The sequence below is a fragment of the Leptosomus discolor genome, chromosome 10 (assembly GCF_034619465.1).
Source record: "Leptosomus discolor isolate bLepDis1 chromosome 10, bLepDis1.hap2, whole genome shotgun sequence".
NCBI classification, from domain to species: Eukaryota; Metazoa; Chordata; class Aves; order Leptosomiformes; family Leptosomidae; genus Leptosomus; species Leptosomus discolor.
In genome coordinates this window covers 15,172,833-15,227,447 of record NC_141400.1, presented here as the reverse complement: position 1 = coordinate 15,227,447, position 54,615 = coordinate 15,172,833, and the positions used below count along the sequence as shown (strand labels likewise).

The following is a 54,615-nucleotide window of genomic DNA, read 5'->3' as shown; positions in this document are numbered from 1 at the left end:
GCCCTCCTCTCTATTCTGTTTTTTTTTCCCTTTTCCTCGGCATTTTTCCCTCTCAGAGGGTGAGGGGGTGTCAGCTTCTGGGTGCTGAACATGCTCTGCTTTGCCAATGATGTTTTCCCCAAGCGGGAACCGCTGCGTGGCTCAGCTCCCCAGTGCCTGGGGACAACCCAAGGGGAGCAGGAGCTCTGGGTGGGACCTTCCTCCTCCAGGCTGAGGGCTCTCCCACCAGCTCCTAGGGGAGGGGATCAGTCCCAGCCCTCTCCCAGGGGCCTCAGGATCCTCTTCGGATATCTCTCCTTGACCGATGTCTCTGTTCCCGGCCACTCCAAGATTTGTTCCCGCAGGGCTTTGGAGAGCTAAGCTGCTCTCCTGCTGCCGTGCTCCAGTCTGGCCGCCTGATGGAGACCTTCATCCCCTGCAGCTCCTCTCCATCACCGGGCTGCCTCTCCAGAAATGCCTCCTGCTCTCCTCACACCTGCTCCAGCTCTACCTATAGGTATTTAGTTTCTTCATCCCAGCACGGGACTGGCCCGGGATGGATGCTTGAGGTCTGATGCCAAATCCCAAACACACTGGACAGGGCAGCTGCCCCATGAGGCTCAGGGAGGACCAGTGTGTCCCCAGGGGGCTGGAGCAGGTCCCCCTCCACCCAGGGGACAGGGCTTGCATGGGCCTCAGGGAGCTTACAGCATTGCCTCGCACACAGAACCAGCGGGGCTGCGAATTACATATTGCAGAGATCCCAAAATTACTGGGACAGTTTCACACGCAAGCTGGGGTCTGGGGGATGCTCAGTTGCTGTCCTCTGGGAAGCTGAATTTGGGGTTATTTTTAGATGAAGATTATAAATACCATGGTAAGGAGAGCTGATTTACATTTAGGGTTCTGTTTGCAAACGTGCCCTGTCCCTGCGGGCCCCAGCGCTCGCTCCTGCAGACACATAAAACTGCTTCTGGCTGGGATGGGGTGTCCCCAGGGCCACCCTCTCCCTGACATCAGGGTGTCCCCAGAGCCACCCTCTCCCCGACACCAGGGTCTGTGGGCAGGGACCCTCCTGTAGACACGGCCATGGATACTTGGGGATGCCCAGCAGGTGCCATGCAGCTCCCTGAGGCCATTGTGCGTTGGCTCTGGATGAGGAGAAACCTCTGCAAAAACCACGTCCTTGGACCCCTGGCAGGAGAAAGGACACGACTGCCTGGTGTGACATACAGCCCCTGGTTCAGAGCACCCTATCCCTGGCATGAGGTGCCCAGGGTGCCCTGCCACCTTCCCACCATGGCAGTTTGCTGAGATGTCCATCCTCTTTCCTGTTCCTGGGCTTCTGGGCTTCTTCCCTTCCCTCCCTTTGGTGAAAGATGCCTGTGGGGCTGGAGAGGCTCCAAGGTACCGCCGATCCTGCCTGACCCATCCCATCCCCATCCTACCCCCGCCCTCATCTGCATCCCATCCCAACACCATCCCACTCGCATTCTCATCCCCATCCTCATTCTCATCCTATCCCAACTTCATCCATCCTCACCCTGATGCCCTCCAGCTGGCAGGGTGGAGGCAACCAGTCCAACCCAACAGCGGAGAGGCAGACACTACCCCTCCATCCCACCCCGCTCTCGCCTCCTCCCAGCCCAGAGTCCCCATGGCCCCAGGCGCATCCCCCTGCCCCTCCGCAGGGCCACATCCTGCACCCAGCTCCTGCCCAGGGTCTGGAGCAGCCTTGGGCTTGCACGGCTCTTTGAAGGGTGGTGGGAAAGGAGGGGAGCGCTCAGCCTGTCTGTGCAAACACACCTCCTGGGTGCAGCACCAGGGCCGGGCAGGGAGCTCCACCATCCGAGCACCTCACCAGCTGCATTAAGCTCTTGGCAGCCAGAGTGCACAGGCACTCCTAAGGGGCTTGAACTGTGCGAAAACACGTGATTTTGATACATTGCTGCATTCTTCCCCACAGAGACCATTAATGAGCACCGACGGGATGCCCCTTCCCAGCCCGATGTTCAGATACTGCAGGACTGGAAACAGTGGCAAAGGACAACTGCTGTGCACGAGTTGGAGGTTCTGCACCCTCCAAGCACCCAGAGATGCTCCTGCCTACTTCTCCTCTTTGCTTTTGGGAACTACAACTTTCCTTCAACTGTTCCTTTTTGCAAAAATTCAGAATGCAACTTTTTTTTCATTAAAAAAGAAGAGCGCAGATCCAATGCTATGGCTAGGCTGACTGCAGGAACTCGGCATCAGCCCAGCAGATCAGAAACTGGAAATGAAGCAAGACCAGGAGAACCTTTTCATGGGGATATTAGTAAAAGTGAAGGGAGAAAAATCAAACATGTTTTCATGGAAATTTCCATTTTTGAAGAAAAAAAAAATAAAAGAAGGACTAAACTTGGATGCATTTATATAAATATGGAAATGAAAGCCGTTTCCCGAGCCTTGTCACCGCCCCATGGCCAGCCCCTCTCTCCCACTCTCTCCAGCACCAGCTCCCCATTTGCTGTGACTTGTGCCCAAGCCCCCCGTAGCCATCACCCCCTGCTCTCCTCTGGCTCCAGCTCAGCCTGCAGCAGCCTCCTCTTCTTCAGCAGAGTCTTGCTTTATATCCAGCAACTGGTTGGCTTTGCCAAATGGCAGCCGGTGCTGCCGACGGGCACACCGGTGGTGCGTGTCCCAGGGGACCAGGCTGGCCGGTTGAGGTAGTTCGAGGCTGTGCAGCATCGTCCCGGCGCTCGCCTCGGCCGGGGTGATGCAGCAGGGACTGGTCCCCACGGAGTGATGTGCTAAGGGAGCAGGAGATGGAGGAGCTGGGTCCCCCTCTGAAACCTGTCCTTGATGCCACTGCAGGGGATGGGCCCGTAGGGATGCGGGGGGCGGGCGGGATGGCACAGTGATGGGCGTGCACGGAGCAGCTGGGACCGGTGCACACACCGCCACGCTCTGGCTTTGCAGACTCCTTCCCATCTCTACAACAAGGGGCCGCCTCTATTCTGCCTTGCTGTCAGCTTTATTTTTTTTTCTTTGTTTCTATAGAAAATCCCAATTCCCCCAAATAATCCAGCTAAGAGTAAGAAAAAAAAAAAAAATACAAACGTGTCATTGCATTCTCTTCCCGTCCCCTTCCCTCTCTCACACACAGGGCTTGAAAGAACACTGAAAGGTATTCAGCGTGCACGCTGCCAATTGTCACATCTTTCAATGACAGATTTTAAATGAATGTTATTTTGCAAGGGAGAGAGAGAGGGGAAAGAAGAAAAAAAAAAAAAAGAAAGCCCACACTGCTCATCCAAGAGCTGACAAGTCCTAACGGGCCTCATTTTCCAGAGACAAAAATAACTATTTTCAAAATTCACAGCAGGGCCTTCGCCTACACACGCTGCACCAAGAGAAACCTGTGGGGAGAAATGTAAAACACATTGTGTAAATGGAAATGCACCATGCATCCAAAACGCTTTTCAAGCTATTTACCCTCTTTCATCCTTGCCAGCTCTCCTCTGAGCACACGTACGTGCGCCCGCACCCTGCCGCAGGCGCGGGGGCACGGCGCTTTGCTGGCTGCCCCGGCTCTTGAGCCGCCTGGCCCCTGGCGATCGCATGGGCTGGCTCCCCACGGCAGGAGAATGACGGGGAGGTGTTTCCCCCCCTACGCGTGCGCTGCTGGGAGAGTGGTGCCTATCTGTGGCGAGGGGACGCGGTGCGGCGCTGGCAGGCGGGAGTCGTCCCCATCGTCCCCCTCCCCTGGCTTCGAAGTCCTGCAGCTACAGAGCAGAACATCAGCCTCTGCAGAGACCTTCCTGAGATCTTCCTTCTGCCCCAGGTTCAGCAGCGGGGATGTGGGGATGGGGACAGCCCCGGCACTGGGAAGGGGCAGCCAGGGGTGGTTGGCTGGTTGGATGCGTGGGGAAGAACATGGGTGCCTATAGCCATGCACATGGCGGGTCCAGCCAGGCAGAACTGTGGATGAAAGGATCTGCTGAGCGGCTGACCCATGGGAAGTCCACCAGAGCTTGGGGCAAGCTTGCCTCCCACATGTGGGGCCGTGGAGAACCGTCTGTCCTCTGAGTGCATCCAACCACATCTCCGTGGGCCATAGCTCCTCGTTGGGGCTGCTCCCAGCCCCCCCCAGTCAGTGGAGAGGAGAAGCCATGGCCCCATATGAGGTCCCTGTAGCAGCAAGGCTGAGTTCAGCCATGGCAGTCTCAAATCTGACATCCAGGAATCTGTCCTCCCACAAATGAGTATAACAGGGAAACATTGTGGTCTTGGGTTTGGGGGAGGCCCTCGAGTTCCCAGAGCAAAAGCAAAGGTGGCAGCTGCCTGGCAGCAGACAGTAAGTCAGGAGCACGTATATACAACAGGGAAATGACAAGGGACAACCTGCAGGCAGAGCCACGAAGACTGGACAGCCCCTCTGCATCGCCACCCCAGCGTCCCATGCTTCCTCCTGCTGTTGCAGCAGCCAACACTTGAAGCTTGTGATTGCCTGCAGAGTCCTTGGGAAAAAGGTCTCTCTCTTTGGAAGGGGCTGTGCACAGGCCAGCCCAGCTCAGCAGACTTGAACACCACCACCGAGCAGCACGGCTGAGCCAGCATTGCCCTTCCTCGCCCATTGGGACAACCTCCCTGAGGCCACCGGTCCAGCCAGGTGTTTTGGGGTGAACCCTGGAGCAAGGGAAAGCAAGAGGGTGCTGGCCACCTCCCCATCTGACCCTCTCCCTCACTCCCACCCCGTGGCACTGCCGTCCAGAGCTCCACCCTGGCCAGGCTGGGTCAATGCTGGGGGAGTCTCCCGTCAGATGCGGTTGGACATGAGCCTGGTGTTCAGCTTGCGGAAGAAGGAGCGCAGCTTGCAGATCTTGCACTTCTTCTTCTTGTTCCTACTCTTCAGGGGCTCCCCAATGCCTTCCCACTCCTCCACATCATCCTCGCTGGCCCAAGGTCCCCAGGCACCACCATTGAAGTCCGGGTGAGCCCGGGGGTTCTCGGCAGGGTACCGCACCGGGATGGCTGTCTGGTTGTAGTGCACCAACCTCATCAGAAGGGTCCTGACCACATCTGGGCGCTGCTCCGAGAGGTCGTAGCGCTCGTAGGGGTCAGCAGTGATGTTGAAGAGCCACACGGACTTTCTCAGGCCATCGGTGAGACGCTCCAGGTTCCACCAGCTCCCTGGGAAGTTGGTCAGGGTCTGCGGGGGGATCCAGTCGCTGTACCCTGGGTCGCCAGTGAGGAGCTTCCACTCCCCGACCCGGATGGAGGCTTGCACGGCTGTGTTCCAGATGCCAAAGCCATCCTCCAAGGAGCCGTACTTGGCGTGGTTGTACAGGGGGTCGATGTTGTGCAGGATTTCAGTTCGCGGTGACTCCTTGCCCTCACTGATGGCAGGCCAGACGTTGTAGCCATCTAAGCCTGGGACGTTGCTCAGGTTGCCCCTGGCCAGGCTGACCAGAGTCGGGTACCAGTCTGTGATGTGAACTAGCGCCCAGCTGGTCCGGCGCTTGCGCTTGATCAGGGGACTGTGGACAAAACCGATGCCACGGACTCCCCCTTCCCAGTACGTCCCTTTGCGGCCCCGTAGTGGCCAGTTGCTTCCCCCGGAGAAGGTCTGCCCACCGTTGTCGGTGGAAAACACGATCACGCTGTTGTCGTAATAACCGTACTTCTTGAGGGCCCAGGTGATGTTTTTCACTGCCTCGTCCATGCACGTCACCATGGCGGCGTACTTGCGGCGAGCGACATTGCCCATGGAGCGGTAGCGGTAGATGTACTCCTTGGGCGACTGCAGAGGCGTGTGGACAGCTTGGAAGGCCACGTAGATGAAGATGGGCTCCTTGGGGCTGTGGGATGCCAGGATCTTGCTGACACGCTGGGCATAGAGGAAGGTGGAGTACTTCCCACTCTGGTCCCAAGCCACGTCCTCTCCTTCATGCAGGTCATAGCCGCAGACGCCCGGCCCGTCGCAGTTGTCGTAGGTGTAGTAGTCCACGTTGCCCGTAAGGGAGCCCAGGAAGGTGTCAAAGCCCCGACGAGTGGGCAGGCACTCCTTCTTGTAGAAGCCAAGGTGCCACTTGCCCACCATGTGTGTGGAATAGCCGGCTTCCTGCAGCTTCTGTGGCAGGGTGACCTGGTCAAGGGGCAGGCAGTTGGGCTGCCGAGGGCGGATGATGGAGTGCTGCAGCCCTGTGTGGATCTGGTACCTGCCAGAGAAGAGCCAGGAGGGATCAATGGTGATGGGGAGTGGATGGCACTTTATGTACCAGAGACCCCAAATGCACGCAGTTCTCTGTGTCACCCAGCCCAATCCCATGGAGCAAGCTCTATGCTAGAGACAGGGAGCTCCTCATCCATCCAAAAGTGCCAAAAGCAGATGCAAAAAATAAAAAAAGAGAGGGGGCTCAGCAGACATCTCAAAAGCACACTGGACTGCTCTCCCAGGATGTCACCAGCAGTCATCCCCACTGCTGCCAACCCCGGGGAGGTGGCTGGGCTCTGCCAGGGCTGGGCAGGACAAGCAAGAGTTGTGTGGCAATCCCTGTGGGTTTGCAGTACCCCACCTGGGTGCCCATGCAGCCCTGTCCTCCCCTACTTTGCACACCCCGGAGATGCCTGGGACCCCTCTAGAGCCATCAGGAGAGAAGAGAGGCCTTTGCCTGGACTCCCATCGTCTCCACCATCCCCAGGCAGTAGATGACCACATCCATAGGCACATCCCCGGGGCTCGCTCCTCAGGTGAAATCTGCCTCCTATGATGAGTGCTGACCTAGCCCTGCTCCAGGGAAAGCCCCTTCTGTCCCAGGAGGCAGAATGGCCCAGGATCAGGGGAGATCTGGATGTGCCTCCTTGGAAGAGGGGGATGGACCAGCACTTAGCCTGCCCTGGCCAGTGCAGCACTGAATGCGCAAGTAGGAAAAGCATGGTCCAAGGGACTCGTAGATGAAGGAGAGAACGATCACTCAACTCCACAGCCCAGCAGCAAATCCCCAAGGGCCATTGTGACAGCAGCATGAGACTGCCCTGGGGACACAGCTCTTCATCAGCCACTCTCCCAAAGTGACATCCATTACCCAATGGCATCCGCATTTTTGGCCTTACTATGTGCCACTATTTATCTCATGCAAAAATCAACCATTTACCCATGGAGCCTTCTAGAGAAAGCCAGCAAGATGCGTTTCTCTGGAGGATCTCCATCATCTGCCAATACACTGGGACTGTCTAGCAGCGAGCTGGGGTTAAGCCCCACAGAGCAAAGGGACAGAAGGAAGGACACCAGTGGGGTGTGAGCAGGCACTGGCTTACCTCCCGGTTATCAGCTGGCTCCGGGATGGGGTGCAGATGGGCTGGATGTAGTAGTTCTCCAGCTTAACGCCCTCCGCTGCCAGCCTGTCCAGCGTTGGCGTCTGGATATCTGAGCCGTGATACCCGACGTCGTGGTAGCCCTGGTCATCGGTCAGAATGAAGATGATGTGGGGTGGCCTGGTGAAGGCGGGACGCAGCGATTTCTCCATGGGGTCTGTGGGCACATCGGCCACCAAACTGGGCTTCATCCAGTCCCAGGATAAATAGCCAAAGCTGAGCAGGCTGACGAGCGAGAAGCCCGTGAGGGCATAGACAGCCATCCCGGAGCACACGGCGCTGCCTGCGAAGGGAGCTACTGTCCCAGCATCGCCCCAGAGCCACAGAAATAGGAGGTCTCCCCTTCCTCTGGGAGAGTCCCCAGACCTAGGGGATGGTCCCCGAAACCCCTGCAGCCGGTTTTGCGGGAGCAGCTCCCATGAAGGCACGCTCACGCGCACACAAAGAGCTTAATCCGCCGGGGCTGGGTTGCCTTCAGTCAAAAGAAAATAACCCTCACGCCGCTCCAATCAAACACATCTGCACGGCAGGACGGGCTCCTTGCAGTGATTAACGGCAGCCCCAGAGCTGCTCACCAAGCGTCCCGAGCGCTAGAAACACTCCCTGGCTTCTTGGTGTTTTCTCACCGGTGTTGTTTCTTTATGAAGAACCCCATAAAAACCTCGCCAGAGAAAGTAGCTGGCTTCTCCTCCGCTCCAGCCCTGCGCCTGCCTGGCTATTCGGATAGCTCACTGGGGATATGATGATCCTTTTCTTTAAACTCCTGCAGAAGAGGGTGCTAAAGTTCAAGCCCAGGGGTGCCGAGCTCTCCTCCTCGCTCTCCGGGGAAGAGACGCCCTCTCCTTTTCCCACCCTCCGCTCCAAAGCAGAGAGTCCCAACATCTGCCCGGGACGTGGGCTAAGCCGCCAGGTTTATGGGGAAGCTGGAGGCTCGGCCCCTCCCAGCTCAGCAGCTCCAGGAAAAAGCTGGGAAGCCCCAGAGCATGCAGGGTCCTAAGCGTGGCATTCTCCAAGCAACCGATGCTTCCCTCCCTGCTTGCCCAGAGACGTGTGACACATGGGCCAGGGCCCTCGTGGGACGCTGAGCTGAAGCCCCCACAGCATCCAGCCAGGGAGGGATTGCCGGGGCCAGCTGCCCATGCTTCCAAAATCACCATCCAAAGAAATCCAGGGCAAGTGGAAGCTAGAAAAACTTGTTGGACACCTCCAGTGTTGAATAAAACCACCCAGGGCATGCAGAGCACTACAGAGTGGAGTGGGTGTTGCTGCGCCCATTTTCCAGGTGGGGAAACTGAGGCAGAGAGGGGCCATTCGTACTGGCCACAGCCAGCCAGTGGCAAGGTTTGGTGTGAACTAGAGACCTCTGTCAATGCAGGGGTACTGGTCTGAGACTGGGGTACTGGGACAAGGGGCCAGGTCAGTGCCCCAATGCTTCAGAGGAGCTTTTGGGAGAGATAAGCAATGCTCCTGTGTAACTCCTTTCACAGGGCCAGCATTATCAGGCATCAGGAGGCCATCATGCCTGGCACGTATCTCACCCCCTCGACTTTCCCCTGGGCAGGACTTGGCTCAGGAGGGGGGATTTTGGTAGCACAAACCCACCCACGTTCACCCACTCCTGGCAGAGCCAGGAGCTGAGCCCTGTGGCTGTTTGGGCACCGTGCCATCCCTTGCAGTGTACCGATGGGGACCCGAGGGGTCCCCTGACACAGCCCCCCCAGCCCACACACCCTGCCTGCTTTTAGGACCGCAGGGCTGCAGGGGCGGGGGCTCACTGGGGGCTTTGGGAGGGCTCTGCCCGCACTTAGGCAAGGGCTGGCTCAGAGGAGCAGCTGAGCCAGATGGCTCCTGGCCCCCTGCCCTGGGCTCCCCCCTGATCCCCAGCCCCAGGTTTCCCTCTGCCAGGTCCCCTCCATGTCCCCTCTCCTGGATCCCCTCCCTGGGCTCCCCACACACTCTCTGCCCCGGGTGCTGCCTTTCCCCTGACACCTCCAGCTCCCCCACACCTCACATTTCCCCACTGCCCCAAGTCAGCCTGCCCCATGGGCACAGTGCAGGACTGGGCAGGAGGGAGCACAAGGTTCCCCGCTCACAGGGACAGGGGTGACTCCCAGGAAAGGCAAAAAAAGGGTGGACTTCTCCTTCCTAGCTTTAAACACAAGCAGAGGGGACAGGGATGGGTACAGGGACAGGGAGAGAGCCCGTTTCAGCCAGGGTTCGGGGGGTTTGCAGGAGTGCAAGAAGAGGTGCAGGGGGACAGGAGCAGGAGGCAGGGATGGATAGATGTTTTCTGCACTTCTCCCTGCTGGCAGCAGGGCTGGGTCGAGGCCTTCAGCAAGGTTTGCTTAATCCCTGGGGGGTTCATCACTCATTTCTTCCGCCAGCTCCTCTTCTCCCTTCCCCTTGCTCCTTCCCACCGCTCGCCTGCCTCCTGCACATCTCCCTCTTCCCCCCTGACATCTTTAGTTTTGAACAATTCCCTCCTCTCGGAAAAATCTGGACCTGACAGAAGGGGAATAGAGGTGGGGGGATGGTTTGGGACCCCCAACTCCTGGGTCATGTGTGCTCCTCCACTGTTCCCAATGGACCCCTGCAGGCCAGGGAGAGCTCTCTGTGTCCCCCTTGAGCTACCTGGGGCTGTGGGACTCCCTGAGCACCCTGACCTGTGGTCCCATACACACGGCTCCATGCACACCCTGGACTGGAGACAGAGTTATCGCCAAGGATTATAATCACAGCTCCTTCCAAAGAATAAATAATAGTCGGTTTGGGGAATATTACAGATTAGAGAGGAAATTGGAGATGTCGGGGCTGAGGTGCAGCAGACAAAGTGTGTTGAAGGCAGCACAGACCGCTGATAAACGGTGTCTTGTTTGGGACTGGAGGATTGAGCAGGGAGGGAGGTGCAGGAGGGGGGCAGCAGAAGAGATGCGCTGGCCGCAGGAGCCAGGTTGGAGCCCACCTCCGAGGAGCAAGAGCAGAGCTGAGCGCTTCCCGGGTGCGTGGATTTGCTGCTGCAGCAGCTTCTGCAGCCACGTGGTGGGTCACATCCTGCTCATGCCTTCAGCAGAGGAGGCACAGGCTGGGGGAGTCGCCCTGAATTTAATTTGCTGTCGATGGCCAGAGCTCAGAGGGTTGAAAGGAGGGAAGGAGCCAACAGCTGAGATGTGGGCACATGCTGCCACAGAGAGGGGATCTCCTGTGCCCGACCAGCACATCCAGCTCAGGGAAATCAGTGGCAGATCCCAGCTGGCCCCAGGTCTGGGGAGGAAACAGCGGGGTTAACTCAGCTCAGGGAGCTTTTCCAAGAGCTGAAGGGTGAATAAATGGTGAATTTTTTGGCAGTGACCCTGCTCTGAAGGTTCGGGGACAGCTGGCTGGGTCCCAGCAGCACACGAACACCTCCCAGGGAAGGGGGATGCACGGCCTGGGTTCTCCTCCAGGAAATGACAAAAAGATGAAAGGGGTACAGGGAAACCGCTCTAGGAGAAATGGGGTGCAATGGGACCCTCAAACCAGCCCTAGTGAAAGCATCTGATGGGGAGGCAGGAGGCAGGAGCGGCTGGGAGGGAGGAGAAGGAGGAAGAAATGACAACTCTGGATTTTCAGGGTGAGGACGATTTAAGCCAGCTGCACGGCTGCTCTGAAGGTGATTAATGCATCACAAGGTTTAGGGATGGAAAAAGTACTCAGGGCCTGCAGCCACCCCCCCCAACAGCTCTTAATTCAAGGCAGTCACTTGTCCAGCCTCGCTCAAAGACATCTCAAGAGCCAGGAGCTTCCTTGGAGAGCTCCAGCATGTTGCACAACGGGGAGGTTTCCCCTGGCAGCCAGCCTGGCCATGGATGCTGAGCCAGCCAGCGGACCCTGCCTGCTTCGGTCCTGCATCGCCCAGGTGAGGACAGCCCCGCTCCTCCCCATCGCATCAACTGCTGTGACAAAAGATACTCCCTCCCAGCCTAATCCGTGGTAGTTTTACCAGTTGAAGGTGATGGGGAGCCCCATCAGCTGTGCTGGGTGCTGGCTGAGGGGCTGGCAGTGGCTCCGTGGGCAGAGCATCCCTCACCCATATCCCAGCTGAGCTTCCCCAGCCCAGAGCATCACCCACCCACACCGCAGCCCAGCACTTCCACGCACCTGCGGTCCCTTTCCAGCTGGGACCTAGCCCCTTGAGCTGAGAAATCACGCAGCAGCCAGGGTAAAGCCACCAGCCAGAGCACGATATGCTCCTTTTTGGTGCTTTTCAGCCCAGCGGCATGACCTGTGAGCAGGAAAGCCTGACCAGTGCCTAGGCCAGGTCCCTCCGTGTCCCTGCAGCTGGCACAGCTCCTCGCATTTGCACAGCTGTTCTTGAACCAAATATTTGAATATTACCTCTTCTTTTTTTATTATTTTTATTAATTTTATGTGGCCTGGGGTAAGAACGAAAATAATCACAGCCCTTCCTGCTTTTTTCTCCCCACCGCCCCACAGCTCCGGCCGCACTTGCGTTTTGGCTCTGAAAGTGCTTGCTGCAAACAGGGTTATGCAAACAGGCTCTGCATATTTCTCAGCGCCTGCGATCTGCCACGAGGGCCACACAGCAAAGTTTAAAACCAAGCCTCAAATCTTCTTTTTTTTTTTTTTTTCTCTTTTCTTTATTTTTTAACCCTTCCTGGGGCTGGAGCCCCTTCAGCCCTCAATACTGCCTTTCTCTCACCATCAATGGAGCATTATGGCAGGGGAATTATTGAAAGCAGAACTCCCAGGCTTTACAATGGGAGCTCTGTGCAAGGCAAATATTGCACAATCTGTTTGCACGCCGCCGGCTCGGTGCCCTTCCCCCTCGGCAGCCCCGCTCACGCCTCGGCCTCCGGCCTGCCGAAACGGGACCTTAAAAATAAGAAATATGAAAGGTTTTTAATAAGTCCCCTCTCTCCTTCTTCAGAGCAAGACATTTGACCTAACAGGGCATCAGGGAGCCAAGCCTAGCCTCAAAAAAACACGGCACGTCGCTCTCGCCTCTTAGATGTTTAAGGGTTTCCGCTCTCCCCGGCCAACGTGTGATGCATTTACTTTTTTATTGGCACGATGAAAGAGCCTAGGCAAGTCTGGAAAAGAAGGGAGCAGTCCCAGGAATGGAGAGAGCTTGTTATTTTGTCTAGAAGGGGGGGAAAAAGGCTGAGAGGAGGGGGCGGCCAGGCAATTTGCAGGGAAGGAAGGAGGCCAGAGGCATCACTGGTCCCAAGCCCGGCAGAGGACTGGGCTGGAGCAAAACACCTCTCCATTGACTTTGGGAGCCTCCAACAAGTCCCAGCCATCACGCTCTTGGCCTGAGGATGGATCATGATCCTATCCTGGTCTTCTCCCTGCCATGAGATCTCTCTGCTCCTCTGGCGTCTTATCCTACAGGGATACCCCCAGGGACTGTCTCCCCTCCCTGGTGCACAGCAGGCGGGCAGCATATCCGCCAGGCAGTGCCGGAACCCACCTCCTCCCCACCAGCCCCCAAAAATCACATTTTCCCATTTCAGGACCTCACTTTCCCCACCCCGAGCTCAGCACCTCCCTGCCTTCAGCCACATGGACCCTGTGGGCAGACACCGATTATCTAGCGGCAACCGCTGTGGCGAGACCTCGACCAGATCACAGGGATAGGGCTTGATTTGGGGGAACTCGGAGGTTTTTGAATACACCATAATTCATTCCCTGGAAGTTGGAGCCAGGGGAGGACAAAACAGCAAATCTGCATCCGTTCCTGCTTATGCAACCCTCATGATCGTTAAAGGAACAAGAAGCATTGCAGCAGCAGCCATGACGTGGGATGCCAAAGCCACAGGGGGTAGGTAGCGGGTTCTGGGGGCAGAGAGGAGAGCATCAGCCATCCGTCTGACAAGGGCTCGGCAGCACTGGTGGATGTTGCTCTTGGAGCCAAATGGCCTTTTTTTTTTTCAATACCCTGCCCGCATTTCATGCCATTTGCACAGTTGAAAATAATCATCATCATCAAAACACACCTAGAAGCCGTAGCACAATATTAGAGACTTTTCTAATGTAAACCATAGCCTTTAACAACACATCTTGGGCTTGCCCAGTGTTTGTTCAGGATTGAAACATTGCTGCTCCCCTTCCTCCTTTCCCAGTCACCCAGCACTAGCAAAATATGAAATAAAAGGCCTAAATAAGAGCAATTCATCACTTAGGCTAAGGAATTTTTCTTCCCTTTTTGGTCACTGATGATACATCTCAATGATTCTGCAAATTCTCCCATGAAATGACTTCTACGCCTTCCTGCTCACGTTTGTTTTCTTCCTTTCCCTTCATTCAGGAGACTTCAGTCCATCGGCTCCCCTTCCTTCATATAATATTCCTCCCCTCGCCTTTCCCCACCTCCTGGGAAACTGCAGCTCACCGCCTTCTCCTCTCCTCTCTCTAACGACTGCCGTGCTTGCTTTGAAGAGCTGGAGAAGAGCCCATGGGTTTGGCACCGCTCCTTTCTTCCCATGCCTTATGGCAAGCTTTCCACATCGCCCGGGTGCTCTCCCTCCTCATCCTGCCTCCCCTTCCCAAGCCCAAAATCCAGGCGCTCCCCGCTGCAGCTTCCCAGCAGAGCCCTGGAGCTCGCGTGACGGCTGGCAGTCTGGCCGGAGAGCTCCCGGTTGATGTGAACCAGGGATGCGTTGGAACGTGGATCCCCACAGGATTCAGGGAGGACGTCAAGGGAAGCAACTCGAGCCTGGTGTCGCAGGCAGGACAGGCTGGAGGCGAGGAACCTGCCTGCGTGCGGCAGCGTTTGATGGAAGTCTAGAGATCATGCTGGGGGGGGGGGGGGGGGTTGTGTCCAGTCCCACCAGGCCCTCATGGTTCAAGCTCCTGGGGTGGACACTGCTCTGCCCCCAAAATACACACACCTTCTAGAAGGACTGACCTTTGCTAAAAAAAAATACACCAAAAAAAGAGTCAGTGGTTCCCTGGCCTCCAAGGGCTCTCTTTGAAGCACATAAGGTCCCAAGGTGGTGGAAGGAAGGATTTAAGCGTTTAGCATAGCTCGTTTCTGGCAGCGCTGCCATGTGACCCTGACATTGGCTTCCCCAGCCTATTGCTTTTGGACTCCCCCACCTTCATTCCTGACACGACTTATCATGGGATACACAGAAACTCCTCAATCCTCAAAGTATGCAAGATGCTGGCATCACCTCCAGCCTCACCCAGGCTGGGGAAGAAAGAGCAATTCTTCCCAGCACCCGCCTGGCAAACTTCCCTCCATCCCACAGCCACACCGGGCTGCACCCTGGCACCTTCAGTAGAGCGCCCAGACAGGCGAGGGTTGATCCCCCCTTGCCATGAGACAAGCACCATCGCTGCCCCTGGGAAGGCTGCACTCCTCTTGGGAGCAGCTGTGTCAGGCTGGTACCCAGGGACCCGGCGTACTCCTGGGTCCAGGGAAGCAGCCCCAGCCCCCCCACCTCCTCCTAACATCCCACCAGGGTCCTGGCTCCCTTCCGAAGCCACAGCACAGGACAGGCCACCCGCTCCCCTGGGCTGGGCAGCCTCCTGGCTCCTGCCTGCCCTTAGTTTCCCTCTCCTCTTTCAGGTGCAACCTTCTTCAAAGGCAGCCGGTGGGTTTTGGCTGGCAGGAGATGCGACAGCCCGGTGGGCAGGATGCCTGCCCGGAGCTCTGCCCACCGCCCCGAGCCAAGGCATGGAGAAGGATGAGGATGAAGCCCGGCACTCCCCGGCTTGGCTCGGGTGCCTGCCCCAGACAAGGAGCCCTTTCTCACCGAGGGAGCTCGCAGCAGGGCAGGGCAGGATGGCCTGAGCACCCGGCTTGTTTATAACCTGGGTTCAGCGCAAGGAAAACACACCTGCCCGCGCCAGCCACGCTCGCACCTGTAACCCGTCAGGGCGAACGGCCGCCTGTTGACCCGGGACGTGTTTCCTCAGCACCCTGGGGGGTTGGCGCCGAGGGGCTCCTGCTCCCCCAGCACCGAGGGTTGTTTTCCATCCTGGCAGGAGAGGAAGGTGGAAAGCTCAGGAGGGGCATTTCAAAGGGTTTTGCATCAAGGCCGGCCACAACCAAGCCACTGGAGCAGGAAGAGGGTAGGGAGTCCGGCCAGCCAGACCCTGGGCGCCTGCGGCTCTCCCCTGCCCACCCCGTCTCCGCAGGCAGCGGTGAGCCCGGGGCAAGGGCGCTGGCAGCACCCACTCCCGCTGTCTCAAAAGGTCTCTGTTCTTCGAGCGCTGGCTGGGGAGTGGTTCAGAACAGGCAAAGAGCCCAATTAGACATTGCATTACTTAATACAAAAGGTATCAATAATCCAGCAGGAGAGATGAGAGCTCTTTCTCCTTGAGGATGCCAAAAGCACAAATTGCCTTCTTGTAAAAGAAAGGCTTAATTTCCACAGAACATGACAGATTACAGCACGAGTGGGCGGGTCCACTCTATTATTCATCAGCCTTCACTGCTAACACGGGAGGGTGTGCTGTCTCCTTTGAAGCTTCTTCGAAGGCCCAGGGTGCCCAGAGCCATTTTATCAGGTAGAAAGCAAGATATGAAGGGATGGAGCTTTGAACACTCAGTGCTCACGCTCCCCTCTGCCCCGGGTTTGTAACACACCAGCCTTGTTGCCGCTATTGCTTCACAAGATGAGTCAAACCAGAAGGTCCTTGTTTAAAGCCAGAGACCTGTCTGACTTCTGGACCTAAACGAGAAGAGAAGATGTCCAGGACGACTGTGCTGCTGCAACAGTCGTGCCCAAAGCCTCCTAGAGCTTCCTTTCCTAGCTGTGCAATGAGCTACGTCAGCAGAGAAATCTAGGATTAAATTTTGGAGCTTGGATTCTTCCCTCCCAAATGGGAAACAAACCAAAATAATAGTAAGAAAAAACAGTTTCCATCAGCTGAACTTACTGGGGAGCACACTGGAGTACTTCACTTGAATGGAAAATTCAAGGAGTGATTCTTTGGGGGCAGCACTGCATTTGCAGCTAAACTCTGCAGGGTGAGATTGAAATAACTTCATTTCAAAGCAGAGAGGCCTGGAGCAGCCTTCTCCTGGAGCCATGGGTCAGGGAGAGCTGTATTTACTCCAGCACAGACAGCTGCCTGCCGGCCACCAGTAAAACCACCAGATCGAGCAAAGAAAAGTGGTTACTCAAACAGAAAGCCCCAAACCAAGTGCTGGGTGACCCTCCAAGGAGACATGGGCACCAAGTAGGAAAAATGTGGGGAAGGGGTTGGAAAGGGCTGGAAGCCAAGTCCTGGACTGGTGCTGGGAGCTGGAGCTGAGCCACAGCATGTGCACCGGGACTCCTGTTGCACACAAGGACAGTAGGTAAACGTGCTCTGCAGACGCCAGATCTGGAGCGCCATCCCCATCTTTCAAGCCCACCCATTACCATCGATGGTTTTCGGCTCTCAGTCACAGGCATAACTTACAAGGTGGTTGTTGGGAGGCTTAAAGTACCTATATCAATACTGCAGAGGGTGATTCATGATTATCTGCAGTAATCCAGAAGCTATACAAAATTGCTAATAATAGGTCTTCAAAACCGACATTTTAGTCAAGATAAAAAATGACTGGAACAAAATCCAATCATGCTTTGCTAAAACTATAAATGGAAAGGTATAACCCATATTCAGCTCCCCTAAACACCAAGCTAAATGAAAGCAGGGGATGTAGACCAGCCCCAGGATCCAAGTCAAAGCGGGGTTGGGATCCCGCCCCGGCAGAAGTGGATTCTTGAACAGGCTGAAAGCGACACCCAATGCACCGGGTGCCACAGGACTGGCTTAAATCCAGGATGATGGGGGGGGAATTGCAAACGGGGGAGCACGAACACGGATTCTGTAGCTGCCTGTGACGGGCTGTGGGCTGACAACCGCAGAGCTGCTTGAGCCGAGCCTCCAGCTGCAGGGATGGGGACGGGGTGCCCAGCAGGGCTCACGGTCCTGCCGACCACCGTTTATTTAATGCTGCCGTGCTATCCGATGCACAGTGACTAGGTGACCGGAGCCCAGGGCTGCAAGGATAACGTGGGAACGGCTGCACGGGTCAGCCCTGGTCCAGCTCCTCAGCATCACGCCCCTGAGATGCATCACTTCAGGGCTCCACATCCAGGGAAGAGGCACAAGGAGCAGGGCCATACAGAGCTTGGCCAGGGGGATGCCAGGCATGGCTGGAGAGCCCAGCCGGGTCCGCAGGATCCTGCTGCGCAGCCCGGGATCTCTACGGGCAGGGAGGGCTCGGAGCCTTCCCCAGCCCAGGTCCCAAAACTTCCTCTCCTTTGCAGTTCCCACACTTCTCCTGCCTCCAAATGCCTGCTTACCCTGTTGGGAAATCTCTTCTCACCCCGCCTGACTTGCACTGTTTCATCTGCCTACGGATCGGATAAGCTGATAAAATGTGCTGAACGCACCAAACGGAGCCTGTTCCCTCCATCCGCTCCCTGCCATCGGCTCATCCAAACCAGCGCTGCAGCATCCAAGGCCTCGAAAATCTCTTTTGCCATTAACACTGCAACAGAGCACGGCGTTTGCACGGCCAAAGTCAACATGAAATTTGCAGGGATTTTTGTGGTATTGAGGGCAACTTAACGACTGAAACCAGAGGCAGATTTACTGTCACAATTTTCACCGAGGACTGTAAAATCCAGTGTATTGCAAGCCAGTCATTAATATTGGCTTTAGGCTTTCATGGTTCTGGCTTGGGAAGCGGCAGCAAACCTTTCTGCATGCTGCTGTGGGACTGTAGGTAAGCATGGGATCTGCTGTTCCCCACTGAACCCCACAGTCTCCTTGATTTCAGCATAACCAGCCCCTCTTCTGTCTTCCCCACCCTTTTGGAGGGAGGTGATGTTTTCTCCCTCCTCCCTCGGGGAGGTCTTCACAGCCAGGTGGGTGAGGAAAGGTAGGGTTTAACCCCACGGTGGCTCCAGGAAGCCTGAGAGAGAAGGAGTTTTTCTTACTTTTTCCCCACCAAATCATGAAACGTTTCATACTGACCACTTAAATGAAACCAGACTGTTTAGTTCAAGCTATTACTCATAAGCAGCATCTAATTACTTCTAGTATTTAAAGAGAACATAGAAGAATCTCCTTGGAGTATAAACTCAGTGAAGAAGCTGCAGCTGCAAGAAGAGAGTCTGTGTTACCCAGACACACACCCTCCTTCACATCACCCTGCACGGCCGCACTCCAACACTCCGTGTCCCTGGCCCACGGGCATGCCCTGAAGCACCCAAGGGTGCAATCCCCTCTTTCTCCCTTCATCCTTCTATCAATAACAGCATAAGAAACAGACTGGAGCAAGGGGATTTGCAAATATACATCCCAATATACCACACCCATACGTGCACTGGTGCATGCACATGCTTCTGCAACACAATGAGGGGGTAAAACGAAGCCACGCTCCGTGGGAAACCAGCGCCCGGCTCTCCAGCCAGGCAGCCGGTCCTTCCCAGGGAGGCTCGGCCAGCTCCCCACCCGACAGCCTGCTCTCATCAGCAGATAAGATCAGAGGTTGGCAGAGCCGCCCTCCTGTCTGGTGCGCTGCAGGCTCTTCCCAGCCCAGCGACAGATGAAGTTACAAGGGAGCTGGCTGGAGCTCACGGCCGGAGATGCCGTCAAGCCCACACCCGCTGCCCCGGCCTCCTGGGATAGGGGGAGGATGAGACTCCAGCTTGGAAACCTCCCAGAGCACTTTAATCTTCTGTCTTGGACAGTGCCTCAGGCGGCTGTTAGAAACGCCGGTTGTCCCTCTAGAAGCAAAATTGCAAAGACAGTCTTGCGAGGAGCCCCGTGCTCCCTGCCCACACAGCACCGCGGGGGGATGCTGAAGCCTGGGATGCAGGCAGGAGAGGGAAGAGGCAGCGGGGACCCCTGCTTTTCCCCAGGGAATGCCAGAGGGGTTGGGATCTGCAACAGCTTCCCCATGGGGCCAAAAGACCACCGGCAGCCCAAGCATGCGGGCATGAAGGGGGCTGCAGCCTGTGCGGTATGACACGCCCAGGGACACCTCCCGCTGCTGGCACTGTGGGAACATCCCAGGCAGCCAGAGCATGGCCAGAGCAGGAGCATCTTCCCTGCATCCCAGGTGGCATGGATGCTCCTGGAGCATCCTTGGCAGTGACACCAAGCTGCCTCCATCCCACCCTTGCCTGAGTTTGGGGGGGCTCCTCCATCGACCTGTCCCTCAAAGCCCTGGCATCTTTGGAGCACCAGGAGGTGAAGGGCTGGCTGGCCACACAGCTCCCTGGTGAGCACAAAGGACAGTTATGGAGCAGCTTTCCATTTTTCCAAAATTACTGTAAAACGTGGGTTTCACATTAGACCACCAATGGGGAGCAAGGGTGAGGTTTCTTTCCCTGCCTGCTACAGTGATTTTGGGGAGCCCCCCCCCTCTTTTGGCAACAGGAACAGTTTGCTGATGCCAGCACCAATGTGGCCAGGCAATGAAAAAATGTCCCCAGCTCCTCAGTACTAGGATCCCATTTCCAGCAGCTCTCTTTCCCATCTAGGACTTCAGCACTGACTTTCCAAAAGCCTCTGGTTGCCCAGCCCGGCAACTGATGTCCTCTGCTAGTTGGGGACATCTCTGGGTTTGACCAGGGCCACCACAGCACAGGATGGGACTTTGTCACCCTCTTGTGGCTTACAAGGGCTGGCAGGCTCGCTGTGGCTTTGAGGTGGCCGCATCAAGGACCTCTCCTCCAGGGAGGGCAGGGGAGTGCCTTCAGCCTGCTCCTTGCCCCAGCATCTCTGGTTTGGCCTTTTGCTTCCAGGGGCTTAGAGGACACTCTTCACCCCTGGAGGATCTGCTCTCCCGGCTCTCCTGCACTGTAAGTCACGCGTCTCGAGAGCTATTTCTTGCCCATCTGGTTCAATACCGGCCAAGGAAAAGCTTCCCTCAATTGGGACGCCCCTGCTCACCCCACGCTCCCGGCAAGCCACGGAAAGTGTCTGCGAGTCATTCAGACTGGGTTGCTTTAAGGCACTCCCTCCTTCCCAGTTTAGGTGGCTGGAAATCTCCTACCCAAGTCCCAACCCACCCAAATCTCAGCTAGGAGATTAAGCCACACCAGCCTCTGAGAGAGAGGGAGATTCATCCAGCTTTATCTGGATGATTTACTTACCATTTCAAGTATGTCCAGATTCCTAATGAAACTTGGATAAAACCCCAGAGATTAATAACAGTGCAGGGCTTTTTTGGACAATGGTTTTTTTCTGTTTCCAAGAGAAACATATATATGTGCTTTGGTGGAATCTCTGCGTACATTTTTTGGCAGAAAAGCCAAAATAAATCCCTTTACTGCAATAACCCTCGAGCAAGATAAGGCACGAATCTGTTTGTCATACACGGATAAATGGGCATCTCTGGCCGTGCTGTCCCCTTGGCAAGGCAGGGAGGACAGGCACTGACATTGCTCCAGGAGCCTGTCTCTGCTGTCCACATTGGCGCAAGTCCAAGCCTGTTCCTCTCCGATGTTACTTCTACGCAAGCACGTGTGTACATGTTATTCCTGTGTGAAACCATAGCTTTTCTGGTACACCAAAGTCACATTAATCTGAAGAACGCGGCTGGAGCCAGCATAGGGCTGCATCTCACCTGAGCGGAGGCAGAGAGCTCCAAAGCCCGCCTGGGAAGCCCAAGAGATGACAGGTTTGGGTACCAGGAGTGCAAACTTTCCATCCTGCCCACTCCCTTGTCCAGCAGGGAGCAGGCACTATGGTCAGGTAATGCCTCAAGGGTGGTTTGCTGAGTGCCCACTCAGAGGATCCCCTTGTGCCGGGAGGAGTGGGCCGTCACCCGCTGCTCTGCTTGAGTCGACTCCCACACCACACACGTGTTGTACCACCTCCCAGCAAAATCCCCCATCACGAGAAGGAAAGCCACTTCAAAACGGCCCCAGAGGGAGGGATGTCACTGCAGGCACCAGCAGGCATCTGCCCACGCTGGGGGAACCACCTCCCCTGCTGCGGCTGCCTGTCCTGGGCAGGGCCAGGGCATTCAGTCTGCAGCTGGCCAGGCTGGCTCAGCACTCACGCTTTTGAAGGATGAGGATGCTGTAAGAAGGACCATTGCCCTGGTCTTGGCTGCTCATGCCACAAGCGTCAGGAAGGGCTGGCACTACCGCGGCACGAGGCAAGGCTCGTGCTGGATGTGCTCACGCAAGTCTCCCCTGCCTTCAGACTGAGCCCTGCCAAACGAGGGTAGACCCCCTGCAGGGTCTCAGGTCCCTTGCGGGGTCTACCCTCAATCCACAGCTGCTTGCACAACGGCTGCAGGTCACGGGGAAGCTGTGCTCTTCACAACCTTCCTCCTTCTGAGGCAAAACACCTAATGAACGGGCCCTCCATGACTGCCCAGAGCACTAATGCACCTGGCATCTGTCCACTCCCCTCCCTTAACCACTGTGGCTTTTTCCATCTTCATAAGCAGGGAAAGCAATCACCGTAACGAACGTCTCTAAAGCTCTTACCACGGCACTCAGGATGCACTAAACGAAATAAACACACACATCAAGAGCCCATTAATGGTGCTCTCCTCGTGCCCAGCAGCCACGGTCAGGAGCAAGGGGGACCAGGAAGGGATGCTAATGTACAAAGCAGAAACCCTCAGAAAGAGAGGGCTGAATTCTTACCTCCTTTTTTTCCCGTTTTCAGATCACCAAGTCTGGGTACAGCTGTGCCCACGCCAGGATGGTGCTGGCACGGGTGGGCAGTGGGACACGCTGACGCACAGCGACGGTCCCCACAGCGTACCCTCCCCTGGGTGACCCATTCTGCCAACCATCCCCCCCACCCAGCAAGCTTTCCTCTCTTTCCCAGCCTCCCAAACACAACACACAAGGGGATTTTGGAGCAAACCAGCTGGCTGCAGGTGGGGGTTATGGTCAGGGACTGCGGGGTGGAGACCGCCAGGCTGGGGGGCAAATGCTCTTGGTTTGCGTGGCAGCACAAGCAGGAGCCAACTCTCCCAGGGTGAAGTTACAGGATACAGCCACGCTAGCAGGGCAGCTCACTACTGAAAAACAAGGAGTTGTTCCTACTCTCTCAGGCTCATATTGTGCCACTTAACCAGGAGCAAGAGTCTTGCTCTGGTCAGAATTGAGCTGGAAAGCTCAGGATGCTGGAAAGGCACAAGCCACAGTGCAGCTCCGCAGCACGACCCCGGCGCGAGCACTCCTTGCCTCTGCCTGCTCCCTCCTTCCCCTCCTTTTCCTGCCACACGGCTTTTGGCTTCAGTTAAAGCAGCAAAGGATGCCCGACGGGAGAAAAATAATACCCTGGACCTCTGGCTTCAGGAACGCAAACACAGCCCCCTTCCCCTCTCCTCCCAGGTAGAGCTGCTGAGATCTGGATAAGCACAGCAGAGCTGTTGTGGCTGTTGGTGTTGGCCGTGCTGCGCCGTGAGGCTGCCAGGCCTTTTAACGGGGATACTCTTACAAACGAGAGCAAGAGCCTGGGGGAAAGCAGGGTTGAGATGGGGGTTGACTAATAATAACAGCCCTTCTGCTCGCTGCATCGATGTGTATTAGATCTACTACCAAAAAAAAAAGAGAAATTAAATGGCTTAACGCTACTAGCTTTTCAGTGCCAGCGCTGAATGACTGCCACACCAGTAGACACACAGGCAGTTAGACATAGCCAGAGATACACTTCCAATCTAGACTGTTAAAATTAAGCATATTGCAACCAAATTTTAATGTCACGTCTTCTGCTTGTTGGGAGTTCTCAAATCTGTTCTTTCAGCTACCAAAATTAAAAGACTGCTTTATCTGCTGCAGGCTTAGAGGTGACTTTTTTCCCCACAATTAATTGGTTTGAAACTAACAGGGTTGGGTCACTATGAGTTTCAGTGATGGAGCTGTTTGGATATGTGTATGTATTTTTTTTTATTTAATTTTTTTCTTTTCACTTGTGAGCTGCTCCTTCTTATCCGGCAGCAGGCTGCCAGCGAGTGAGTCAATGTTATTCGATGCCTGCCTGATAGCTTAGGTGAAATGATCTGATCGCTCCAAGCAAAGCCCCACCAGCAAGTGGCCACATCACAGAAAACCCCCATCCAGACATGGGGATGAGGAAGAGGCAGGAGTGGGGACACAGCCCGGCTTTCCAGAGGGGCCAAGGGCTAAGCTGGAGGTGGCAGGGAGGGCTGTGCACCGGGTCGGGTTCTCTCGATCCTGTTCTTCCATCTTGTACGGAAGTCCTATCAAGGTAACATGGGAATTGAGTGCAATCCATAACCCCCACGTCCCCAGAGGCAGTGCAGACCAGATGTTTCAAAGCTAGCTGCTGGGCTCGCCCCTGGTAAAGTACTGCGGACTCAGATTTGCCTCCACAAATGCAGCTGGTTAATTAATTAATGTGACTGGAACATCCAGGTCCTGGAGGGCACCTGCCACCAGGCTGTCGTGGATGCCTAAACGACCCTCAGTGTATTTGCAAAATTGCAGGCAGAAAGCTGCCCGAGAGAGGCCGAGCCGCAGCGGGCCGCGTACACAAAACAATGCCATGATTCATCCGAGATTGCCATAACCCATTGCATTTCATCAGGATGCTGTGGCATTTAAAATGGCATTTCCTCCCATCTGCTGTGCATTAGCAGACAAAGAAAAAGGAGGAGGGGGGAGAGAACAGCAAAACAAAAGGGGGAGTTAAAAAATGGGATTCCTGAGTCAGACTGTTCCCAAAGCAGCTCCTTGTCCTTGCAAAGCCCCAGCCCACCCTGGAGGGCAGAGGGCAGTGAAACTGGCCGGGGACAGTTCTGCCTCCAGAGCTGCCCGGGGCCTGGCTGCAGCCCAGGACGCCTTCCCCAGGCGTGTGGTGAGAGATGCTGATATCGGCGGTGACTCAAAGCCACGCAGAGCAGCACCTGGCAACCCTCCCTCTGCACACCCAGTGCTGCCAAACCAGGGGTACCAGCGAACAAATCTCCCCAAGCTAACCACTGTGCTGGCTTGCTTTTTTTCTTGGTCATTTCCTCTTCTCCATCCCTCCTCAGATTTTCCTGTGCTTCCTTCCTCCTTTCCCTGCCACATCTTCCCTCGGAAATGAGAACCCCTTCCTCTATGTCTCCCTTCACGGCTCCCCCTCTCCTATGCTCCCATCTCCTCTCCTTACTGGCCCTTAACACCTTTTATCTCCATCTATTTCTTGCACTCCCCCTGCCCTGACCCATCCCCACCTCCTCTGATATTCTCTCCTCCACTCAGCCAGCTGGCACCCGTGGGGCACTTTTGAGGAAGGAGAGAGCTCGAAGCCCTCTTGGCACGGCACTCAGAGCAGGGAAATTCAACTCAGCTTCTGAACTGGGCCATGAAGATTATCCTTATAAACATGGCTTGCACTTTCAGCCAACAGTCTGAGCTGTGAGACACATCAGAGTTATCCGCTGAGGGTAACAAGGGTCCTGTGCCTTGGCTGGGGGATTCTGCTCTGGAGCCGAGGCAGAAGGAGCAACGTGCCAGCTGGTATCAGCAGCCACAAAATGGGTCAGGTGAGGAGCTGCACCAGCTGAGAAACAGGCAGAACACCTTTTCTGTTGTCTGCTCCACCACCATGATGTAAAGACCAGCAGCCAGAGGCAGAAGCTAGCTTGGGATCGCCTAGCATCTAGACCCCATAGGTGCTACGTACTACCCTGGCTTCCCTACAGACCACAAGGGCCCTTCATTCTGCAACCCCAAACAGGCATAACCCACCCCCCACACACCAAACAAAAAGGTTGGACCACAATGGGAGGGGTGTCCCCCGCTGCTACAACACACTATAGGCCAAAAACTCATGGGTGGACAAACACATTAAACTGAAGCTGGCAGAGCAGCAAAGCGTCCCTGCAAGCCCAAGGGTCCAGCAGACGTGCCCAGAGGCTGTCAGCTCCCATCGGGCGCAACGGAGGCAGGACAGCGCTCTCCAGCCTGCAAGCACGCTCCCTGAACCCGGGTTTGGCCTGGACACAAGCAGTCATTCAGGACGGAATAGGTGTGGACAAGTTTGACCCCAAGCAATAACCAAAGAGCATGTGAAAGTGGCAGCGAGCAAAGCTCTCAGCTCGTACGGCTGAGGGCAGGGACGGGGCTGTGCGGTTATTAGCAGACTGAGCTGAGCTGGCTACTCAATTACAGCTGTTTTATCCCCTGTCTGGATTTGAAACAGCTTCCTCCAATCTCTTCGTGACTCAGTGTCTTGGCATGGAGATCGCATACCCGAGAGGCCAGCTTTTGAAATCCACCAGGGACATTTCACCTTCCTAAAATATAAAGTGGGCAAAATATTTTCAACCTCCCTCCAAAAAATGCACACGCACACAAAAAATATCTTAATAAGTGTATCTTGTTGGGTCTCAGCCGGCTTTGGGCTGGGGTAGATTTTCCTATTTATAATCACGCAGCTGTTGCTGACTGAATAGCTCTATTTATTATTTGGCATGTTTACTAACCACCTCAAATACCTCCGCTACCTGTAATTGTGGTGCAGCATACATATTATTTTTTTTCACATTTCTTCCTTCAAGTGGGTTGTGTTACTCCCAGGCCCCACGCTGCGGTTTGCTGAGGGCATTCACGGTTTGAGGGTACGAAACTTTGGACTCAAGTGACCCTGAACTGTAGCGGACCTGTGAAGAGACACTTTGGGGAAAAAATGGAGTCAATTTTTCAAGCCATTTGCCCATGGGCACTCAGGGCTTTAACATAATCTATTTGGCTTTCTTGAGAGCAGCCTCTCCTGAACGTGTTTCCTTCCATCCCTGCTCATCTACATTCTTCCCCTCCATGTTTTACGGAAATTGGTCAAAGCCAAACCCTTTATGCTTTCTAAGCCTGCGAGTCCTGAGCCACAGGAGAGGAGAGGAGGCCTTAAACCGCAGCACAGCAGGGGCGTGTTGGACTCCTGGTACCCTGACACTAGGGGAAACTACGGTGTCCTCAGGCCCCCTGCGAAGAACGGGGAGAACAGAGCGCTCTGGCAAAGCTGGCCCCACACCCCCAGCCCAGCCCCAGCGCTGCAGGACTGTGCCCCCTTCTCCTGCTGATGGGTCTGCCTGGATCGTCCCACGCCCCAGAGTCCATCAGGGTGCACTCGCCCTCCTTTGTCCCTCTGCTGGCATCTCGACGGCTTGCTTCTGGTCACCTGCCATCCTCCCAGCCCTGCTCCTGCCAGTGCCAAATGTCCCATCCACCCTCCGCTGAGACCGATCTAAACAGGGCTATTGCAATCCCCTGCACCACACGGGGCTCCCTTCTTGGGGGGCCATTTGTCTGGAGAGCTTCACCGCCCAGGAGGGACCCTCTGCTTCTTTCTGCCCGAGGCCCGGGCAGCACCTCCTGTAATCACCAGGTGGGAGCAGGCAGGGATAGGAGCAAGGGAGGGTTGATTTGGTGTTAAGATTCGGGTTTTTTTTTTTTGATAAACAAAGCAAACTGAGCGGTTCCTGGAGGTACAAAACCATTCCAGACCATGCCAAAGTAGGTCCAAATCTATGAATATACCAGCAGCAGGCAGCGCCCTTTGTGGACCATGGGGGCTGCATCTCCACCCGGCCCCATTTTCAGAGGCACATGAAGTCAGCTTCCCCAGGCTTTGCCCCAGTCTGCCTCTGTCTGCTCAGCCCTGGTCCACAGCCTCCCCAGGAGACACCCTTCGCTGCTCTCTGCCCCAGGATGCTTTTCCTGGCTCTTCCTCTCCAGTTAGGAGAACCAGGTCTCCAAACCAGGCCACCGGCTGACCAGACCTCGCACCTCGGGTCGTCTCAGAGCAGCAGCAGTCGCGCTGGGACACCACCAGTCGCAGCGTGGGCCATGGCCACGTTTCTGCCGAGCATCAATGACCGTTTGTGCAGGGGGAGGTCAGTCCCAGCAAGGACTAGCCAGGTCTGCGTTTCATTTACAGGAGCTGTAAAACTGCCACCTGGCCAGTGGCTTTATGGCTTTGGATGATGCTGGTGTCAAAGACGTTTGGTGCAAAAGCCAGCTGGAGCAGAGCCAGTTTTATATTTAATCTTGCCTATAAATACAAATGAAGGGTCTGTATTTTGAGTGAGCAACAGGCGCACCACGGACATTATTAAACTTTCCAAAAATAAACCTCTGCCAAAGTGAAGGGAGCCAGATTTTTCCTGGAAAGTATCAGCGCAGGGCTGGGGCGGGGGGGGGGGGGTGTAATAGGGCAGCCCCTCTGCCACATGGCCCCTCTCCAACAGCTGCTCTGCATCAGGAGCTCCTTCTTCCCTCTTGCCATTTGCTTGTTTTAGCCAGAAAAATGCCTGAGCGGCTCCTCAGAGCAGCTGAATGTCCACCCGACACTAAATCAGCCCTGAGGGTTCATCCCCCCGGGGTGCTGCAGGAGCGAGGCCTCCATCTTCACAGCTGGGAAACCGAGCGGGCGCGGCTGAAGCAACCACCTCCCCGCCCACCCCCCGGCGGTTCGCGGCCTCTCCTCCTCGCCGTCTCCCTCCTCGCCCCCCTCTCCCACCGCGGGGCCCAGGCGGGATCCCGCCATGATGCGGTGCCCGCCGCCACCTCGGCACTACACTTCCCAGGGGGCCGCGCGGGCGCCGGCGCGCGCGCGCGTGTGTGTGGCGGAAGCGGATGTGACGCCATGGCCGCGCGGCACGCGGCGCCCCGAGGCTGCGCCGAGCGGGCCGCGCCATGGCGGCGGACGGCCGCGGGGGGCGGGAGCTGCTCGCCCTCATCCACCAGCACCTGCTCCGCGGCGGCTACGCCCGGGCGGCCCGAGAGCTGCAGGCGCAGACCGGGCAGGTAACGGGCAGCAAGGCCCCGGGCGGGAGGTGGGCGGGGGGGGGAGGATGCAGCGGGGCCTCGAGGGAGGGGGGCCCGCCCCGCCCCGCCCCGCCCCGCCCCGGAGCCCGGGCCCTCGGGTGGGTCGGGGGGTCCCGTCCCCCTTGCTCGCTCACCGGGCCCGCGCTGGGGGTGCCGGGTCTGCCGTGGGCTTGTGGCTTCGCACCGGCCCGTAGCTCCACGCTGGACCCACGTGCTGGCGCGGCCCCGAGTGGGTCCCCCCGGTGCCCGCGGGCTGGCCCGGCCCCGACCCGGCCGGGGAGAAGAGCTGAGGCCGGCAGCCCGCCGGGTAAAGCCGTCTCGTACCGGGGAGCAGCTGCTCCGCGAACACGTGCTGCTGCGGGCGAAGTCGAGGGGAGGAGGCGGCCCTGGGTGCAGCGGGACGGGCTCCCGGCGGCGGGGGTGTGTTGGGGGGGCTTTACTGGGAGCGCGTGTGTGGGGAGGACACGTTCCCGTTTTCCTGGGGATTCCTGAAGGGGCCTCTGTGATCACTGCTTCTGTCTGGTGGTGGCATCCTGAACCGAAGCCGATTCCTGACTTGTGTTCCCTCTGCTTTTGCAGAAGTTGCTCCCTTCCCTCTCGACCTCACTCGAGGACATCTTTACCCACTGGGAAAAGTAAGTCAAAGGAGGAAATGACTATTAGATAGGTTCCAGAGTGTGTTAACATTTTCTGGAATTTCCCATTGTCAGAGTGTTTCTGATGATAACTGTGCTCAGCAGACTTTCTTCCTAGCCTCTGGTTTCAGGCTGATTTGTTTCAGATGTTAAAGATTACCTGGGTTTAAATTTCCTGAGCTTGGAGATAAGTTGTTACTCTAGCTTTGAGCAGCTGATGCTGTTCTTGCCGGTTGGGGTTCATACTGGAGCATTGTGGGGCTCACAGTCACGCTTCACTGGCAAAAATCTTTTCCCCAGTTCTGTTTCACTTTCTTTTTGAAGCCACGTGCTTTGTAGGAATATTGACCCCAGAACAGAGAATGTTGAAATGTCAGGGCTCGTACAGGGACTTAAACCTTGGCATAGATCATGCATCTTCTCACTCAGAGGAAGTCTCTTGCTTTCAGCCTGTCCTTTTCAAGCCCTGACATGTTCAGCCCGACACCTTCCCAGGCAGTATTCCCGGGAGCACCCCACGGGAAGGTCTGCAGCCTTCCCATCTGTGGGGCACAGCGACGTTTGCACCCACCCTGCCCCCCGCTCGCTGTGGTTGGGCGCTGGAGTGCGGCGCGGGGCTGGGTTGTCAGGGAGTCGGTGGAGCTGGGCTGCTGTGCCTGTGCCGAGGAGCGAAGCTGCTCCTCAGCGTGGCCAGTCCAGCAGCCTCGGGAGAGCCAGTGTTTGCTTCAAAGGTATTTTCTGTTAGAATGCCTCGTGCCTTGGTGCTGTCCTGGTTCTGGCTCTTGGATCTCCGTGGGTTCTTACTTGAGCAGGAGAAAGACGGGACCTTGGCGAGGATGCAGCAGTGTAGAAACAGGCTTGCAGTTCCTCCTTCTGACAGTTTATTGCTCTCTTGGGTGTTGATGGTGACCTTTCTCTGTGCTAGTTACCCTGGGTGCTACAGCAAACCCTTCCAGATGCTGTTACTTTTAAAGCTTGGAGGGTAATAGGGCGCTTGCATCGTGTTTAATTCCTTTTCCTCTAGTGTCACCCTTCTGTTGTACCCCACAAGTACACTTCTTATTCATGGGCTCCCTGAGTTATGCCTGGTTTGGAGTCCCAGCAAGGGCTAGAGTGACCTGTGGTTTTGTTTCTCCAGAAGGTGCCCTGCCTAGCTGGAGTGCTCTCGTGTGGGTGAGCTCTGATTCTGGCGTCTTGTCACTTCAAAGGCTTTTGGCCTGAAAATGTTTTTCCTCCACCTGCGCTGCGACTCCTGCCCACCTTAACTGACACCGTCCTTGGTGCTCTCCTTCAGAAACCCTTAAACAGGGAACCTGAGAGTTGAGATTTGCAGTTACTTAAGAGCAGCCTCCCTCCAGGGCTACGGAGGAGGCTGGGAGGGGGTGGAAGGGTGCCTGAGTGCCGGAGGAAGCTCAGCCCCAAGAGCAGCCACAGCCCTGCAGCCCTCAAACGCTCCGGGCTGCAGTAGGGCCAGTGCCTGCAGGCACCACTGGTTTCCCCCACGCAGCATCCCTGAGGCCCTGGTCACTCATGACAAGTTCTCACAGTAGCCCCTGTTGTGCTGTCAGCTGCCACTGAATCAGGAAGGCGTTGGAGCGGTGTAGCTGCCTGTGTGGCTCGTCTTATTATTTTATTAAAAGGATTATTAAGTAGTTAATGGGACTTTGTAATAGTAAATGTGCCTTCAGCTTGGCCTGCTTGTGAAAAAAGTGCTGTTACAGCATCGCTACGAAAACAGTCTAATAATAAGCACAATCTCTACTGGACAAATTGTTAAACTAATCTAATTTTTAAATCAGATGAACAAATGGAATAAGCTAAACTGACACAAAGGTGAGGGGTTTTGCCTCTGATAACTGTGTGTCTCAGGGCTTAGAAGTATTGCACGTGTGAATTGCACAGATGTGTGCCCAGCCACTGTTGTCCTTGTAGTAACATAAATGTGTTACCTATGTTTTCGTTTGAAAATTAAAGATAACTTTAGCCACATCATCTCTTCCAGTACAAGTAGGATTCAGAGCCTGGAGACATCTTTCTCCAGCTTAATGTTTTAACCCAATTGAACAGCTTAAGCGTTTAATGCTTCTCAGAAGCCTCTTCCCCCCCACTCCTTTCAACATCTTCTGTAGGTCCAGCCACTTCCTTTCTTAAATCTCTCTGCAACATGACTTTTTTGTCCTTTTGGCAAGTGAGCCCGAGTTAATATGGTTTCTGCAGCCTTTAGATTCGCATCTCCTGGCCTGTGGAATACTGAGAGCTATTTGGGGATCACTGCCCTAAACTGGGACTGCACTTCTTGTCTGGCTCTAGCTGCCTCCTGGAGAGATGAATAATTGTATTCCGGTTAGTTCAAGATATTTTGTTACCCATTTTGACACAAATTCTCTTCCCCCAGAACTCCCTCGAATTCCAGGAGAAGAAAAGTGAGTGATGAGGAGGCAGCCATCCCAGAAAAGATCAGAGTTCCTGATCCTGTGAGCAGCTCTGAGAGTTCAGAGAAAGAAGAGGATGAAAAAGAGAAGGCGAAAGCTGCAAACGGTAGGAGCCTTTCATCTCCCTGCTGTGATGGAGTAGGACTGGGGGGTTGTGTAGGAGCAGCCTGGCTTGTTTGGCTAGAGAAAATGCTTGTAAAGTGATGGCTATTCCCTTGCGCTCTTAGAAAAATAGGACACCTAATTTAGCACCCCCTTCTCATGCGGAGTTTGAGGAGCACAGATGTCCGCTGAAGCTGGGAAAAACCTGTCGTGATTCTTTGGGGAGGGATGGGTGTTGTCACTTGGATGAAACCTTGGCAACCTGATGCTGCCCACTGTGGAGCACCTTCCTGTGGGTCCCGGGTGCCTGTTGGGCCAGTAAAGGCAGGCCTGTCTCATGGGTGTTGGTCTGGAAAGCCAGCGCCCTCTTGTCTGAGGCGGGGATAGATCCCTGGTGCAGCTGATGTGGGAGGTGTTGGCTTACATAGTCGTAACCAAAAATCCACGTGTCTGATGCATTCTGGCTCAGTCTCATCTGCTGTAGACCAGCCCTTGGAAACGTGCAGGTTCCTTGTCTTGGTGGTGGGGAGAAGGGTGGGGTGGAGGATCGAAGCACTGGCCTGTGGCAAGGACAGTGGTGGTGGTGTTGGGCCAGGTGTGAAGATGGGACCCTGCCCTGCCTGCGGGGGCCTTCCTGCAAACCAAGGGCCGTCTCGATGCGAGAGACACGCTCACACCGTTTCTCTGTGACGCTCCCCCGTGCAGCAGCCAGCCTTTCCCTGGCCACGAACTCGGGAGTGAATGTAGAAAGCAGTGAAGATGACGACTCCTCATCAGAAGAGGAGACGCCAGCTCGAAAAGGGACAGTTACGGTAAGGGGATTTTCCTCTTGGCTCTGAAGGCTGATAATACTCTGAGGCCCGGATGGTCCTAGACTTGTGTAGACTTGTGGCATGTGTAGAATTGTGGGCTGGAATTCATATTTAAATGACCCTCCTACGCTGGCATAAGCCTTCTCTTAGATACTTGTCCCCTCCATGTGCTTCCCTAAAGAACTCTATGGCTTTGGCTGCCAGATTGCTGTTTAAGGGACGTTGTGTCCAATTCAGCCCTTCATCTGTCTGTAGGCTTCTAATTTCTTTTGTTTCCTGTAGGTGACACCAGCTGTGGTGAGCAGCAAAGCTGCCAACTCCCTGCATTCTCCCAACAAGCCCGCTGCCCCAGCAGGCAAAGCAGCAGTGCTCTCTGCTGCAGACAGAACTGTGGTCTCCAGCAAGCAGCAGCCCGCTGTGCCAGCTGCCCCTGCAGCTCCGGCCAAGGCCGGGCAGAAGCTGCCTGCTCCTGGAAAGCCCGGACATGCCGCAACAGCCACAGCCAAAGTAGGTCAAAGCAAAGCACCAGTAACGACCAAAGCACCTGAAAGCTCCAGCAGCAGCAGCAGCAGCTCCTCATCGGAGAGTGAGGAGGAAAAAGAGATGCCGCCTGCGAAGGCCCCAGCCCCCAAAGTGGGTAAGGAGCCTGCGGGGTGCGGTAAACGCACGTGTGCTCCAGCGTTGCTGCGAATCGGGTCTGAGCTGTGCCTTCGGGGTGTTCCTTTCTGCTCCCTTGTTGGAAAGCTCCAAGTGATGCTCGTTCCTCGGGGAGGCTGTGAGAATACTGCGAAGCAGCCAGCTCTAGAGCTCTGTGGGATGAAACCAGTACGATTGCTCCCGTTTCAAGTGGCAGGTTCTGTGCTGAGATGTCTGTCTGGCAGCACCCAGCGTTACGGGGTTGGAGATGACAGCGTAGCGTATCTGGAGGAGTTGCAGTGCTAATGCTGCAGATGCTTTCAGCTTTTTGGAAAGGCACTGGAGCATCTTCTCTTTATTCCCAGTGGCAAAGTGATTGTTTTGGGGGTTCCGAAGTCTTTGGGGAAATCTTTTACTGCTTTGAAGTGTTTGGGGGGGGTGGAGGTGGGGCTGAGGAATGGCTCGTAGAAGCTCTGAAAATGGTCCTTGTCTTGGCTCTTTTCCAGAGGAGGTCCAGCCAGACTGGGTGCCCCTGCAGGGGGCTGTGTGTGGCTGGGCAGCTCCCCATAGGGTCAGAGGGTGGCCAGGAAGGGTTTCCCATCTCTGCCTGCTCTCAGGAGTGGTGTTTGTGAGGCAGCATTTCTCTGGAAAAGCTGTTCCCAGCAGGGCACTGATGCTTTCAGCAGGGCTAAGCCCTCTTCCCTGCAAATCCCCTTAGCCCTCTCTGTGGCTTGTTTTGTTCTCATGACTTCAAAAGCTGCATTAGCATCACGCTCTGGGAGCTCAGAGCAGGCAGCAGCTGTGACATCTCCTTGCTTGTGTTTCAGAGCCGAAGCAGGCAGCTGGGGCCGCTGAGAGCAGCAGTGAGGAATCAAGTGATGAGACATCCTCCGAGGAGGAGGAGCTTGCACCTCCAACGGTCCAGGTAACCTCTCCAACCCAGGTTCCTTGTCCCTAGGAAGTCACTGCCCTTGAAGGAGAGAGGAAATGCTGCGATGCTGTAATCTGACAGCACCCCCCTTCCCTGGGTGTGTGGGATCCTCAAACCCAAAGACAGAGAATCACACTGCGTGGCTGAGAGCCCCACTAACCCCTGCCAGCATCAACCATTCCCTCCCGGTGCTTAGTGCCTGAAGTTGAGGGAGATCATTTGATCTGTAGGAGGTGATTTGGTGTGCAACTCCATGGATGTAATCAGGTAGTCCTTGGAGAAAGTGGCTTGCTTCAGCCACTCCGCAGCCCGTGAGTCTGAACAAGCCTATCCTGGTCCAAGGTAGCAAGGTAGCCTTCTTTAAAACAGATTCCATGCAGTTCCGGCTCTCAGCTGGTTTCTTCTGAGATGTTGCCTGATTCTCCTGTTCCCTTTTGTCGCCCTCCTTCCCAGGCAAAGCCAGCTGTGAAAACAGGGCAGGTTAATGCGACACCTGTGAAAAGTGCCCCTGCTGCTCCAGCGTCCCTCAAGAAGAATGCGGCGAGGCAAACGGCACCGGCACCGAGCCCGGCCAAACCTGCATCCACGACGGTTCCTGGGGCTGCAAAGCCCGATGACACGTCAGAGAGCAGCGACTCATCAGACAGCGAAGAGGAGGAGCCTCCATCAGTAACCCAAGTGCGTCTGTCCAAGACTCTGCCTCTCCTTGCACACCTCTCCAGGGCTAGGAGTTGCAGTGAAAAGAAAGTTTTGTAAATGTGTGTAGTGTATAGCAAAGTCATGTCAGGGGTGGGAGGAAGGAGGCATGGGCTGTTTAAAGGCACTTCAGTGTCTTTGCTCTGAGCTTTAATCAAGCTATTGTGACTTTCTTAAAAAGATAAATAAATAAATCCGTAGGTACCTTTAAATAAAAAAGCCCCAGCAGTTCTTTTCCCACCTGAGGAGGAAAATGATCATAGTTGAATTTGCCTCTCAGCTATAAATTGAAATAAATAGTGTCTGATTTGTCGAACTCTAGTGCAGCTTAGCTTCCCTGCTGTGGAGAGTGCAAAGTGCTGCAGTGTACCTCACTGGAGGGGACTGGTAGCACCAGCAGGCTGATGAAGAATGTCTGGTCTTGCTTTCTGATCTTGGGAGACTACCCTCACGCAGCTAGATGAAAGGATGCCATGTGTCCTGCCAGTTGCTAATCTTCCTTCACCGTTTGCCTTTCCCAGGGGGCTCTGAAATCTCTTCCCTTGATTACAGCCTGAGCAAATGAATTATAGTGCTGTGGGATTTGCCTTGTTTCATGCTGTTCTTGTCTTGTCCAGACAAAGCCACCGCCAGAATCCTCCCAGGCCGTCCCATCCCCAGCGAAACCTACACCAGCAGCATCGCTCTCCAGCAAAGCAACTCCAGCAAAAACACTTCCACTGTCCCAAGGGAAGCCAGCACCAAAACCAGTGCTGAAGCAGGCCAAAACCACACTGGGAAGGACTGCTGCTCCCACAAAGCCTGCGGAAAGTACAAAGCCAGTGGAGAGCTCTGACTCCTCAGGCAGTGAAGAGGAGGATCTCCCTGTGCCTGTCAGCCAGAAGGTAGGTGACACCACTTTCAGCTCAGTGCCAAGGAGTGGGATATGCAAGACAATTGTTTAGCCCTTAAGTGCTACTGTTGGTCTCCTTGAAACACCAGTAGCATGTAGTCTGTTGTGTCTTGGTCCCTCAGAGGAAGATCTTTCCTTCTACTTGGAAACAAGTACAGCCTAACTCTTCTCACCCAGCCACACCAGAGGAGGGTGGGGGTTAACCTGTTTGGTACTAACCATTTTCCTCCACTCATGCCTTTCCCCTCTGGAGTGGGCCTTGTGTGCAGGGTCACAGATAGCTTGGTCTCGGATCGCCTGTGAGGGTTTGTTTAGATGTCTCTTGAGAGAAGGCCCATGAACTCGGACTGGGCTCAGAGTTAGGTGGCTGAACTCATAGGGAAGCAAATCCCTTCCTGAGAGCATCCTGAGGCAGATTGTATGGAGACCTTCTGCACTGACTCTGAGCTGCAGGGCCCTTCGGAAAGTGCCCTGAAAGCAGTGCTTTGGAGACGACAGCTATTATCTGCAAGGGAGGAAGGGAAGCTGGGGGCAGAGCCTCACGTGTCCTTGCAAGGAGGCTCTTTGTCAACACGTCCTTTCGCTGTTGACAGGCAGGAGCCGGAGAGGCTCTGCATTTTTGTCTTTATAGCCTTGGTCTGCTGAGGTGGGTGGAGGGGGACGCATCTCCAACAGTTGGCTCTGTGCTGCTCTCTTCCTGCGTGATTATATGTAACGATTCAGCTCTGGGTGGCAGGAGCAGCTATTCTGATAGCTGCGCCGTGGGGTCCCGCTGTAAAACTATCGAGACTCGTCTGCTCTAGCGGGGCTGTAGGTGAAGGACATGCTGTGGTAGGTTTGTTTCCCCCCAGTGCTGATCTGAAGCTGGCAGCAGCAGGTAGCTGTCTTGCCGCTGGCTATTTAACCACTTCAGCATCTTCCCTCTTGCAAACTGGCAATTACCCCTCAACAGCCACAGTCAGCAAGGAGGAGCTTGTCATCGAGGGACCGCTATTTTTGCCAAACAGGCTGTTTCTTCCCGTGCTGGTAGCCTACAGGCAGAGACCACAAGTGAATCCTGAAGATAAACCATTAGGCTTAGTGTGTCCATGGTCCTGTCCTCCCAGTCAAACTCTTCTTAGCTCATGCTTGCCATCTGCTACTTGGGCATATGCTAACCACTGACTTACTGTATCCTGCAACTTCCTCTGGCTTCTGTGCAAGATCCAAACAGATAGAGCGTTGGAAGCTGCTTCATCTTTCCCTGTGGGGGTGGATTAGCACAATTAAAATGAACATCATGCCTAAATTGAACTGCTTAATTGGTATGTTTACCCCTGAAGACTCAAGAATATTTAGTCAAAGAAGTTGACAAGGTGTTTGCATATTTTGGGGGTTGAAGGATGGTGATGGGGGTTGAAGGATGGTGATGGGGGCCAGTCTGGATTGACCTTAAAGATGCTCTGAGCTGCTTTTCTTTTGGAACTGCTAATTCTGCTATTCTGCTGCTCTTCCTCTTTCCTGGACCTTTTGGTCCAAAGATAGCACTCGAGCCCTCTATGGACAGGCTTCAACTCCTGCTTACCAGGGCTAGGTGTGGGATACACATGCATGCGTGTGTTGGAAACCTGTGTCTTCCCTGAGCATCCCAGAAAAAACTGTGCAGGCTACACTGGTGGAAGTTGTGCCTGCAGGTTTTTATCTTGGACCGCAGGCCCTGTGAGGAGAGGCCAGATCTGCCGAGACACGGAGGGTCTTTTTCCCTCCCTGAACCCTCTCCCCGCTCCCTTGCAGGTGACAGTTGTACCTTTGCTGCGTCGTGACACGGCTGAGATCCTTGTCCCAGCCCCGATACGGTGGCGGTGCTTCCGCAGTGCACAGGCAGCAATGGAGTGTGATCGTTACCACGTGCTCGGCGCACGTGGCTCAGCGTTGTTGCCCCCTCCTGTCCTGCAGCGCTGCATGATGCAGAGGGACCCAGCAGAGTGGCAGATGGGTTGTGCAGGAGCTGAGTCATCACACTCGTACCGAGCCGCAGGCAGCTCCTGGTTTGGGGGCTGGAGAGGGAGCAGGAAAACAAATTTCCTCTTGAATTACTTTCCTCCTCCCTGAGTTACTTCAGTACCTGTGACACTGAAGTTGTCAGAAGCTCTGCCTCTGTTACCCGGCTCTCTGGGTGTAACTCAGCCACGCTGCTGGCCTGATTGTACCTGGGGTCACACCATAGGACGTGGTGGCTGTCAGCTGTCTGGCAGTGACCAGGATGAGGTGGATGGAGGGGCCTTGGCCTCCCAGGAAGATCTGAGGAGTCCCGAGGCTGTGTAAAGCTTACGGTGGTTTCTCTGTGGATGCTGTTATGTTCTTTCTGTGTCAGGATGCATCTGTATGGTAGCTCTTTCCCAGTCTCTTGTTAAGTTAGGAAACAAAGCAGCCCTTGTGCGATGCATCCAAGTAGGGCCAAGTAGAAGCCAGTCTTGTTGCTATGAAGGTCTTAAAAGCGAGCGCGTGGAGTCTGATCTCAGTAGACTCTTCCCTTTGCTTGGGATGAGAGGGAGAGGAGCCAGCGTGTTCCAGTAGAGCATGTGAATTCTTGTGTCTGCTTCAAGTAGTTCTCTCTCTTCAGCGTTGCAAATCTGGCCTCTCTCCTGGAGATAGTGACTCACTGCTATCAAAACAAAACAGACAAGTAAGGTTTGCAATTCCCCACTCCCCAAGTGCTTGTGGAGGTTTCTGTTTCTCTAAGCAGAGTCGAAATGTGCTTGGCTTGTTCAGAGAGCTGTTCTGTAGTGGGATAAACATGCAGATGCTGTTGTCTGTTTAGTGTTTGGCTTGGAGATGATAAACACTGCCCCAGTGGCAGCCCTCCGCAGGGCTGTGCCAGGAAACACAGTAAGATCCATCCTCCCAGGAGGCTGCTAGGCTGGTGCTCTCGGCCGCTGGCCAGGAGCAGTCCCTGGGTGAGCCAGCGCCTGCTGAAGTCCTCCAGGTCCTCAGAGGTGGGTGTCGCTGCGTTAGCAGCGTGGCAGAGTTGGCAGAGGGGGGGTGGCAGGGGCTGTGCAGCCGGGCAGGAGTTCCCTGGTCCCTGTCACCTTCTTGCGGGAGGCCCAGAGATGGAGTGCTGAAGCGGGCTGCTGTCACGTGCGGGCTGGATCGGGTCTGCCCGCCCTGGCGAGCGTGAGGTGCTCTTTGGCAGAGCAGCCCGGAGAGGAGCGATGAGTAGCGTAAACTGAGTGGGTGCAGAGCGCTGCAAGCCTGGAGAAGATCTGCAGGTGGTGAAGTTCCCAGATCTCTCGGCAAGCGCTCTCTTTCCCTCTGCCACGGCGAGCCTTCGGCAGGATGCAGGAGGAGTGTCTGCAGCCCTTGGCCCAAGCTGGGAGAGGGGCAGGGAAGAGATCAGCTCACCTGGCAGTTTGGTATCTTGTGCTGCGATCACTGTGGCTTCCTAGTGCTGACACACTGGTTGCTTGGGGCAGTGGCTCATGGCCTGTTCTGGGACATCAAGTGTTGACGGGAGCTGTAGAAAGGCACAGCCTGAGTGAGTTGCAGGTTTTTTTGTTGTTGTCTGGACACTTCTAAATTCTTAAGCCTGTTGACAGGTCTGTTTCCAAGGTGGGTCCCAGTCTGTCTCTGCCTGCCCTCTGTGTTCCCGAACGCTTGTGTCAGCCCTGCTGAGCTCTCCAGCGACTCTGGGGTGTAGCTGCTCTGATACTGGCTCTGAATCTCGCAAGTGTTTTGGTGCAAAGCTTCCCAGCTCCTACCGATTCCCCAAGCCGGATGGGAGGTCGTGCTTAAGTGAGAGGCTTCCTTGGAATGGGGGTCTCGGGGCTGCAGTGCTTCTCCTGCCGTCAGGCTCCTGTCCAGCCAACGTCTTGGCCTCAATAAGGAATTGCTGTTACGAGCTTATGGACGCTGTTAGGCCTGTGCGCTCGTGTGGTAAAACACGTTTGGGCTTCCTGTCAAAAGCATATTGCTAAATGCTGTGGTGTGTGTCTTCAGCAGCTCAGTCCAGGCAGCAGCTGAAGCCCCTTCCAATCTTGACACGCCAAGGATGGAGTGAGTGTTAGTAACAGCTGTGTTAGGGTAAAACAGAGCCCACTTGAGCTGAAACTGCACTTAAACTCCTAAACAACACCTGTACTAACACCACATTTCTGGGCTCGTGTTTCTTTTTTTAAGAGGTTAACAGAACAGCCTGGGCCTGTTCCCAACCTGAGCCAGGCTGCTAAAGCTGGGCCAACTGAAAAAGCAGTGGGAAGCACCTTGAAAAGCCAGGCCTCAGAAAGTGGGAGCAGTGACTCGTCTGACAGCGAAGAGGAGTCCCCTGCGGCACAGACACAGACTCCACAAGCTGGTAAGTCTCCTGGTGATGGCCAGGATCCCTCACCTGCAACCTCCTGGGTTTCCTTCTCACCCCTGCACATGAAATGGCCCAGCCTGTTGTGATAGCTCTTGCTCCTGTCACCTGATGGTGACATCTTTTATGCTTTTCCTGCAGTGAAAAACAACGCTGTGCCCCAGCCAACAAACGTGAAGAAGGCACCGGCGCCAGCCCCTCCACCTGTGGACAGCAGCGATGATTCCAGCGAGGAGTCAGATTCAGAGGAGGAAATAGTCCCCCCTTCTCAGGTAAGGAGCTGCTGATAAGCTGGGTGTGGGTGCTGTTAGTCCTGCACTCTCAGGAGGTCTCAGGGCTTGCGAGGTGGTGGGTGGGTGGGTAACGAGCGGTGCAGAGAGGAGCCCTCCCGTTGGCCGGATCAGGTTTTCTTTGGCAGCAGTCCCTGGGTCTCGCTGACCCCGGCTCTGGGAGCATGCCTCAACCACAGCAAGCTTGCAGTGTGTGTGAGAGCAGCGGAGGGTGTGAATGTTTTGGCAGGAACACAGATGCACGAGCCCAGACCTCCTCTGGGACTCCGTCCCCTTTGCCCTACTCCAGGGAGTTAGACTGGAAAAGCAGCCAAATCTTTGCAGGCAGGGTCTTTTCATGAGCTGGCTAGCTCCAAGGCAACCTGTCCCCTGGTTCCTCCCAAACCCCTGGGTGTGGGGTGATGTTAGAGCTCTCTGGACTCCCCCTCCACAACCCTTGGGAGGCTGGAAGGATCTGCCCTGCAGGGTATCACCGTGGTCCTGCTGCCTTTCAGCTGGAGGAGCCAGACCCCTGCCTTGGAGAAGGGAAGTGACCCCATATCTCTGCCAAGTGTCATGGACCCAATCCCAGCGCTCTCACCTGAGTCTCTTCAGGTCATGTCTCCATGCCAGTCCCGCAGGGCCGTGGCTGAGCTCCCTAGGGCCTGTGCTGCCTTGGTGTGAAGCTGTCTTGGGTGTCTCTGCACTTCTGCTGCAGTTTGAGCCCAAGAACAAAACCACATGAAGAAGCATTGACTGAGGGATGTGGCTACTGTTCTGTTCCTACGTGATGGTGGCTTGGCTGGTGCTCTGAGCCCAGGGCTTAGTGGCCAAGTGTGTTTCTTGTCCCACACATACGTGTCCCCAGTCTGGCCAGCGCTCTTGCTGGGAATGGGGGATTATGTGCAGCTAAGGAAACCCTTCCCTGTGTTGGCCTGATGCTGTGGCCAGTGGAAAGGCTGTCTCCCCGCAGCTGGTGGGCAGGCAGCCAGCCTGAGCAGTCCTTGATTAAAGTGTGTTTATGGTACCAAGATTGTATAAAATAATGCAGTTGCTGTAACTTGAGCTTTGTGCAAGACGGCCGAGAGCTCACGTCGGATTGGCGGCTCTCTGCGTGGTGGAGCGTTGCCTTCCTTTCTGAAGGCCAGATGTTGTGTGAGGGAAATGTCAGCCCACAAAGGCCCAGCTTGTCAGAGATGGGGAGAGGGAGGGCTGCTCACGTAGCCTCGTTTGTAACACACACCAGGAGGCTGAACGCTCCTTCGTAGCTCCTGCTTCCTCCTCTGCTGGCATTTCTGTCTTGGACCTGATGTCAGTGTCTGATTTCCATGCCCCTGGCCCTTCTATTTTTAACCCCTCTTACGTTTTACTTCGATGAGAGGTTTCAAATGTGAGGCAACAAAATTGCTTCTTGTTAATTTGCCCTCTAATCTGTGGCTTGCTTGTGGACCTGAAGACAGATTTGCCCTGTGGTCGGTGTCTTTGCTTTATCTCTGTTGCCAATTAACTCTCAATATGTGATTTTTTTTTTTTAGAGTGTGGGAGACATCCTGCAGTCCAAGTGCCTGCTTTGCGAAGTAGAGTTTGCCACTGCAGTCTTGCTCGTGCTGCAGTGGGTAGGAACCTGACAGCCTGCAAGCACATCACATTTTGCCTGCCTGCCCTCAGGATGGGTGCCTTTGGGGCACTGAGCTAATGCTTTAGGCACTCCCAGGGTGCTGGCCCTCACTTCTCTGCTGCTGGCTGTGCCAGAGGCCCTGCTCAGAGGCTCACAGGAGACAGAGCTGGCCTGTAAAGGGGGGGGAGGAGAGAAAAAAAAAAAAAAAGCCTTGGTACTGTGCTGAAAATGATGGAAGGGCTCAGGAGTTAGTGGTGGATTGGTGTATGCTTCTGTCTCTTTTTTTGCCTCCAAGTTGTGCTCTGTCCTGATTTTCTTTCTCCTCTATTTTAGAGTCTGTCCCAGCAGAACGTCAAAGCAACCAAGGTTTTGAGTGCGGTGGCTGCCAAGGCTAATGCCACACTGCCTTTGGGGAAGGGGGTCAAAGGCCCTGCTGTCCCTCCAGCGAGCAGAGTGTCTGAGAGCTCGAGCAGCGATTCCTCAGACCAGGATGTGCTGGCGGGAGAGGTAATGATGGAGGAGACTGAAGTGGGGAGCTTCCCTGGGGAGAGTGGGCAGATGGGTCAGCTGGAGTCTGGGGCTGGCCGTGGCCCCAGCTGAGGGAGAGTGTTCATGAAGCAGGGAAGAGGGGAGCTGCTCTATTTTAACCACTGTTACCACACCCTACGGTGAGGCAGATGAGCAGAGGGTAGCCGTGGTACCTTTGCTGTTCCTGCCTCCTGGCTGGCTGGCTGGATTCTTCCTCCTTTTGTCGTAGCAGTACCCCGTACAGTCAGGAGTTGTCTGCTTGGCCACAGCTGCCTGCTTCATCGTGTGGAGATGGAGTCTCTGTGCCCTGCATGAGAGGTTCTTGGGCTAACCTGGACACACACTGGAGCAGTGTGGCTGAAGAAGGGCCGAGGTGGTCCAAGCCCATCTGCTGTGGGCTGCTGCTTATAGTTCATAGGCATGAGCAGTTATTCCTCTTTCCAGATGCATTTTGTCTTCCTCTCTGTAGGCCCGCAGTCCTTGTCTAAAGCAAACGGTTCCTGTGGGAAAAGCTCCTCCAGCCAACCCTGCCACCCCGCAAGCTCCTTCACTCCTCGGAAGTCCTGCTGCCAAGTTGAAGAAGCCAGGCCTGAAGCCATCACAGGACACCCGCCCGAGCCAGGCTGCACCACCCGCCCAGGCAGAGGAGACCTCAGACAGTAGCGGTTCTTCAGACAGCGACGAGAAGGAGACACCCAAGCAGCCCCCCAAACCTGGTCAGTTCTCCTGAGAAGATGCTCTCAGTGCTGCTGGCCAGGCCAGGGTGGGGACAGCGTTTTGTTACCCGGTGGGAGGTCTGTCACCTTCACGTAGTGGTTGTAGAGGGGTTTCTCCTCTCCAGCTTGGCAGACTCCCCCACCCCTTTCCTGGGAGGCAGAAGGCCTTTTGGTGGCAGTAACTGTGCTGGGTAGGTGAGCTCAGCCCCAGGCAGCGGTGGTGGGTCTAATGGGTTGAACTCTGCTCCTCCAGCAGGCTCGCTGCAGAAACCAGGGGGGACCCAGCCGGCCCATAGCTCCTCCTCGGAGTCCAGTGAGGAGGAGGAAGAGGCATCGTCGCAGGTATGGTACCTGAGCAGGCTGGGATCCTCTCTGGCTCCTAAGTAGGACAGAGAGAGGACAGAATTCTCAGCCGTAGCAAATGGGGTGCTGAGTGGGTTTGCCAGCACAGAAGTGGGGCTCCCCAGTGCAGTGCTGTGAGCAGGGCCTTTTGGTGGGGGCAGAGAGGCTTTCAAACCAGGAATGCTTCCCAAGGCAGCCGGGCCTTGGGTCCCAGGGCTCATGCTGCCTTCCCGAGGAGAAGGGATGGGAGGAGGTGGTGCTTTGCAAGGGTTAAACCAGGAGAACCAGTGCCCAGCGCCAATAGCAGCAAGATTTTTTTCCCCCTACTTTTATTTGTAACTTAACCCGTGTCCAAGCCATTAAATTCCCTTTGTAAGTAACGTGCAGGGCGTGCATCACATCTGCAGTGCATTAGCTGTGCGTGGGTGCGTGCTAATGGCCAGGAGCCTCCCCCAAGCCTGCTTTGCTGGGCAGGAACAAAGAGGAGAACCTCTCGCTGTCAGTTCTCGCTGCTGTCAGCTCAGCCAGTGTCCGTCAGCGCTGGCCCCCTCTCCTGGCAGCCCTGGCCTCTGCGGGGCTGGCTGAGCCGTGCAGGATCGTTCTGTGGGTGGCCAGAGGTGGGGCCTTCACTTGGAGTAGGGGGGCGATAGCAGCAGAGACAGATCTGCGTGTCTGGTTGGTGGGAGACTGCCCTGCCGTGACTCCTCAGCGTGTCTGTGCTGTTTCAGTCCCTCCTTACAGGTTATTTGGGCCTCTCCAGGGCTCCAGCAGCACCCCAGGCACCAAAGACGGTTCCCCCCCAGCCTGCAGGCAAAGTGGGCCAAGGCAAAGCAGCCGTGACTGCTGCGAACTCCCTCGCCAAGGCCTCGGTGAAAGCAGCCCCAGCTGACAGCTCCAGCAGTGACAGCAGCGACTCCGACGCAGCCCAGGTGGCTGCAAACCACAAAGCAGGTGGGTCTCCTGTGGCCAGGTCGGGAATCTGCTTGGCCCAGGTCGGGAATCTGCTTGGCCCAGGAGCAAACCAGTGCTGGCACAGGGGGAGGGTGAGGCTGGGACGGGGCCCTGTTCCCGGCGTGTCCCCACCGCAGAGGCCAGGAGTGTGGAGTTGTGCTGCCGTCTGCTGGCTTCCCCTGGCCACGGCACAGCCCTCTCCTCCAGCGCCCCTCTGGCGCTGGCTGGCGAGGCCGTGCGCTTTGGGCCTTTGCCTCTGCCAAGTTCTGCTTGAACTGCAGTAATTAATGCAATTAATGGGGTCAGGTAGGGCTGTCCCTGAAACTGGTGCACACTGCATTGATGTGCTGTGGTAGTGATGGCTTCTAGGGAAGGTTTAAACACTGGCTGAAGAACATCTGCTATACAGTGCTGGTATTCAAGCCTCCCCTTGGTCTTTCTGGGCTCTGTAGCATGGCTGGAGGGCAGAGGAGGAGGAAGCAAGTGGGAAGAACTGTGGAGAAACAAAATGTCCTGCCTTTTCCTATTGCCCTGGCTTGTTGGCCCGTTGGAGCTGGAAGCTGCTTCTGCTCTGGTGTGACCCTGGCAGCTTCAGATGAGCTCTGGTCTGGCTGTGAGCTCTGGCCCGCTCTGGAGGCCCAAATGGGTCTGTTGGCCTCTTGGGCACATCATTAAGTTGTGTGCAAAGGGCTGTTGAGGAGGTCAGAACTATATGTGGGTTCAAGAAGGCCTAGGTGCTGAGGGATGGGCCATTGGTGATGGTTAAATGTGGTGGTGTGGATACTCCCTCCGCCTTGGGAAGTCCTTGACGTACTGGGGGTGGTGTCCAGGGGAAGGACTGATCTATCTATGTTCACCCATCCTGTGCTACGGTTTCCTCTAGTCCAACAACCGAAGCTTCTGTGGCTGTTATCACCCGCTTCCCTTGCCAGGTACTTGATCTCAGGCTGAGGCATCTTTCTCTGGCTCTGCTGTAGTTGGGATGGCCAGCAGGTTTTGCTTTTGAGGGGACAACTGGATGCTCCTCTTCAAATGCCTGTTTCCATCCTCCAGTAACTCTGTGTCTATGTAATGAATGGTCCCTGAATTGTCTTCTCTCTCTTGTCACTGTTGCTGCAGAAAACAACCCCCCTCCAGGGCAGGAAGCCACAGGAGCCTCCGACAAAGAGAAGGTGTCAGGAAAAACAGAGCCAGGTCACGCCAGCCTCAAACCTTCCTCACTCAAGAAAACTGTGGCCACGAAAGAGAACGATGTTGGGGCAAAAGAGGCAAAAGTGACGCCAGCGTCGCAGGCGCTGTTCTCCATCCCACAGCCAGAGGAGCCGAGCTCGGGGAGCGAAACAGAGGTCACCACTGCTCCCAAAGCTCCTGCAGCGCAAACACTGGAAGGGTTGGAAGTGAAGAAGAAGAAGAAAAAGGAAAAAAAAGAGAAGAAGGAAAAGAAGAAGCCTTCCTCCACGACAGACAAGGCTGTGAAAACATCTAAGAGCAAAGACAAAGAGAACAAGAAGCAGAAAACGTCTCAGAAGCGGAAACTGCCGGGAGAGGATGGGGCTGTTGGGCAGCCCAAGGAGAAGAAGCGGAAAGGGCAAGCTAATGAAGAAGTACCCAAAAAGAAAAAGAAGAAAGCAGCTGGTGACCTGGAGAAGCTGCCAGGCAGCAAGGAAAAGAAAAAATCAGCTAAAAGTAAGCATCTCTCACTTGGAGCTGCATTTGCAATAGGTTCTTGCAGCTGATGCATGTTCAGCCTCTGGTGTGGGGCCTGGTAAGTAGCACCCACTTGCCCGTTAGCTTCCTGCTTGGCTCCTTCCCTCTTGGCCCACCCAAAGCCAATGCCAGATTATTAACACCGCACTTCAGTGTTTTCTGTGCAGCCTCAGCACCAGGTCCTGTTGCAGACAGCAAGCTGGGCTCTCCTGCCCCTCTGTCCTGTGTCTGGCACAGTGGGAACTGCTCGTGCTGATCCTTCTTGCTTGCAGAGCAAGCTGGTGTCCCTGTGCATCTTCTGTGGCATAACCTGTCCCTCCAGGGCTTTCTCCTTTCCTGGTCTTTATCCTGGCTGGAAGCAGCCGTCTGGCTGGGGGCTGGCAAAGAGTTGAAGTGAGTCTGCACTGAACCTCCTGAGGCCTTTTTGCCCCCTCATGTGGTCTGGCCACCTGTGCTGGGCTTGGGAGGGTTCTTCCTTGTAAGCCACGAGGCCTGTGGTGCCTTGCTCTGTGTCGGCAACGCAGAACAGCTCTGCTGGCCCAGCTGGCTGCTCTGTGGCGAACAGCGCACGAGCTAGCAGAGAGATGAGGTGAAATGTGCCTGGGGGATGGCGGGCAGAAGGTCCCTGACGTGCTGTGGGCCTGGCAGAGGAAGCCCAGCATTCCCACGTGGAGGGCTTTGTGTTCGCCAGAGCTCCCTGCACGGCCCCTTGCTGCCAGCCTCTTTAAAAGAGGTCCGCCTTGAAATCTGCGCTGTCGTCTGCCACGTCAGCTGCGGCTGTTCCCTGTGGGGTGACCGTGCCCCTTCCTGACCCTGCCTGATCAGGGGCCGTGCTGCAACATGGTGAGCAGCTCGTTCAAGAGGTTTGACTCAGAGCTATTACTGCTGCTGTCAAACCCCTGGAGAAAGAGGGGGGATGGTACCGGCTCCTGCTCGTTGCTCCCAATTAAGAGCATTCCCTGCCCCTCTTGTCTGCAGCCTCTGTAATGCTCTGTGTGCTGCCCTAATGCAAAGGCAATTTCATTTCTTTGCAGCGCAGACTTCATCTGCAAATCAGAGCTGGTTCTGGGCTGGATCTTGTAGGCTTTTTTTTTTTTTAAGACTTAAAAAAGAGGAGGTGGAACGGGTGGACTAGATCTGCTGGTGTTCCTGTTCTGCAGAGATGAAGCCCTTCATTTTGGAGGAGGCAGACTTGTCCGCCAGCCCTTGTGCGAGCTGTGGCGCAGGAGTGAGCTGGAGCCTCTTGGAGCAGTTGGGCTGAGCCGAACCTTGTGTCCATCCTGTGTTAGTAGCTTCCCTTGCTGTGCCCAGCTGCTCCAGCGGTTCCTCAGAGCGGGTGGGCAGCAGGGGGTGGAGTGAAGGGCATCCTGTGTAACTGCCCACACGTGTGCGTGGATGGTGGGATCAAACTGCTCTGGCTCAGAGGTACTAGAGGAACAGCCCTGGGCGCAGCTGCCTGGTCGCAGGGCTCTCCCCTCACCCCGTTGCTGCTGGGAAGCTTGCTCAGGTTCAGATGCGATCCAAAACTCACTGGAGATGCTCCTACCTCTCTCTGTTCCATCTCGGGGGCTAGCAATACCAGAGTCCCTCTCTTAGGTGACTTTTCTTTTCCTTTCCCAGAAAAAAAGACTGGAAAGGAAAAGAAGAAGAGCAAAAAGATGTCTTCAGAAGGGGAGCCTGCAGCAGATGGCTCTGCTGAGGTTCACAAGAAGAAGAAGAAGGTACGTGCAAGACCCTGGGATGGGGTACCATGGGGAGGGCTGTTCCGAACCGCGGTTGTGATGCTCATGCCTGCAGCGTGCCAGGCTGGAGAGGGACAGAGCTGCGTCCTGGCCTTGCTGGCAGTACAGAGGAGGCTGCAGGGAATTGGGGCTAGTCTTGAGACACCCTGACCTTTGGCTGGGTGGGATTGGGGTGTCTCAAAGAAGGGCTTGTTCCTGTATCACACACACACACACCCCAGGAGAGATCCCTTTCGTTGGAAGGGTCAAACCCAGGGGCCCTTTTGGTGGCAGAGAACCTGCCCAAGGAGTAAGTGCTCTTCTTTAGCTGTCTGTTCATCTGGTTATTTTCAGCAGAAACAGGAAGCTCCTGGGGGCTTGGCAGGCTACTGCATCCCATCCCAAGGGCTAGGAAGTGGGGCAGAGGGAAACTATAGGATGTTCCTTGTAATGAGTATGTCCCTATAGAGATGGTAGTCAAGAAGCTTCTTTGGCTTTGCTGGGTTCTTCATGTTTGTGATGCAGATGATTTATTTTTCACCCTTTTCTTTTTAGAAGAAGAAAACAGCTGAGCCTGAAGGATTGTGAGAAGGTACATGGCCTGTGGGGACTATCCGTTGGTGCCTCCGAACGGCGGTAACCTTGGCCAAATTCAGTACTCCTGGGCAAGTCTTGGGAAGACAGTGTGCCCTCTAACCGCTCACTGAGTCAGCCTGGCCTTAGGTTAGAGGGCCAGGGAGCGGAGCGGTGTGAGGAAAGTCATGCAGCAGCGTGCTGGCTTCTCTGGATGTGTTTGACCTCAACTCTTTAGCTGCTGAGAACTGGATGTCCAGCCTGAACATGTCTGTCCTCTGTCATCAGCAGAGATAAGCGGCCTCTGGCAGTGTCTGTCTGTCCCTGCTGACCACAGGGAGCTTGGAAAAGTGATGTGGATTAGATGGTGATGTTGTAGCCACCTGGAAGTGGACCAGATGACTCTGCCCTTGCTCTGCTCAGCTGTAAGGCTGTTATCCTCCTCCCCACCCCTAACTCTTTTAACTCCTCTCCCCAAAGGTACCGCATCCCTGTGATTAAGGATTTATGGGTGAAGATCAAACAGAAGAGAGGAAAAGGAAGCTCATCAGGAGAATTCCATTTTTTTTTTTAAACAATAATTTATAACTTCTTTTAACTGTGACTTTTAGAGCAGAGCAGTGTAACTTTCTGCCTTCTCCTGCCCTGCTGGGGTCCAGAGACGTGTTTGTTGCCCCTCCTGATGGTTTGCCTGTTGCACAAGAACTGAACTGAAGGAGGCAGTTTGACCAGAGAAGAGCCAGCTTGCATAAACTGCTTTCCTCCTAGTTGACACCCAGCCATCTCTTTCTCTTTCTCATCACAGAGCTATATTTTTAAGAGAAACTTTTACCTTTTTTTTTTTTTTTTTTTCTCCTTCCCCTTTCTGTGATTTGTGGTGTCAGTCCTTTTGCTACTATGGAAGAGAGCTCTTGGGTTTACTTTTTATTCTAACACTGACAGCAGTGGTTATTGTGTTCCTGGAGTTGCACTGAACAGCTGTGTCCAGCAGCTGTTCTCGGCCAAGGCGGTGTAATTTTTTGTGGGTGATTTTTTTATGGAATACAAAATTAAAAAAAAAAAAAAAGGGGGTGAAGATTTGCTTCAGCTGCTTTCAAGGGAAGGGAAGTGACCAAGGCCAGGCTGGGGAGGCCAGGCAGGCGCTGGGGCCGAGCGTGGGGCAGGGCTCTGCAGTCTCTGGAGGACGTGGCAGGTAGGAGAGCAGAGCCCCGCGCTTGCCGGGGTTCACGGGCACTACTTCAGCCCCTGGGGAAGAGCTGTTTGCTTTCTGCCTGCTCCCCGAGGACAAGCTGTTGCTCCTCAGCTTTGAACCACGTGTTCTTCTAGCGATGGTTTGTGGGCTTGGGGGTTTTTTTGGTATTACTGAAGTGCTGTGTAGGGGCAGGGGGGGAGCGCAGGTTTGTTCCTCGCCCTGCGCCGAGCCAGCCTGCCGCCCCGCTGGCAGCAGCTACCCTGCGCCTCGTCCTGGGCTTCTGCTCTCGTGTCTGGTGTCCTCGCTTCCCTCCCAGCCCTGGGGTTTAGGAGGTGAGACAAAAAGGGCGTCTTTGTAGAGATTTTTCTTTTTCCCTTTTTTCTTCAGATTCATTTTTAACCTAGAACAGCAAGCATTGACCTAGAGTTGCTTACAAGGCTTTCTTATTGAAAAGTTTATTTGAAATCATTAGCTTGTGAGGTTATTTATAAAGGAACTGTCAGATATATTCAGAAAAAGTAGAAGCCCCTCTGACTCCAGGGTCAGCTCCTCTGCCCGCTGTTACCCACTGCTGCGGCTGTTCTCCAGCCCAAAGGCGAACCTCTATCTACAACACTGAGCACTCCACAATAAAACCCCTCTACTCTAACAGGGCTTCAGCCTACAAGGGTCAGTTAAGGAGCTGGTGGAGGTTGTTTTGCTGCTTTAAATGTTCATTCAGTGTAAGAAAGCGTTAGCGGCTCGTTCTTCAGCAGGGGTGAGCTCTGCGCCTGCTGCTGCCTGAGTGCTGGGGGATGCTGGTGGGCAAAAGGGAACGGGATTTTAGGGGTCTGACATTACTGAAATAATTTTCCAGCCTGCTTTACCCACCCTCTGAGGGAAAACTTTGTCTCTAGCACTGATCCTGGTGGCAGCTCAGCCCCATCTGGTGCCCTGCAGCAGGGGAAAGGTTGTGATCGCTGCCCCGAGGGGCAGGGGTGCCTGCTGTTAAATCACATTGGAAAAGCAAATGTAAAAGCAGAAATGAAACAGAGAGGGGGAAAAAAATAACAATAAAAAACCCAAACGTAGGAGCTGGGATGCTGAAGAGGGGACAGGCGTCCGCTGGCATCTTCTACTCAGCTGCGGTGGGGGAAAGAGAGGTGGGAGTCAGTATGATGGCTGCAGGCCCTCCCCGAGCCCGGGCTGCTTTTGCCATGTCTCCATCACAACCTCTGCCTCCCCAGCAGTGCTTTGGTGCTGCCCTGGCTCTTGGGGGTGGCCCTGTACCTCCCCCAGCCCCCCCCAGGCTTTCCCCTTCCCAGGCTTTCCCCTTCCCAGTCCCACCGCAGTGCTCGGACTCCCACCTTTCTCCATGCCCAGCTTGAGCATGTCCACCCCGGAGAAGATCATCTCCTCCGGCTCCATGGTGGCAGCAACAGCGCCTGCAGAGGGAGGGCAGGAGGTGGGTGCTGGACCCCTGGGGCTGCCCCATCGCCCCCACCCCCCTGAGGACAGCGGGGGTGAGCCTGCACCTACCCACCAAGCTGCATGTTTCGGGGCAAGGGGGGGCTCATGGAAAACCTCGTCTGTGTGCCTCGGCTCTAGCTGCTGTTACCCAAGGAGGGCTGTGGTTTTTAGGGTCCCCTCCAGCCTTCACACGCTGCCACCAAAGAGGGGTGAGGGATGTTCTCTACAGCTCGGGCACCCTCCTCTCCTCTACCTGGCACCTCTCCTCCCTGATCGCGAGCAAAACGGGGCGGGGGTGGCATCCATGCATACTGCTCGTTCCTCTCCTCCTTCCCCTCTCCCGTGACCTACCGGGGCAGTCCAGCTTTTCCCGAGTGACAGTGCCCTCAATCCTGGTGCCATTTTTGTAGGAGCACCAGCAGTAGCCCGTGGAGGCACTGCACTGCTTGGGCAGGTAGTCGCCGTTCTCATCGCACTGTGGGCGAAAGTGTCCTGGCCGCACACCCCCAGAATTGGCCTCCGCCTGGCATTTAGTTTGCACTAGGGCAATAAAAAAAAAGGGGAGACACTGTGAGCCCCCCCCCCCCCCCCCCCCAGTAGCCTTGGCAAGAGCTTTTCTTATCTGGGAGCAGTTAAACTAAATCTAAAAGGCGAAGGAGCCCCAACCTGGTGAACTTTCTAAAGCTCTCAGGCTAGGCAAGGATTGAGGATTTGGAGTGGTGCTCTGGCTTTTCAGATGTTTGCTCATCCCAAATGCCCTGCAGGCAGCAAGCAGTGGCTCCATGATGTCCTAAAAGCTACCAACCAGAAGGTCCCCACGGAATGAAGAGGTCCATGACTGGCCAGGGGATGGAGGGTTCAGTTGCCTTTGGGAAGCCCAGTGCTGGCACCTCTTGTGGGGTGTGGTTGTTCCCAAGGTCTGGTCCCAACCCTCCCCAGCTCCGCAGCTCCCATCCTGATACCTTTCTCCGCTGGGATCGCCTTATGCTCCTCGGGCTTGGGGTTCTTGGCCATTTCAAACAGGAGCCACTTGTGCATCCAGGATTCAAAGGACTGCAATGAGGGGAACCAGCACGTTAACTGGCACCACGGGGAAACCGTACCACAAGCTCCAGCTTGGACCAGGGAAGGTTCACCACCATCTTCCTTGGGGTGGGAGTAACCCAAGCCTGGCTCAAGCAGGACTTTGTTTTTCCAGGTGGAGATGCCCCAGCCCCTCCCCAAAGCAGGGTGCTCCTGGAAGGAGAAGAATAGGATGGCAGCAAGCACTGACCTTCCAGTCCACATCAGTCATGGTTTTCTTCAGGCTCTTCAGGTTGCCCATCAGGTTCTCCTTCAGGTCCGGGAACATCTTCGTGGGGTCTGCTTGCTGCAGAGTGAGACAGGGCAAAGAAAAACAAGGTGAGAAGGAGTGAAGCTCTGCTTGTATCAGCCAGACAGGCACTCCAGGAGGCCAGGAGTTCCCACGAGCTCTAAGTGCCCCAAGAGACTCCAGATTGAGTCTGGAGCACAGGAGGCAGCTGTGTGGTCAGTGAGAGAGTGGGGACCTTACCAGCAGCAGGTGCTTCACTTGGTCCTCAGTTTTGTTGCTAGCAGGAGCCGTGTCCTTGAGAGAAAAAACAAAGGGGCAGCGTGAGTGTGAGGGCTGGCAGCAAGCCCTGAGGGCAGCAGCCGGTGCCGAGCAGCGGTGGGCGTCTCTTACCATGCTGCCTACAGCGGGGGCAGGAGGCATGACCCTCATGGCCATGGCCGTGTTCACCATGGCCACCTTCATCTTGTTCGCTGGCTTGGCGCCTGCCAAGGAAGGAACAGCATGAGGGCTGCTGGGTTGGGTGGTCCAGGGGGGACCCATCCCCTCTCCCCGGCCAACCCCACCACCACCACACCGGTGCCCATGGGGCTACTGACTGGAGGGCAGCTTCCTCTGCAGTGCCTCCAGCTGCAGGGTCTGGGAGGTCTTGGTCAGCTTGCTGATCTGCCCACTCTGCTGGTAGACGAAGTAGACAGTGACAGCCTGGCCGGCGATCAGGAGAGCCACCAGGATGGAGAGCGTGGAGAGGGCGGCTTTGCGGCCCAACGCAGACCTGCAGGACACGGAGGGGGAGCTCAGCCCCAGCCACCGTCAGCACGCGATGTCCTCATACCCTGCCACCACTGCCCACCCCAAAACACCTCCTGTAGCCCACATCACCCCCTACCAAGCCACCCCAAACACACACACCACCCCTCCCAGGGGGGGGGTTTGCAGCCAGCCGAATGCAAATTCCCCCTGTCGCCGGCGTGCAGAAGTGAAACCTCAGCGTGAAGGTCACCCCTCTGCACTGGGGGAACCGAAACCCACGGCGGGGGCGAGCGGGGGGAGGCACAGGAGGGGGAGCGGAGAAGCAAGTGGGCAGACGGGGGCTGCGGGCAGGGGACTTTAGGGCATGGCACTGCTCTGGGCTCCGCCTTTCGCAGGATGGCGAAGCCACCCGAAGCCTCGCTGGTCCCGGCGGGTGGGGGGACATATCTAACAGGACGCCGGGCTGCGCTTAATGGTTAAAATTCGGTGCAAAACAGCGAGGGTGCGGGGCGCCCCGAGCGCACGGGCAGCACGCAGGCAGGCGGGTGTCGCCGTGCCGTCGCGCTGGGACGCCGAGGGAAGGCAAAGCCGAGCCCCAGCGGGTGAACGGGGCGCTGTTGGGGGGCAGCGGCGCCCCACGGAGCCACCGCCTGCCCCCCCGCTGCCCGACGAGGAGGGGGGCACCCATGGGTGCTGCCCGGGGGCCACCGCTGCTGCAGGCGGTGTCCGGAGCGGGACCGGCTGCCGGGAGGTCTGCCTGGTGACTGATGACGCCAGAGCTCCCGGGCTTCTGATTGGCTGGGAGTGTTTGGGTGGGGTTGGGAGATGGGGGATGGGTGGGCCATGGGGGGGGGGGGGGGGGGGGGGGGGTGGCCCCCCGCCAAAGCTGGCTGGGCTCTGGATCCGTGCTGTGTCCCTGCCTGCCCCATAGCCACGTCATCCACCTGCCTGCCCCACAGCCACGCTGGGCTCCCATCCGCCCCACAGCCACGCCCTGAGCCTGCCTGCCCCATCGCCATGCTGTTCCCCCCCCCAGCCACGACTTGAACCCATCTCTGCCCCATAACCGTGCCCTTGCCTGCCCCGCAGCCACACTGCGAACCTGTCTGCCCCATCGCTGCGCTGTGTCCCCATCTGCCCCAGAGATACAGTGACACACACCCCCCCCCCTCAACCCCATGGCCACCCCGTGCCCCTGCCTGCCCCACAGCCATGCTCCGGCCCCTTCCACCCCATAGCCAGGCCACAGCCCCCTTGGCTTCGCAGTGCGACCCCCACCTTCTGCCCTGTAGTCACTCTGTGCCCTCTTGGCCCAACTCTATCCCCTTCCACGCCACGGCCACCCAATGCCCCCCCCGCCCCATGTCCCCATCGTGCCTGCTTTGCCCTCCCCATGCCCCCTGGACCCCCGTGCCCCCAGCAGCAGCACCTCTGGGTGTCCCCAACGTTGAGCACGCCGCTGCTGCGGTCGGAGATGAGGTCCCGCTGCTCCTCAGCCATGGCTCCGCTGTCGGCACCCCAATCGGCAATGAACGCCCCAAGTCTCACTGCTGGAAATACCCCCCAGGCCTCCTCCCTGCCCCACCACCCCCGGGGGGGCCCAAAAAAAAAAAGCTCCATTGGTTGGTGGCATCTGCATCACCAGTTGCCAGGCAGACCTCTGCTGAGCAGGTCTTCGGTTCGGAAATAACGCTGGATCCAGCAGTGACCACCACGGCCGCTTCGTGGGGCATCACTTCCCACCCCACCGCCACGGGCCAGTCACGATGGCCAGCCTGGTGACACCCAGTGCCATGGGCCTGGGGGCTATGATACCCTTGGAGAGGGGGCAGGAGGTGGAATATGGGGTACAGGATGCAAGAAGTGGGGTGTGGAGGTGGGATGAGACAGGCAGGAGGCAGTGCGTGAGCAAGGAGGTGGG

At 55.9% G+C, this 54,615-nt stretch overlaps 3 protein-coding genes across 5 annotated transcripts; 1 reads left to right on the top strand and 2 right to left on the bottom strand.

Moving 5' to 3' along the window:
• Nucleotides 1-4,777: 4,777 nt before the first annotated feature.
• ARSI (arylsulfatase family member I) lies at nucleotides 4,778-7,598 on the bottom strand. Its single transcript, XM_009961430.1, has 2 exons — nucleotides 7,279-7,598; nucleotides 4,778-6,179 (listed from the first exon to the last, which is right to left on the bottom strand). The coding sequence occupies exons 1-2, from the start codon at nucleotides 7,596-7,598 to the stop codon at nucleotides 4,778-4,780; spliced, it is 1,722 nt and encodes a 573-aa protein (XP_009959732.1).
• Nucleotides 7,599-27,965: 20,367 nt separating this feature from the next.
• On the top strand, nucleotides 27,966-49,043 carry TCOF1 (treacle ribosome biogenesis factor 1). Of its 2 annotated transcripts, XM_086470798.1 has the most exons (18): nucleotides 27,966-28,076; nucleotides 28,677-28,732; nucleotides 31,128-31,270; nucleotides 31,972-32,078; nucleotides 32,361-32,715; nucleotides 33,542-33,639; nucleotides 34,099-34,323; nucleotides 34,959-35,225; nucleotides 39,389-39,563; nucleotides 39,708-39,838; nucleotides 41,787-41,960; nucleotides 42,251-42,264; nucleotides 42,459-42,697; nucleotides 42,951-43,039; nucleotides 43,768-43,990; nucleotides 45,110-45,676; nucleotides 47,318-47,418; nucleotides 47,977-49,043. In XM_086470798.1, exons 1-18 carry the CDS (start codon nucleotides 27,966-27,968, stop codon nucleotides 48,004-48,006), a joined length of 3,105 nt encoding a protein of 1,034 aa, XP_086326924.1. In that variant the 3' UTR covers nucleotides 48,007-49,043. The 2 variants fall into 2 exon arrangements, with proteins under 2 accessions (XP_086326924.1, XP_086326922.1); XM_086470796.1 differs by lacking the exon at nucleotides 42,251-42,264 and having other exon boundaries at nucleotides 42,451-42,697.
• A 579-nt stretch (nucleotides 49,044-49,622) lies between these two features.
• CD74 (CD74 molecule) lies at nucleotides 49,623-54,222 on the bottom strand. Of its 2 annotated transcripts, XM_086470799.1 has the most exons (9): nucleotides 54,124-54,222; nucleotides 52,541-52,716; nucleotides 52,335-52,426; nucleotides 52,185-52,238; nucleotides 51,906-52,001; nucleotides 51,595-51,685; nucleotides 50,984-51,172; nucleotides 50,530-50,607; nucleotides 49,623-50,305 (listed from the first exon to the last, which is right to left on the bottom strand). In XM_086470799.1, exons 1-9 carry the CDS (start codon nucleotides 54,192-54,194, stop codon nucleotides 50,298-50,300), a joined length of 855 nt encoding a protein of 284 aa, XP_086326925.1. In that variant the 5' UTR covers nucleotides 54,195-54,222; the 3' UTR covers nucleotides 49,623-50,297. The 2 variants fall into 2 exon arrangements, with proteins under 2 accessions (XP_086326925.1, XP_086326926.1); XM_086470800.1 differs by lacking the exon at nucleotides 50,530-50,607.
• Between the last annotated feature and the right edge of the window lie 393 nt (nucleotides 54,223-54,615).

Excerpts from the sequence above, each read along its gene's own strand:
- ARSI (XM_009961430.1), bottom strand. The coding sequence starts at position 7,598 with ATGGCTGTCTATGCCCTCACGGGCTTCTCGCTCGTCAGCCTGCTCAGC. Across the intron at positions 6,180-7,278 it reads AGCCAGCTGATAACCGGGAG|GTACCAGATCCACACAGGGC; the intron begins GTAAGCCAGTGC and ends CTTCTCTGGCAG.
- TCOF1 (XM_086470798.1), top strand. The coding sequence starts at position 27,966 with ATGGCGGCGGACGGCCGCGGGGGGCGGGAGCTGCTCGCCCTCATCCAC. Across the intron at positions 31,271-31,971 it reads GAAGGCGAAAGCTGCAAACG|CAGCCAGCCTTTCCCTGGCC; the intron begins GTAGGAGCCTTT and ends TCCCCCGTGCAG. Across the intron at positions 42,698-42,950 it reads CAAGCAGCCCCCCAAACCTG|CAGGCTCGCTGCAGAAACCA; the intron begins GTCAGTTCTCCT and ends CTGCTCCTCCAG.
- CD74 (XM_086470799.1), bottom strand. The coding sequence starts at position 54,194 with ATGGCTGAGGAGCAGCGGGACCTCATCTCCGACCGCAGCAGCGGCGTG. Across the intron at positions 52,717-54,123 it reads AACGTTGGGGACACCCAGAG|GTCTGCGTTGGGCCGCAAAG; the intron begins GTGCTGCTGCTG and ends CGTGTCCTGCAG. Across the intron at positions 50,608-50,983 it reads GGAAAAGCTGGACTGCCCCG|GCGCTGTTGCTGCCACCATG; the intron begins GTAGGTCACGGG and ends CTCCCTCTGCAG.